This window comes from Silurus meridionalis, chromosome 20 (assembly GCF_014805685.1).
Source record: "Silurus meridionalis isolate SWU-2019-XX chromosome 20, ASM1480568v1, whole genome shotgun sequence".
NCBI lineage: Eukaryota > Metazoa > Chordata > Actinopteri > Siluriformes > Siluridae > Silurus > Silurus meridionalis.
Genome location: NC_060903.1, coordinates 7,730,753 through 7,802,841, shown reverse-complemented (window position 1 = coordinate 7,802,841; position 72,089 = coordinate 7,730,753). Strand labels below are relative to the sequence as shown.

The 72,089-nt window shown below is 39.6% G+C and overlaps 2 protein-coding genes across 6 annotated transcripts; both read right to left on the bottom strand.

The window, feature by feature from the left end:
- Positions 1–5,160: 5,160 nt before the first annotated feature.
- LOC124403296 lies at positions 5,161–27,693 on the bottom strand. Of its 3 annotated transcripts, none has more exons than XM_046876972.1 (5): positions 27,565–27,693; positions 27,297–27,407; positions 20,020–20,533; positions 14,261–19,722; positions 5,161–8,661 (listed from the first exon to the last, which is right to left on the bottom strand). In XM_046876972.1, exons 3-5 carry the CDS (start codon positions 20,376–20,378, stop codon positions 8,627–8,629), a joined length of 5,856 nt encoding a protein of 1,951 aa, XP_046732928.1. In that variant the 5' UTR covers positions 20,379–20,533; positions 27,297–27,407; positions 27,565–27,693; the 3' UTR covers positions 5,161–8,626. The 3 variants fall into 3 exon arrangements, with proteins under 3 accessions (XP_046732928.1, XP_046732931.1, XP_046732930.1); XM_046876975.1 differs by having other exon boundaries at positions 27,297–27,399; XM_046876974.1 differs by lacking the exons at positions 27,297–27,407; positions 27,565–27,693 and adding an exon at positions 26,712–27,061.
- An 8,731-nt stretch (positions 27,694–36,424) lies between these two features.
- On the bottom strand, positions 36,425–69,106 carry kcnj9 (potassium inwardly rectifying channel subfamily J member 9). Of its 3 annotated transcripts, none has more exons than XM_046876433.1 (8): positions 68,637–69,106; positions 57,669–58,109; positions 55,938–56,151; positions 53,345–53,546; positions 45,337–45,529; positions 42,683–42,880; positions 40,884–41,014; positions 36,425–40,689 (listed from the first exon to the last, which is right to left on the bottom strand). In XM_046876433.1, exons 2-8 carry the CDS (start codon positions 57,964–57,966, stop codon positions 40,408–40,410), a joined length of 1,518 nt encoding a protein of 505 aa, XP_046732389.1. In that variant the 5' UTR covers positions 57,967–58,109; positions 68,637–69,106; the 3' UTR covers positions 36,425–40,407. The 3 variants fall into 3 exon arrangements, with proteins under 3 accessions (XP_046732389.1, XP_046732392.1, XP_046732391.1); XM_046876436.1 differs by lacking the exon at positions 68,637–69,106 and adding an exon at positions 68,417–68,434 and having other exon boundaries at positions 57,669–58,010; XM_046876435.1 differs by lacking the exon at positions 68,637–69,106 and adding an exon at positions 59,471–59,779.
- Between the last annotated feature and the right edge of the window lie 2,983 nt (positions 69,107–72,089).

Genomic DNA, 72,089 nt, shown 5'->3' with positions numbered 1-72,089 from the left:
TTTGAATGGGATTGTGCAATGTGAGGTGAGGCTGAGCTCTCAGCTTTTGCAATTCATTGTGCCTTTGTCAGAAATTACTGCTGCAAATTGCCGAATTTGACAATAAGAACAATAAGAATCATAGTGAAATGGCACCTATAACGCAGATCAGAAGGAAAAACCCTCGTTTAAAAAATATAATTTGAATTTTTTATTGGAATATAATAGGTGAGGCACTGCCTAATCACTGCCTCACCTGCCTCTTCTGACTGATCCTATATACTGTAATAAATATAAAAAATACGATGTCAGAGTGCAAAGAAACACTTTAAAGCAAACAAATTAAAAAAGACAGAAAGTCAATGTTTTGGCATAAAAAAAAAAAACTATAAGGAGCAGTAAAATGCTCAGCCTAGTCTTAAAGCTCAAGCCGTGTGCTGATTGGTTGTCACAACACTGGCCTATCAGGAGCACTTCTCCATTTATGCAACTCTACATGTTCTGCATAAACTAACTGCCTGACATCTTCAAGCAAATTTTGTGTGTTTCACCCTAATTTTCAGTATTTCCAATCATTATTATCACTGTGACATTTAATAACAATAATAAATTAATCAAAGACATCATCTGATGTGGCATCACTTAAATTTTGAAAATTGTTAAAATTATTACCAGGTACATATTGTGCAGGAAGGAAATGTTATCATTTATTTTAAGTTTTATTCAGTATCTTGTACAATCTGCTATAGTTTGGGAGATGTGGACAGTTGGATTTGCTTTATTTATTTTGTGTGCAATCACATTATGTTTTTTGTAAATTTGTTCAACATCAAGACTCATACAGAACAATTGGTTATAGGTTGTATATAACCCAGCCATTAGGGTTGCACTAGCCGGTGCACTCTTAGTGCCGGTCCCAAGGAGGGTTGCATTAGGAAGGGCATCCAGCGTAAAATGTGCCAAATCTAACATGCGGATAACAAACCTGTTGGTACTATGACGGGTAAAGGGAGAGAGGTAGCTGATATGATGGAGAGGAGAAAGGTAGATATGTTGTGTGTTCAGGAGACCAAGTGGAGATGGAGTAAGGCCGGGAACATTGGAGGTGGGTTTAAACTGTTCTTTCGTCGTGTGGATGAAAAGATAAATGGTGTAGGGGTGATTCTGAAGGAAGAGAACAGTAAGAGTGTAGTGGAGGTCAAAAGAGTTTCTGATGGAGTGATAAACGTGAAGCTGGAAGTTGAAGGGGTGATGATAAATGTTATCAGTGCTTATGCTCCACAAGTGGGTTGTGAGATGAAGGAGAAGGAAAAATTGTGAAGTGAGTTAGAAGGTGTACCTAGGAAAGAAAGATTGGTGATTGGGGCAGATTTCAATGGGCATGTTGGTGAATGGAACAGAGGTGATGATGAGGTGATGGGTGGGTATGGCTTTAAGTAGAGGATGTAGGATGTTTTTTGGAGATAAGGAAGAAGAGTGAGGACTGAATAAAGGATAAGACGGTGGAAACTGAAGGAGGAAGACTGTAGAGTGAGGTTCAGGGAAGATGTCAGACAGGGGCTCGGTGGTGATGAAGAGGTGCTGGATGATTGGGCAACTACTGTAGAAATTATAAGGGAGACAGCTAGAAAGGTGTGACATCTGGAAAAAGAAAGGAAGACAAAAAGACATGGTGGTGGAATGAGGAAGTGCAGGAAAGAATAATGAGAAAGAGGTTGGCGAAACAGAATTGGGATCGAAAGAGTGATGAGAAAAGTAAGGAAGAGTACACATAGATGCAGCAGCAGGTGAAGAGGGATGTGGTTAAAGCGAGGAAAATGCATATGAGGAGCTGTATGAGAAGTTGGACACAAAGGAAGGAGAACAGGATTTGTACCGATTGGCCAGGCAGAGGGACCGAGCTGGAAAGGATTAGCTACAAGTTAGAGCAGTAAAGGATGCAGATGGAAATGTGTTGACTAGTGAGGAGAGTGTGTTTGAGCAGCTGATGAATGAGAAAAATGTAAGAGAAAGAGAAAAGGTTAAATGTTGTGGAGATGGTGAAGTGGAGGAAGTAAAGGAAGTGGATAGCATTAGTCAGGAGGAAGTGAGAGCAGCGATTAAGAAGATGAAGAGTGAAAAGTCAGTTGGACCAGATGACATACCAGTAGAAACATGGGGATGTTTAGGGGAGATGGCAGTGGAGTTTTTAACCAGATTGTTTAACAAAATTTTGGAACGTGAGAGAAGGCCTGAGGAATAGAAGAGTGTGCTGGTACCGGTTTTGAAATAAGGAAGATGTGCAGACCTGCCGTAACTACAGAGGAATAAGGTTGATCAGCCACACCATGAAGTTATCGGAAAGGGTAGTGGAAGCAAGGCTGAGAGAAGAGGTGAACATCTGTGAGCAACAGCATGGTTTCATGCCAAGGAAGAGCACCACATACTCATTATTTGCTTTGAGAATGTTGATGGAGAAGTATAGAGGTCAGAAGGAGTTGCATTGTGTGTTTGTGGATTTAGAGAAAGCGTACGACAGGATGCCGAGAGAGGAGTTGTGGTATTGTATGAGGAAGTCAGGTGTGTCAGAGAAGTATGAAGGTGGTGCAGGACATGTATGAGGACAGTGTGACAGCAGTGAAGTGTGCAGTGAGAACGACAGGCTGGTTTAAAGTGGAGGTGGGACTGCATTAAGGATGGGTTTTGAGCCCTTTCCTGTTTGCAGTGGCGGTAGACAGGTTGACAGAGGTCAGACAGGAGTCTTCATTGACTATGATGTTTGCGCTGGAGAGAAGGGGAATGAAAGTCAGTAGGAATAAGACAGAGTACATGTCTAAACAAGAGGGAGAGCAGTGAAAGGGTGCGGTTGCAGGAAGAAGATGTGGAGAAGGTGGAGGAGTTTAAATACCTGGGGTCAAAAGTGCAAAGTAATGGAGAGTGTGTTATAGAAGTGAAGAAAAGAGTGCAGGCAGGGTGGAGAAGAGTGGCATGAGTGATTTGTGATAGATGCGTATCTGCAAAAGTGAACGGGAAAGTCTATTGGACTGTGGTGAGTCCTGCTATGTTGTATAGTTTAGAGACAGTGGCATTGACAAAAAAAAACAGGAGGCAGAACTGGAGGTGGCAGAGATGAAGATGCTGAGATTTTCAGTAGGAGTGATGACGATGGACAGGATTAGAAATTAGTTTATTAGAGGAACAGTGCATGTAGGACAAAGACATGCAGGTAGTTGGTTTGAAAGAGGCAGATGTATAGAACAAAGTAGTATAAAGACGGATTATAAGCTGTGGCAACCCCTAACAGGAGCAGCGAGAAGAAGAAGAAGAAAATGGTTCCCCCCAATTAAGTGCATCTTGCTTTTTACTAACTCCTAACTTCATAGCAATATACAGTAGTAGATTCTGGGTGTTGAAACCTGGTTAACTGTTAAAATTGTAGTCTATGGAACCCATTGGTACAGATTAATTTATTGTATATTCTGTATTCTAACTTTAACCCTAATCTTAGACTCAATATTTAACTCTGTACAATGCATAATGTGAATTCTTATATTATAGAGCTTTGCATGTTCTAAAGTTCTAATTAACTTTTTATTTAAAGAACACACATTAAAATTGTTCTTACACGTTGGCATTATTTATAAAGGTGTTTGTATACAATCTTGTTTCTGAGTTGAATAAAAGAAGCTGATACATACATAACTCAATGACTAATGGAACACATTTATAAAAGGTGGTTTTAATTTTTACCACTGTAAAATAATAATAATAATAAATATAATAATAATAATAATAATAATAATAATAATAATAACTAACTGTGCATCTCCTTTATAAGATCACTTTACAGGAAATTACATTATCTTCACCTGTGAAAAATCACGACATACTCATAGATTTTGCGCCTGTAGTTTTCATGTTATGCTTCTCATGCATGTTATGTTTAACATGTAATGGATTTGTACAGTGTATGGTGCCCCCATTTGTATTTGTTACATGCTTCATTCATTATTACATCATCACATAATTCACACATTTTCTTAGTCACGTACATTCACAAGTTTTTTCTATATTGTACACACAAACACAAGTAAACTTGTGGTCATATGTGGAATGAGTGGGTTTTTTCTGTAAGAGGCGATGGGTAATTCCTATTCTTGTGGCTCCATTATTCCATTCTTGTATTCATTAATAAAAGCCTGAACACTATTTGGGCTTTTATTAAAAGAGAATGATGTAATTTTCTTTGAGTTAATACTGCATTTTAGTATTGGGCATTTTCACCACTCTCCCAGCAACACCTCGGTTTCACCTTGCACTGTGTTTACAGCAGAACACAATCTCATTTGCAGTAGGCTTTGGGCCTTGCACATATCCGTGTAGCTGAGTGTGAAACAGAAAAAGAGATCTGCTGCGGATTTTGACAATTTTCCCCCGCCAGACTGTCATACTAAGTTCAGCCAGCTGGACCCGAATGCTGGCAAAACTCTCTTTTAATGGCTCATAGCTGTGGCACAGTATTTTATGAATTAATCACAACTGTGATACACTTTATGAATGGAGGCTAACATCATCTCAGCATGCTCTATGATATTTGGAGTACATCCACCCATCCAACCTGCTAAAAACTCCCTATGCCAAGTTCTCCCACTCAAATAATAATACACACTGAGACCAGTTCCAAACCAGGCTATTAAAAAAAAAATGCTATGATTTAGCACAAAAGGAAACAACAAATGCAATCGGGCACAGGAAGACCTTGTGCACAAAACGTCTGGAAAATTTAGACTTTTTTTACATACTTCAAGATTATTCAGTTGTTATTTATTTGAGAAACATTTGATAGCGGTGTCTGTTATGAATCATATCATTATAGATATGAGATATTCATGATTAGATTTTGTATAAGCATGTCCATTCATATATTTGATTACTGATATGTTTGTCTTTGGTAAAATACAAGACAAAGATATAGTGTATGTCGTGTTACAGAATTAATAAAAATCAAAATAAATAAAATAAAATAAATGAAAACCAAAGAATGGTGAATTATAATCAGATTATAATGTTTATGCAGATACTCAATTATTTCATGAAAGTAATTTCAAACTAAATGACTCACATTTACTGCAAATATCAGTGTATCACTTTTCCACCATTTGTAACTCAAACATGTAACAACAGAGTTAAATTGTAGAAAATTGTTTATTAAATTTCACTTTTCAGCTTATTTAACATATTTACATTTCAATGCCTAACCATTTACAAACATGGAATCAAGAGTCTGTTGTGTTTTGTTACATGAATAATGACCCAGAGACCTCAAAGATTATGGAAAAGAAATTGCATCAAAATGTGAAATCATGTCACTCTTTGCACCCCTATAGCATGTAGCAAAATGTAAAGAGCAGTTTATGCTTTAAAGGTATACACTGCATTACTGTTGAGTTTCATCAAGTCACGACTTCCAAAAAAGAATGATGAATTTCATCTACTTTTCCCACAATGCGCATTCTCCAAGTGCTACAATGGCGATAATGCTACATCGTTCATGAAAATGCCATGAAATAATTAACAGTTATGGGCCTGTGAAATGAGGGGGGAGAACAGTTCCAGTCCATGTGCTACACATATTCCTTTCAGCTTAACTTTAGCTTATAATACTTGCAAAGAAATAAAAAATATTTGGCTGTATGACTGAAAGGATCCTTTTTTTTTTCTTTTTAAAAAATAAAATTAGACATGACATGACGTGACATGACACTGAATCAAAGACATACAAATGCTCAAATAAAATAAGGCCACATTTAGCTTTTAAAAAACATAGGTAACATATTTTCATTTACACTGTAGGCTACTGTATGAACTTTGGGCCAAGTTAAAATCTTTCATGTTAAAATTAGCTTCGGATTGGACAAAAAGAGCATTTTAATTGGTATTGGGTTTTGGGATTCAGAACTAGATTCAATGTGTACCTGGAAAGCTGGTCCCCTGTAGGTATTTAAGCTGCTGATCAGATTTTGATATATATATTAAAAAAAAAAGAATTGAAGTGTTAAACTAATACTGACTCATTTCTACAGAGTTCCAGGTATAGACCGAAGTTCTTACTACAGCAGTGTGATACATATTCCAAGCACAAGCAGAAATCCACATTGTTATCAAAGTATACAATGACAACTCTTATCATTCACAAAATTCTGAGCAAGAACAAGGCATACTGCAGGTGTTTTAACAGAGATATTCTTAGCTCAGCTAAACTGACCCTTTTGTCATTTTGTAAAGCACTAGAAAATTATATATCTTCTTCCTGCACTATACAGCAATATGATACTGCCAACTGGATCCAAGAGCAAAGAAATAAAATTATCATGGTAAATACAAAATATTTCATAAAATATTTAAAATATACTTTTTTATTTTTAATTTTTTTTTTTTTTTTTTTTTTTTTACATTATCTGGCCTGGTTAACAATTTCAATGATAAGAAAAATAAATATTCAGTGAAATGCAGTTCTTTTTTTTTTTTTCCACATACATGAATGTAAGATGAAGAGCAATGATGGGGAGCAAGCGAATATTCATGCACGCACACATGCACACACGCAATCTCAGATTCTTTTTTTGTTGAGCAACATTTAGACAAAATGACGTTTTCTTTTTTATATATCCTGCTTCTCACATATTTTACAGCCATTGAGCTTTATGTTGGACGACATTGCTCTAGCTATCAAACACATATCCTGTCATACTGTAGACTTCTTTCCACCTTAAAACCCAGCTATCTTGTTACCCACTATTATCAAAATGGTAAGTATCATAATGGTATATTATGTTTTGTTATTGTATCTTCTCAAATCATGGCCCATCAACTTGTTCCCTACTAAACTCCTAAAATCTGTACACATTTATATGCTTAATCACAAAGAATTGTTAGCATTTATTGCTTCCTGCTGTACCTGGTGTTGTAAAGACACCAAGAAAAATTAGAGAATTCATTGTGTTCATATCTGGACCCTGTTTTTAAAAATTTACATTGCCTGAAAAAAAGGTATTCCCAAACCTGGGTTTATCAATGGCGTGACACATTATATTACAAATATTTATAGTGTTTTGGATATTGGATATATGGAAGGTCGTGTTTGTATCTCTTGTGTAGGCGTATCATCAATGATTGGTGTTTCAAAAAGGCTAATCAATAGCTTTTATTCTCTTTCTTTTAAGGAAAATAAAAAAAAAGAAATCTACCCTTCCATTCACAAGGTGCAATGTTGGTTCATTAAATACTAAAATGTTCATTCTATCCACACTTCTATTTCCTCTAAAATACATCTATGGTTTCAGTCAATACAACATGTACCGTAGCGCTCTATGTGTTTAGGGATATTATGTTACAGAATGCTGAAAAGTTTTTTAAATGCAGATTATGGATCAAAAGCAAACGCTTTCAGACGTCTTTGATCGCTTGACTGTTAAACAGTTCTTGAGCCACTAAGCTTCAACTTGCTACAGCTGCCCATTTCAGATGGCGCTCTTAGTTTTTGAATAGCTCAGATGACACTTTAACAACGAACGCAAACGAATGTGTCCTTCACAATACTCGGTTTAAAAAAGAAATAAAAAATTTTGAATGAACATAAAATGTACAAATACAGACAACAATCGTTTCTGGACAAATGAATTACACTGGACTACAAGCAGACCACAGGTTCTGACAATTGACACAAGTTCCACAAAGTCATCAGAAGAGGAGCACTGGGTGGAGAGGAGGAGGAGAAGGAACAGATGCTGCTACAACTTAACCCCATCTTCATTTGAAATAGGGTGGGCAAGGGGGAAGGTCGTTCTGTTATGGGGAAGATATGATAAGGTAATTTCCTCATAATAAGGAAATTATTATTTTCAACACAGGATTTTTTTTTATGGGATTAAGGTTAGGTAAAGCTATTGATTGTAAAGAGGAGTTGGTTAAAGGGATACTTTAACCAAATAATGTGAATGCAGCTAAGAGTAAATGAAAGCTAAATCAGCAACCATTATTTGGCTGGCCTATCCATTTAAAATGTTCAGCCCATATAAAAATGGGACTATATAGCAATTTGTTCATATATATATATTTCAAAAATCCCTTGGTATCATAATATACATCCAATAATTTACATTTTCTATTGTTAATTTTTGGAAAATTGGGCCTCAGACTCCCAGGAAAGACTGAATAAAGTAGGATAGGGAACAGGAGCGGTTGGGTCTTGCCTCCTTCTGGCAGTGGAGCAGCAACATTAAGAAACCCAGCAGGTAGGGTGGAGTTGATACACAATGCTCTTGTCGGAGAAGGCCATTTTAATCTGTGTATGTGTGTGCATTTATATTTGAATGCATGTCAGAATTCATGATGATGATCTGAGGTGCATGTGGGAATGTCTATGTGTTTATATGTCTTCATATGCATTATGTAATAATGTCGTGCATAAATGCATGTCAGTGTGTGTGTGTGTGTGTGTGTGTGTGTGTGTGTGTGTGTGTGTGTGTTTATGTGTATGAGTGTTCTTGTGCGAGTGCCATATGAAAATGAAGGCATTTAGCAGACAGCCAGGTCACAGTGTTGGAAGCTGGCTCTTAGTGGCAATGGATGTCCCTTCACCCCCTGATTTATGACTTCTTGGGTTCAACTACGACTTCTCCACCTGACTGGGCTCCTCCGACTCTGAAACACAAGAGTTTGCCTGTTAATTCTATTTTAATTAAATGTCTTTGACATCCTAAAATTAAAGTGACCTGACTCTTTGTCAAATCAGTCAGTACAAATCTGTTGTATACCTAAATATACAAGCCTTTTAACCACAGAAAACACACAAGTTTGCCAATGATATTATTGTGCTACATTACTATTTATTAATAAAATAAAATAAAAGATGAATAAATAAAACATATCACACTAAACCTAAGAACAACTGGAAAGCAACCTGTGCGTGCTTGTAAATTCTATAAGCATGATAATATACAGAATTTATTTAATTTACTAGTTTATTTAAAAACTGTGTACACATTTCATATCTGTGTGTTTGCAACTGACACCAAGACAAATTCTTTATGCTCAAGTCCTCTTTGCTGAACCCTTTGATGTACCTGGCAATAAAACTTTGTCTGATTCTGATTCTGATTTCTGATTCTGATTCTTAAGTTAAAATTTTGCTACTCCCTCTAGTGGTTTTCCTGCATAAGCTCACAGTAATCGGGTAAGATATTGCACAACTGCTTACTTGTTTGAAACTAAAACTCAATAAATCTGTATGCTACGTTTGCACAAATACAAAGCACATATTACTACCATTTTTAATCGGTTTGAAATGTATTTTTTTATTTTATCTTTTTTTGCAGAAGTTCCTGTACAGTATGTGCATCTCCTGTATAATACACTGACAGTAATCAAGCAATTATTAACATATGCCTGGACATTTTCTTGTTTTGGACAAGAAAAAAGACAAAACAAGTGATGTATTGTGTATTTATATGTATTGTGGGGCATTTTGCTGTTTTCTTTTAGCTGCCTATGGGGAATAAGTGCTCCAAATCAATGCAGAATCTGTTCACCTTTATTCTATATTATACTAAAGATAAAACATTTCTACAGTATGCTGTGCAATACTAAGTTATTGGTCTCTCCCAAAACAACCTCCATCCACAGAAAAAAAATTGTTTGCCGAGTATAAATGTGATAAGAGTAATATACTTTGGCCTTCACAGACAGATCCCAACCCTATGAAAGCCTGGTTCTTCCACATATGAGAAAATATTATCCATGATTTGCACTCAGAATTTAGATAATTGAATTACCAAAATGTAAAATCCCCCATCCCCATTCCCCCAAACCACCACTGCCACGAATAATATTTCCTTTATATCCACATGACTGCAACACAGAACTGTGAGGATCCAGTGGGCTTAATAAAAATTCCAAATGAAAGGCTAGTAACTAGCCTGTCTATAACAAAGTTAGCCTTTTTGTGCATTCTATCATGCTTTTCTGCTTAGCACAGTTATAAAGAGTGCTAATTTTGGTTACTGTACCCCTCCAGTCAGTTCAGCAACTGAAATAACAATTGAAAAGAAAAAAAGCTAGACATTGTTATTGTTGGAAATGCCTGGAAACTGGAAAGAGAATTTCTATACAGTCAAGTGTTATTTTTAGCAACCATCACTTCTGTGTTCCAACAATGCAGTGTTGCTTAATCAATGTTTATCATATTAAAGGCTATTTGATCATTAGAAAACCCTTTTGCCATTATGTTAGGACAGCTGAAAACCATTGTGCTGATTAAAGAAGCAATAAAATGGCCTTTATTTAAGCTGGTTGTGTGTCTGGAAGGACAAGTGGCAAGAACACAAGAACTTCAGAGTCTACAGTTTGAGAAACAGGTCTCACAGATCCTTAACTGCACTAATTTAATCCTCAACACATTTCATCCTTAACTGGCAGCTTCATTTAATGATAGACACAAAACACCATACAAAACATCACCAGCCAGAAACAGTCTCTTACAGAGTTGCAAAAAAAACTGTCCAATAAAATAAACAGATTGGTTCAAGTAACAGAGACAGTGGACAAAGAAAGATTGGAGAGCAGAAGGTAAAGAAGGAAGGCTTTAACTTTGATACTTGCAATTTCCTACAACAGAACAATGGCCCAAAGCACAGCGCCAATATATGCAATAACTGTTTAGAGAAGTGAAGTCAGCTGGTATTTTTTTTTTTGCAAAGGGCAGCTTGTTAGTATAGTTTATAAAAGTTACAAATCAAGCCAATCCATCTTGTGGGAGGTGCTTTAAAAGCATGATGTGAAATATTCTTAGATTACCTCACGAAAAACCTCAGCTAGAATGGCATAGGTCTACATGGTTGTAATTGCTGCAAAGGTGGAATTCCTTAAAGACAGCAAAATGTGAAGGACAAATTTCTAATTTCCCCCCCTAAAAAACTTAACATCTTTACTACATTTTCTGTTTATCTTGTAGCTGCGTTGATTAAAATTTATAAACATACACACACACACAAGGATCAAATTGAGATGGCTAGACTGGGACAGAACATTTCCAAAAAAAAAAAAAAAAGAATCGGTGTCTTGGGGACAAGGTCACGGACACCGGAGGCTTATTTATTTGTGTGGGGAGTGAAGGCTAACCTATCTGATTCCACAGAAACGCAACTGAAGCACAAATTGAAAAAGTGCTATGCTGGCTATGTAAGTAAGTTGTCAGAACATTGCAGCTTGCTCCTTAGCTGAAGACTGTTCAGAGTAGCCATGCTGAGCTCTGTCCACCACTTACAGTGCCTATAATAGGCATGTGAGCAAAAACGGATCAAACTGCATTGGACGAAGGTAGCATGGTCTGATGAATCACAGCCTCTTATACAACATGGGGAAAGCCAATTGTATGGACATCAGTTGCTTTGAAAAAAGATAGTATCTGGATACATTATGAGAATAGAGCAAGCCAGCAGAGGTAGTGTGATGCTTTATGAGATTATGGTTGCAGACCAACTGCACCTCCTTATGGCAGTGTATTTCCTAATGGCAGTAGACTCTTGGAACGAGGAACATGACAAATGTTCAAGGTGTTCAGGGTTTATAGAGGCAAATTCATGGCATAAACGGTGTTGACTTGACTTGTGCCCCAGTATTATTTCGGAATCTGTGGTAGTTCAGCAGATCACACATACTTATTGGTATTAAAAGGTTAATTCTATTCATACTATAATAATAGAAAACATATTAAATGTTTAAACTGAGGAATGTAATTTGAAAATGATCCCTGCAACATTATCACATCTCAAAAAAGCTGGAACAGGACACGTTTCTCATTATGTAGCGTCCTCTTTGCTTTTAACAACAGTTCATATATGTCTGGAAACTTAGAAGACCAGTTGCTGGAGTTTTAAAAGAGGACTGTCCCATTATTCTCTGATACAAGATTCTACCTTTTCAACAACCCTGAGTCTTTTTTGTCATTTTTTTATGATGTGCCAAATGTCTTCAAATGGTCTGGACTGCAGGCAAGCCTACACTGTTTTTGGATCATGTTCACATATAGCTTTTTCTTTGCATTAGAGCTTTACCCTGCATTTATGGATGACATGGCAAGCTGTGTTCACAGACAATTTAGACAAACACAGACATTCCTCAAGGTGTTACTAATCCTATGCAGTTTCTCACAGAATAATTTTGATGATTTGAAAGATTATAAAATATTCAGTCCTCAAAATTTGATGTTGAGGAACATTATTCCGAAATTGTTTCACAATTTGTGGATGCAATTTTTCACAGATTGACATATTGGTGAACCTCTGCACATTTTTATTGTAAGAGACTTTTTATACCCAATCCCAATGTTAGTGATGTGTGGCCAATTAACCTAATTATTTTGAAAATGTTTCTCTAGCTGTGTCTTTTAAGTAACACTTACTTTGTTGCCCCTGTCCCAACTTTTTTGAGATTTGTTATAATCATCAAATTCAAAATGAACCCATTTATTCCTTAAAATGGTACATTTCCTCAGTTTAAATATTTGATATTTTCTATGAACTATTGTGAATGAAATATGGGTTTATGGGGTTTGCAAATCATTGTATTCTGTTTTTATTTACATTTTACACAGTGTCCCAACATTTTTGGAATTGGGGTTGTAAATGAGGTTTCTCGAGTTACAGTATATTGCATACATTTTCATACAGTAAGGATTTAGCAAGGCTTCCATATACACTGCTTTACCCAGAAAATGATATTGTAAATTATAGTAGGGCTGAAACAATTCCTCAAATAACTCGAGTAATTTGATAAAAAAAAAATCAACAAGGCAAATTATTTGCCTCAATGACTCATTTTGTCCATTTAACTACACACGGGGATTTTTGTTTTCCCACCGACCATTACTACTACCGCACCGCCCGCTAAATTCTAGAGCGTGCTGGACAGGTAACACAGAAGACGCCATGGAATAAAAAATAGCGAAACAGGAAGAAAACACAGAGGGGCAAGGAGAAGATTCAGACCTAAAATAAACTAAGAAAGTTTCCAAAGTTTGGGCTCATTTCAAACAAAAAATTAAGAAAACACAATATAGTGCATTTACCATTTTTAAAGTCATTTGAAATTGATTTTTATATTTTTATTTAGATACATTCCATTCAGAAAGACCCTCCGCAGTGGCAGTGTAGAGTGGGGAGCGGAACACATTTTTAAAGCTGGCGATAAATAAATAGATTTAGTTCGTGAAATATTTCAAGCAGCTTTTCCAGAGGCAAGAATAACACATCTCGATGCTATGTGAGATTGAATAAATAAATACGTGCGTAAAAATAATTATGAGATTCATTAAACAAATATTTTCTCATAACCTACTCTAAGTGCCTGTATTTGCAGTATTTGCATTTTGATGTAATGTGGCAATTAAATGCACTAAATGGGTTTACTTTTCACTGATATTCCTGTATGCAATTTCAGCAATAAACATGTACATTTTTGTTCATTTTAAGAGACCCATCTAATTTTTTTCTCTCTTATTTAGTATTGCTCTTTAATAAAGTAAAAGTACTTCTTATCCGATTACTCGATTAATTAGTGGAATAATAATTAGAATACTCAATATTAAAATAATTGATTGCAGCAGCCTAATACTGTATATAGAATATATATATATATATATATATATATATATATATATATATATATATATATATATTCTATATACAGTATTATATATATATATATATATATATATATATATATATATATATATATATATATATATTCTATATACAGTATTAGGGCTGCTGCTATCAAAAGCACAGTAAAACATTTCTAAAATCAGTTGTACACAGGTGTGTTTTTTATAACTCACCTGTGTACAACTGATTTTAGAAATGTTTTACTGTGCTTTAAATGTTACCTAAAGTATGTTATAAAGACTAGCTATGTGTAGCTACTTTAGCTTAAAATTACTTATTAAAAAATAGCTCAACATTTGTGATCATCATAGATCCAACACCAGCTTCTCCATGCCAGAGCCTCTAAACACTCAGAGGTCCAATGTCCAAACTCCACATGAGGTGGAATCCAAATGGCCATGATACATGTCTAGATGGTTCAGTATGTTCAAAATTTATACTTGTTTGTCCTATTTAACTAATGCACCAGTCCAAATTATTTTTGATCCAGACAATAAAAAAAACTGACATTCAAGTAATTAAAGGCAGAATAAAAGTATATATAAAAACTTTACAAAAGTATAATAGAAGAATAAAAGTACCTGCTGAAATTGGATCATCTTGCGTCTCACAAGGCTCATTCATGTCTGAGCAAGGCTTTCTGACTTCTATGTCCTCCTTCTCTGCTGTGATTGGAAGTTCCTGGGATAAAGGAAGGGACTGTCTATCATCCCTCACTAGCTCTTCAGCACTAGAAACAAATGCCACCCCATATAGTCCATCCCATGAGTCTGTACTACGAAGGCTGAGGCGTCTCATGCGGGAGACAGTGTCCACCTCCCTCATACGAGCAAGTCTCTCTTCAGAACCATGTCCAGGTGGGGGTATAAAACAATCATGCAGGGCCTCAATTCGCTGAGAAAGCACTCTGCCCCGTTTTCCTGAGCCTTGCACCTCCTTGACCCTTGGACTCCCTTCAGTACCTTGAATCTGTTCATCTACCAAGATTTGTTTGTCAACCATTAAGTCTTTATTAGACACATAACTGCTTTGGTCTCCACTTCGATCCTGCCCTTGATTAGGCTCCCATTGTTTTACATCTGCAACCCCTCCTTTATCCATTGTGTTGTGGTTCTCAGAGTCTAAATCCCAATCTGAATCATCTGAACCCTGCCTATCTATACCACATCCACGCCAACCACCTAGACCACGCTTTTCACCACTGGATTGTTGTCTATCACTTTCTAAACCCCACCTATCCTCACTTAAGTCCTGCCTCTCAGCATCAAGAGATCGCCTTTCTCTTGCCCAACCTCCTCCAAGGCTCCAAATAGCTCCTTCCCAACTACTTCTGTCTAAATCCAACTCTAAAGATAATCTACGATTTGGATAAGATAACACGGACAGGGGAAGGTGATCTGGGGGAAATTCTGGCAGAAGCACTGGATCAAGTCCTGAGTGAGTCCATATTGTAGCCTTGTTTGGCCTTAAAATCACACTTGGTTCCATGTTGGGCTCATGAATTTGTTCCTCCTCTTGGGTTTGTAGCTCTGTACCTTTAGTCATAGAGTTTTCTTGTTGAAAATTGTCTCGCTCTAACTTTGCTTCCTCTTCTTCTTTCCTATTGATATCACCATCTGTTCTTATTTCTACATTCAACTGACTTTCAGATGCATGACCTACTTCAGTCTCATGCTTCTCTACCTGTGTATCAAACCGTTCAATCATTTCAATGTTGTCTCCTTTCAATGTCTCGGTTGTTTGTACTTCTAACATACTGGCAGGAATGCTGTCATTTCTCTTAATGTCATTCATTTCCTCTAGAGCTTCAACTGACCCAGGCTTGGACCCTTCCCCAGTGATAAGTGTAGCAATATGCTTCTCAGCTAGTGACAGCTGCATCTGCCAGTCAGCCGGTACTTCTGGATTCACCTCTAAACCTGCTTTGTCTCCTGTTGGCTTATCACCTGTAATGCCACACAGAACACTCCTGTTACCGAGGAGTTTGGCACTCTGATTTGTTACCCTTCTAAAGCCAGAGGTTCTCTCGTCACTTAATAAAGAGATGGGCTCCTGTCTCAAATTATTTTCATTTTCTAATGCTAACGAGCAGCATGGCTGCTCTAAATCTGTTGCAGATCCACTAGGCATGGCCACAATTAGTTGATTATCAATGCTCATGGCACTACCTGGTTTGGATTTTACAGAAGCCCCTCGGCTGATCGCCCCAGAATCACGAGCCATTTGGAGGGTCTGACAGATGTGCTCATAGTCTGGGGGGCTGGTTAGGGTTGAGGCATCCTGCATAGGCTGCCTGTCTCCCCATGGCATCTCAGCTGGCATGGATGAAGTGGAGGCGGTAAGTAAAGCCAAACACTCATCTTTGATTAGAGTTTCCAGCTTCACTGATCTACAGGCTTTGCGCTGAGTTATCTGGGCCATTACTGTTTTGTAATCTCTAAAACCTGTTTCTGGTGGAGGTGCTGCTGGACAAATTTCCTCCCTAAGCTGCTTGCTGAAGCTAACACTCTTCCCTGTTGATGGTCGGGAAAAGGCACTCTTAACCTCCCTGTATTCTGGGTCACTTCCTGGTACCAGGCTGGACCTAAGTGAAGTTGCAGCCATTCCCAACGGATCAGAAGAAAGTCTTGCTTTTATACGATCAGGGATTTGAATGGAGGAACAACTGGAAAGGCTATTGCTGGCAGTGGTAAGCTCCAGAATATCTTTGTAGGCCTCATTTAGATCTTCAATGCATTGGTCCACACTAGGACGCTTACCTGCTTGCTCTTGCAATTCCTTATTAATAGACTCTAACTCCTCAATGGCATCCCAAGATCTTCGACACACTGGCTTCAAAAGGAATTGACCAAAAGCTTCTGGGTTAGGGCCAGCAATTGACTTTAAATCCTCAGCTTGATCCAAGGGGGGTGATTTGGGTGGAGGCTGTGTTGGCGGTGGGGGTGGTGGTTGGGACGGTGGTTGGGTTGGAGGTGGTGGTGGTGGATGTGGAGGAGGATGTAATGGAGGTCTGTGTGAACCTGTGCTCTTGAAGGTGCCTGTTCTTGAAAAGGCACTGTTGCTGGATGGTTTCAGACTTTTCTGACCTTTCATAGGATACCCAAAGGGGGTACTGTGGTCTGAAGCCGCCGGTGCTGCTCCAGCCCCTGATGTTCCTGTAGGCCCTGGATTTCCTGTACCCCCTGTAGTACTTGAAGGCCCTGGATTACCTGTAGCCCCTGTGCCTCCTGTAGGCCCAGAAGTACCTGGAACTCCTGACCCATTTTCAGCAGAGACCTCTGCTTCTGGGACAGCAGGCAGTGGTTGTGCTTCCATTTTATCTGGACCTGGGTGTTGAGCACTCTTTGCAAGTTCAGGACTAGTTTGGGTTTCCTGGTCACGATACTGATCCCCTGGCCAGGCCCCAGAATATCGTCTCAGCTCATCATGGGGGTTTGGCTTAATTATTTTAGTTCGAGAGTTTCTCCTGCGATGAGCTCTTCTGGTGATTATGCTACTAGAAGCACTGCCAAGTGTAAGTGCCTGTAGTTCCAAATCAGTGGAGGTGGTGGATGTGCTTTTGAGGCTTTGGTTTGGCAGAGAACCAATGGTGTTGCTGTTTTCACTTGAGGAGCTTGGTGGGGGAGGGGGAGGAATACGAGGGGATTCGGGTTCTTTTTCTTCGTTGTTATTTTGATCCCTCAACTTTCCGCTAGATTGTGAAAGAGGGACAGACACCAGGCAGAATATAGTCTCACTTAATTTCTTTTTCACACTCTTCTTCTCTGGCTCATGTGTTACTTCCGTCTTTGCTGTGGAAATGCTTTCTGATGATCCCTTTTCAATAGATTTGTCTGCCTTGGTCTGTTTGTCTGTAACTTTCTCAGCCTTTAACTGCTCCACAGTTATGTCTGCTTTTGCCTGTTTCTCTAACTTAATTAGCTTGTCAGTAAATTTTTCTGATTTACTTTGTTTTTCCAACAACTTATCACCTTTAATCTTTTCTGGAATTTTGTCTACTTTAACTTGCTTGTCGGGAACTCTCTCAGATTTACTGGACTTATCTAGAATTCTCTCAACTTTTATAGGTTTTTCTGGAATTCTCTCTGCCAGTTTATCAAGTTTACTTTGTTTTTCACAGTATCTTTCTGTTTTACCCTGGTCTGGATTTTTATCCATTTTTGTTTGGTCTGTCATTCTATCAGTTTTGAGCTGTTTGTCTGTAAATCGTTCTGGTTTAACTTCTATAACTTTTACTTGATCTGCAAGTTTGTCTGACTTGACTTGTTCTGTAATTTTGTCTACTTTGACCTGCTCAGCAGGTCTGTCCACTTTAACCTGTTCTGTTCTTTCTACCTTGACTTGACCTTGATCTGCAATTCTGTCTAGTTTAACCTGCTGATCGACACTCCGTTCAACTTTTATGACTGGTTGTGGGGGTCTTGTCTGAAATGTTGTGGAGTACTTGGAAAAGCTCTGGTCTGGTGCTACACTTTCACTTCCTTTGTTTAACCCTCTATTCCATCGGTTAGCATTCTCCTGTTCATTGAGAGGTTTGTGAGTGTCCGTGCTCGGCCCCTGTGAAGGGAGGAAGGCACTATCATGTGTGGATTGTCCTACAGCTGCAGTGCAGGGAAGCTCTTTGTTGACATGTCGAATCTTGTCTGCATCTGTTAGTGAGTTTCCACTGGGCCCCCCTGAGATATGCCTAACACGTGGGTCTTCAAATGCGACATAGTGAAAAGGTCGATTTGGTACACCTGGCCCTGGATGCACTGGCCGTCTGGGAACAACTGCCATACTCCTGTCTTCCTGACGTTCTGACCATGACATTCCTGCTGTTCTTGAAAACCACTCACCCATCTCAGCACTTACTGGTTCACGTTTCCATCGGACAAGGGCAGAGTCAGCACGGTAAATCTGTCCACTCCTGGGAGGCAGAAATCTCCTGTAAGAGGGGGGTGGGATGTAACCAGGGGGCTCCATACCAGTCAATTCCTGATAAAAGAGATCTGCCCTGTATGCCTCTGGTCGCAGTAATTCTGCACTCTGTGAGTAACACATAGACCTGTCTCGAAGTAGTTCTGAGCTATAACAAAGTGATCTGTCCCTTAAAAGGTCAGCACTGTGAGAGTGGCTTAAAAAGCGGTCTCTTAACAGGTCTGCACTTTGGGAATGACTTACAAATCTTAGCGGTTCGGCACTTTGGGAATGGCTCACCATTCGATCTCTCAGTGGCTCCGCGCTCTGTGAAAAGCACAAGGACCGATCCCGTAATGGCTCTGCACTTTGAGAATAGCATCCAGACCTGTCTCTCAATGGTTCAAAACTCTGAGAATAGCAAATTGACCGGTCTCTGGGTTTGGACACTGGTTCAGAAGAAAGTGTTTCCCAACTCCCCCTATTCTGCTGGTGAGTCTCGTAAGATGGGGGCTTAATGGGACGACTAAAACGTGGCTTTGGCACAAGTGCAGTGGGACCTTGACTCTGACCACTCCACCGTTCTCCTAATGGCCATTCATTATGATAACGACTGTATGGTACAGAGCTGTTTCTCTGTGTAGGAGCCTGACTTGAGGCCCCTGCTGGAGGATGTTCTCCATACTGTGGATCTTCAGGAGAAAGAACTCGGGGCAGTGACTGGGACTTCATCCTTACTGTGGCAGGCACACTGCCCTCTGTGGGCCGCAAACGGTGCTGCTGTTCCTGAGACCAGCGCTCAGCTTCTCCATCCGACAACTGACGACCAAGACCTACTGCAGGACGCCACTCCTCTGTGCCCAGGCTTTGACACTTCCTTTCTCCAGTCACTTGTAGTGTCTCTGGGCCTGAGTCTATGGGCTCTCGCATCCACTGCACTTCCTCCCATCTCGCTAATGGCCTTTCTGTCCTTAGCTCCTCAGGAGCCAACACTGGGCCTCTCCAAGGCCCACCAGACACACGCAACTCCCTAGGGTCAGCAAAGTCCAAAAGGGCACTGAAGTCTTGCCCTCTTCTTCTCCAGTAGGCAATATCTCGCTCATCTGTGTGCTCAGAGAATGTCAAGCTTGGGGCATCATAAAACCTGAGAACAAAAATAATGCAAATCATGGTACAACATATGTACAGACAATAACCTGCCATTTTAAATAGTTACTGTATGCACATGTAATATCATAAAAATTCTCACATATGCAGAAACATTTCTATTGTAAGTCTGACCCCAGTCAACCACTAAACACAAAATTGCAAATATAATAAAACATTTTCTTATTCTGAAATTGTTTCTTATGCATGGATCCATGATTCATTGGAATTTGTACCACCTATTCGACATTGAACATCTCATATATAACACTATTACTATATATGGCCAACTCACCCACTGTCAGTAGCAAGTGAGTCTCCTAAGGGCTGCAGATCACCAAGGAAGCCAACAGGAACTTCCAGCCTTCTCTGGATCCGTTCAGGTCCCTCACTGATATTGTTGTTGTTTTCAGGATATGTTTTTACAGGCTGAGATGGTCTGTAGGCCCCTGTCCCTGTTTCAGTCCGACTGTCTCCTCCACCTTCTGCTGTCCCAAACCCGTTCAAGGCCCCGCCACTACCAGCCGGACGATTTTCCACATTGTCACGACGGCAGTCGGTGTTCCGATTCTCATAAGGTGCTGAGGCTGAGGCAGGGCCACTCCTGGGCAGTTTGTATCCATGAGAGATCAGCAAGTCTTCCACACTGTACATGATGTCTTCTTGTGTCTGATAATATGGAAGTGAACCCGATACAGGTATGTGACTGAATGTGTAAATGTGTTTAAGTGAGTTTGTGTGAGTGTGTTTGTGTGTCTAGGAGCAGCGCTGTTGAAAGAAGGAACACAGCTGCTCAGCAGAGGCCATCACTAAAGAGAGAAGGGGGGGCAGAGAGAGAAAGAACCATTTTACACTTTAATATTCATGCTTTGGTGAATAAAATACATAGAGTATGATGTAAATACTAGAACAGTAAAAAATTTCTTTCCTACACAACAAAAAAAAATATATGTACAATTAAATGTATTTACATATAGATAAAAAGGTTTCAGTTACTGTTCATGTTAAACATCAGAATGGAGAAAAATGTGATCTTAGTGACAGTGGCATGGTTGCTGGTGCCAGACTGGCTGGCATGAATATTTCAAAAACTGCTGATTTTCACACACAACAGTCTGTAGAATTTACACAGAATGGTGTGGAAAAACTAAAACCATCCTGTTTGCATCAGGTCCCATGGGAACAAATGCCTTTTTGAGAAAAGCTGAGAAAAAAGGTCAGGGCTTTACATATAAGTCTTCCAGCTCACAAGCGCTTGACCTGCAAGATATTATTCATCTGCCACAAAAATGGCTGATTGGATAATTGCATGAAGGAAGTGTACAGAAGTTCAAATAAAAGTAGCCTATCTAGATAGATGGCTAAAAAGAAATTACTGACTTTAAGCTTTTCTTTTACTGCTGTAACTAATGCAACTCAAACTACAGGACAGGAAACCGTGTATATGTTGGTAGAAGCAAATGTCCATTTAAGTAAAATCCTTATAAATTCTAGATGAAGGGTAGCCTAGATATAAACCACATTTTAATGTTTTTACAAGGAACCACCTTTACCTTCCTTTGCAGCAGACATGCAATTGTGAGTCTTTTTGCTTGCTTCACTGACACTGCACCCTGGATACCACCATCAAACAAAACAATCTTTTGAAGACAAAGCTTCTTGCCATCCTATGTAGTCCTGCAATTCATCACAACATCACCTTCCAGATTGGCTCCTCATCAATATCATTTGCAAGGTCTGCTAGGAACCTTGGTTTATTGACTCAGAACAAGCTGGCTTTCACAGACCACAATGCTGCAATCTCCCTGTCATGTGCACTCACTTAGTCTAACAGTAAAATCAAGCTTTATCTGTCAAAGTATGCGGTTCCTCACTTAATCCAATATGGTGTTGTATTTGTGAGACAAGTACAACATTTGAAATTGTGTCTCACACATTTTTTTTTTGCTTGTCTTATGGACATTTTGCTAAACACTTACGCTTATTTTTTTTTCTAACCTCACACCCACACTAGCACACAACAAATCGATAAGCACTCTAACATATGACATTTAACAGCAGTTTCAAAGACAGTGGGAAGTGGCATTTTAATAAAAATTATATACGTAATTTTATGTATAATCGCTTCACGACAACTTCAAATAACTCCAGTCCAGTCCGACGGTCCATGCAGTTCAGCATTACACAATTCAATCTAAAATATTAGTTAAGTTAACTTTTTCATGCACAGAAATATATCTTATCCTGACATATAGGATCTTTACATATTAAAGGTTGACCATTTTAGTTGATCGGCATCGACCGATTGCGCTGCAAATTAGGCCAATTATTAGGCAGGCGGCTTCTGACACGTCAAACCGTGCATGTACATTTTGCGCTTGCGTGGGAGAACATACCTCTCTCATACCAGCAGGTGGCAGTAGTCTGTATTTGACATTCAAACAGGAAAACTAGAAGAGCTACCGTAGAACTGTAAATATCTAAATCAAGCAGTGTTTCCACCGTACTAACTGGATCCGTGTAGCTTTTTTTTTCCATCATGGCTGCTAAGCTACAAATACGAGCAAGGATGACTACAATTATGTTTGTGTGTTTTCATGTGTTCATTCATTAAGCTTATCAGCCAATAAGATTCTCTTTCTTGCCAACAAGCTCCGCCGCTGATTCGACATACAGAATCAGCCGAGAAACAGCTGACGCGGTCTGACCAGAGCCAACGGTCGAGAAAAAAACTAAGGCTGACGGACACTCAAGTCGGCTTAAGTATAACATTGGAGCAAGAATGAGAATAACATTTGGTGAAAGAATGAGAATAATATTTAGAACTGTTCAGTTAAACCCCCGATAATTTGCAGTTCGAAACTCGCAGCTCGAAAATTTGGGGATTATCATTTGGAACCTAACTAACAGCAAGTTGCGTATTAACCTAAAATTGTATTATAAAGAATCCGCAGCGGGACTGAATGTTCAGGAACATTAGGAATAACATTTTAAAAAATGTATTTGTCAAATACTGTAAACTATTACATTTATAAAGTGACATAATGTCTAGATTAGTTCACTAAGTTAGTGAACCTTCAACCAGCTGTAGTTTATGACACAGGTAGACTAGGGTACAAAAAACCTGGTAACCAGTGCACTGATTGAAGGACTTGAGTTGTTTAATAAATGTATAATTTAACAATGTTCTGTATCATGTCATTAATTAAAAATTAGATTTTATTACATAATCGGCCAAACACATCAGCCAAATAAATCTGCATCATTATATATCAGCCATCGGCTTCCCTGATTTGTAATATCGGCATCGGCCAGAGAAAAACCCATATGGGACGACATCTAGTTCATAGTGACATTATGAATAAAAAGAAAGATTAAAGGGAAGTATGGTGAAGAGCTCTGGTGAGTGAACATAGCTAAAAAATCAAGCTATCTTAATTTGCTAATCTGCTTAAATGCACAGGCTGTCATGTAACAAAAAACCTTTAGCTTTTATTAGTGCATTATTTACACCTGTTTAAAAATTTACATTTATTAGTTAGCTACTATTCTGTTTACAATAGTTTATTATCCTTTTTTTTATGCTGGAGAACCAATACCAGTTGCACTAAACTTTCTTTCGGCTTCTCCTGTTAGGGGTCACCACAGCGGATCCTCCGCATGTTTTTACGCTGGATGCCCTTCCTAATGCAACCCTCCCCATTTATCCGGGCTTGGGACCGGCACTAAGAGTGGCTGGGGTTGGTTCCCTAACCGGGGATCGAACCCGGGGCGTAGCGGTGGGAGCGCCACATCCTAACTACTAGACCACCAGGGAACCACCAGTAACGGTTGCACTACATGACAAAAAACCTACAGCATGCATCCTGTGTATAGTGATTTAATTCATATCTATAAATATATTTCTGAATCTAAATGTATTTTCAGTAAATAGCTTTTACTTAAATTAAGCTTCCTCAAACACCTAACTTTCATTTCGAACTTTTAGAAATGGTCATTTCCCTTATATTTCAGATTTTTCCAATTGAATAACTATTTCTGATTTTGACAAGTGTAAAGATGATTTTGGATGTCACATAATTAGGTGTATAGACTCAATGTCTGTTGATAAACTGCACTAAAGCGACAAGTCGTCTGGTTCTTAGCCAACATCGCTAAACCAACCTTAGTACTGCACACAGCATCTAAGAATCGCCTTAACGGTTTAAGTGGCAGTGGCAGATATTTCTAGCCCGCAGTGGAATTGTTGCTACCCATGCTACCTGTGTATTTATAATACATAGGTTCTGCACAAGTTTTACCAATTAATATGTTATATTTAAGTGCTGCCATATTTATGGATTCTGGTACAAAAGATGCTGAAATGTATAAAACGTTAGTTTGTCTTATACAGGCCATGATATATGAGTATCTTAAGTCCATTGTGCTAAAATCTAATGATGTCAATACATCATGCATATATTAATAATTTAAATATCAAACTGATTCCTTAGTCAGCTTGTAACTTTTGAAACAATTCATTAAAAAAAAAAAAACCCAACAACAACAGTCATTTAGTTTTTGCATTAAAGCTGTCATGATTATATATTTGGATTATACATTGTATATAATTATAACAGTGTTATTAAAGAGATGTTATAGAGTCTTATACAATTTGTCTCCGTTCCCTTTTCTAATTATACCAAACTTTGTGCAGTTAAAACATTTGCATTTTAAAATGCAAGGTGCATTTGACCAAGCTTGTCCTAGGAGTGATTGAAAAGCATTGAACTTAGATAAAATTGTGCACTGTTGTTTGTATATGCCACTACAAAGATGATCCAGCTGAAAAAAGGATCGATGTATTGGAAATAGTGCCAATGCGGCCAACAAAATGACATACTCAGCAGAAAACAATTAAACACAAACAAATTCCACGGTTTCTGTGATTAACCGAACCCCTTCCAAACTTGTGCTTTTCCAGGTCTTAACCTTTGACCCCGATAATGACCTTTGCATGACCTTGAGGACGGCGTTAATTACAATGACCTTGTTTCACACCATACAGATCCTCAACCTGTATATGACTGTTTATAAGTGTCTATTTTGAAGTACATATTGCTTTTTTTTTCTGAGCTATTCTCCTAGATGATTTGATGACTGGTGTGCGGCGAGGCTGAAATTGCAGTGTAGAGTGTAATACTGAAAGCTATGCTGGAAGCTTCAGCTAGGACTTGCATTAACTGAGCAGAATCCAGCATAACATCTTGCACATTGCAGTCTTTAAGCACACACCAAAGCCTACACATATGACCTCTGTTTGACCTTTGCACATTCTCGTGTCGGTTTGTGTAACGCGTAACATAAATGTTTGGGAAAGATTGTTTGAAAATCGATCTTGCTGCAAGTTTCTGTGAAAAGCACAACTACTAACAATTCGTCTAGTAGTGAAACTCAGCTAAAACTAAAGCCAAACATACATTGTCTGAAAAAGTTTCACAAACACTCAGGATTTTTTTTCGGTCAAAATGCTATCCATAAAGTAAAATGTGGTCATATGATCTTAAGAACAAATCAGCCTGAAGCATCAAAAACAAAAATATATGCATGTGTCAATGCACTGTAAAGTATATGCCCTGCTTTCCTGCACATTAAAAGATCATCAGGATGTGTAGAATAGGTATAATTTCCACCATATATATTTAAGATCAGACAATTAAACATCTAAACTGCCCCAACAATGCCCAGATACAGTTGCTGACACCTTGTACAGCGATGCTTAAACATTTCCACTGAGCACTAGATGAGGTGCTACAGCATGCGGCTGGACCCCCAACCTTTCTGTGTCATTACCTTTTTAATGCTAACTGTCAGAGGGGAGAGACAGCTATAGTCAAAGTGTGATATGACCATGACAGCTGTTATCAATGATATCACATTGGTGTTGCTAGGTAGAAAAAAAAGGGGTGCTGCTGCCTCATTTTGATGGAGTATGAAAGTGCAACAGCATCGGCTCTGAAATAAAAATGCTGCGATTTCTCCTGAGTGAATGCAGCCCAAGGGTGCTCCTGAAGAACTACTTCTCTGAATGACTTGGTTGCACAAGCTGTCAAATGCATATTATCACAGTATTATATAACCATCCAGTCAGGAACATTCAGTACATATTCGTATTCTTTTCTTTCTTACTGTCAGAAACTTTTAATCCACGCTGTGTTATTTAATTAACAGTCCATGATGGGAATTTAAAGGTGTGGCAGTGGGGTGAAAATGTCATATGATTATGTAAAACTTGCATGCAAAATCATACTGCAAAAATCACCTTTGGCAGTTGGACAGAATAAGCAGGTTTAGTATGCAAAATTGTATAGCCTGTGCCCACTTGGCAACATGGCAACAGCTGCCCAGGCAGTCATTTTGAAACACGCAGACATGCACACACACACACAAATGCACGCACACACACACATGCATGTGCACGCCGGCCGAATACACAACCTCCTGTCAGCAGCCTTGGACAGGTAGCTTGAAAAAACTCGTGCAGGTGAGACAACGGCGGCACGGAGGACCGACGGAGATCCGCGCGCGCAAAAAAAAAAAAACCTGGGCTGCCTCGTGTCGCCATGGCAGCATCAGCGAGCAACTTTGCGGCGCGAGAAACACCCAAACCGGATTCGCCGAGTGTGCTCTGTTATTAAGGTGCATGAAGCACATGCTCCGCTGTTATTTGCCTCCCAACCGGTCTCGCTTGAAAATCCGCAAAATCACACCTCCCGCTTCTTTCCTTGCCCGAATCCGCAGCGCCACGAAAACACGCGGCGCCCCTTTTTTTTCTCCCCGGCAATAGCGCGCTGCAAAGGTGCGCATGTGACCTACAGTAGCACGAAGGCGCGCGCCGAGATGCCAGGCGGTACCGCAGTGTGCTGTGGTGTACATAAAATAGGCCGCTCCTGACGAGCTGTAGAGGATGGAGAAGAAAAATAAAAAATAAAAAAAAGTCGCACATACCATAATAGCGCCATACACCGCGCTGCAGGTGCAAGCAAATCCGCATGCTCGCGCGAAATCCGGCAGAACGCACGCACGCACGCACGCACGCTCGAGCTCTCCGCCGGCCAGTCCCGATTTCCCGCTGCATACGCGCATGCTGCCCCTTTTTCCAGGAGGACATAAACACGCGCTCGGCCTAAGCGCGCGTCTAGGACGCACGGCGCACATGCACAGCACCGAGCAGAAGCTCTGGAGCTTTTTCTCCGTCTTTTTCCCTCACCGGTGGGCGCGAGTTAAAGGCGCCGATCTTGACAAATAGAATTTTTTCTTTTTTTTTTTTGCAGATGCGCCTCTCACTGCTGCCGGAGATACGTGTGCGTGGCGTGCGTGCTCGTGCGTGTGTGCGTGCGTGTTTATCGAAAAGAGCTGAAAATGCACTACCGCTCCCTAAAAAAAAAAAAAAAAAAAAAATACAGCAGAGAGGCACGCACAGCGGCAGGCCGGGTGCGGAATCGGTGTACTTCGTTTCAGCTTTTTGCAAGAGCGGCCTGGTAGCGATATGTGATAAATTTTTTATTTATTAACTCAGAAAAAAATGCCTACCTGGTACGGTTGTTCCGTCGCCCATCTTCCAAGGCGGATTTGAGTCCGCATTTCTTACAAACCGGCCGGGGAGCGGCGCGCCCGACGAGCGCGTCTCTCCTTACTGCGCTCCTCACAGCAGAAAACACACACACACACACACACATGCACACGCACGCACACACAGATATAGAGAAATTACAAAATGGTCTCTTCCGAAGTGCATGAACAACAAAGTTGATGTCCTCACTTTAACATCGGCGATCACTCAGGGCTCTCTCTCTCTCACCTTCATGTCATGAATGCGCGTTAAAGCCAAGTCAAAAGTTTGTCCTTTCGAGATAATTAGTGCAGTTGAAGTAAGCATGGCTAGCATGGGACTGGGCTAATCAGAATCGCTGACACCACTGAATCTACTGTGGGTGATTGTCTGCTAATGATTCCTGCTAGGGTGTAACTGGAAAAAAAGAAGAAAAAAAAGAAACAGTGAGGAAAGTCAGAGCACTATGTTACATAATTTATACTATATAGGTGTTGCCTCCGCAGCTAAAAATCCCTGCACACAGGCATCTCAATGTACATGCATTTTGAATTTATAGGGAATGTAGACTTTAGGATAAGACTTCTCAATAGTGCATGTGTAGAAAAGGGTACCCTACAAAAGCTCTACCACATCCTTTTCTTTTAAGAATCCACAATAAGAAAAATGACACATTGAATGTATTCTGTTAAGTTGCATCTGCAGAATCTCTGCTTCTTGCTAGTAAATGAAAAGGCCATGTGGCATGCATGGCCAATATACCCAGTAGCTCCTAACAAAATGAACAGGATTAGTCAAAGGAACCACAAAATCAGCAAGATGATCATGAAGTCATAAACCGCTCATAGGTGAGATTTGAGGTCAGATAGAAGACGGGGTGGCAGAGGATTTCAAAGATGGATACGCTTTTCGATGTATTGCTTTGAAGTGTACCAGCCTTAATTGAGCAAAGACCAATTCTCCAAAAGCACACATGCACACATCCATCCAACTTTCTTGTGAAGATTGTGCATGTCATCGTACCATCCGAAAACATCTCATAAATACATAACAAAAAGGTACATGTAAAATATGTGCACACAAACACACACACCTTACCATAGTGACCCAGAATTCCTGGTTCTCCCAGTTGGATCACAATGGCAAAAGGTCTTATCTGCTGTGGCATTGTTTAGAGATACACCAGAGAAAGAGTGCGAGAGAGAGAGAGAGAGAGAGAGAGAGAGAGAATTCATGTGTTTACCTGAAAAATACATTCAGAAATACTAATCTGTTCAATTTTGCAATGCGTGGATGCATGCACTTGACTTGATCACTCATACTGAGCAATCATAGAAAGGACAAGCTTGGGAATGCAGAGAACCCCCCAAAACAACTAAAAGACCACTATGCACCATTATGTCTCTTTACTATTTTTTTGCCGTGCATCCTTCTTTCTACTCGGTGCCTTCTTTCTGTACATTTCACTAGGATTTGCTGAAATGTATGAGATCTTGTTCCTTTAAGTTGAGAGATACTCTGCTGATGAGTGGACCTGCAGAGCCCTATGACCTGTATCTGTTACTAGGTAAAACAGGCAAGCTGTGACTAAGCCTGAGACACTGTCCTCTAGTGGCCTGCTGCAGTATTACTATATTAGTGCTGTTTCAGTGAAAATATAGCATTCAACGAGCCATAGCATTTATTCTTCTTGCACACACAGTAACAAAAAGAGGTCATCTATATCAGCACTTTAAAAACGTTCATCTGGGTGTCATGAAAAAAATCTACATCACATTTGAGATATAAAACAGAAGGTTACATATTGGATTAATTTATACCCTATAATGTATACACCATAATTGTTTTCTGTTATACATTTCATTTAATACTGAATTTGGTGCTCTATTCTTTAGGGTGTAACATTTAGTAAAAAGCCAGAAACTAGAAAGCGGTAAAGGGTCAAAAAAGAGAATGAAAGAGTGAAATGGAGCAGAAATGGATAAAAAGGAGTATAAAGGAGTGAAATGGAGCAGAAAAAAAGCAGTTAGCAATACTAACATATATCAGTTATTGTATTATACATAATTTATAATCAAATATTGCACATTGTCTACAACTGCTCACACTAGCCATAAACCTGTACCTCTGACGATAAGCTGAGCGCATTGCTGACTTACCTTGAAGCTCACCCTTATGTAAGAATTAAACCACAACAGGAAGTGCTGTTATAGCACAATAATCAATAATGGAGCGAATACAAAATAGAGAAATATAAATAATTAATTTACTGATATGCATCACAGCACAGTGAAAATGTTTTCTTCATATAATTCAGCTTGTTATAAAATTGTCAGCACTGACAAGGCAGCCCTGGAGCAGAGAGGGTTAAGGGTCTTGCTCAACAGCCAAACAGTCTAAATTAGACCTTCTGTAACATCAGTAACAAAGGGCCTTAACCATTAAGCAGCCACTACCCAATATTCCCTATATTACCAAGTTTGTACACACCTGGTCATAAGTATGGTATGTGCTTTTGAAGCATCGTGTTCCACATTTAGTCCAAATTTGCTCTGGCAAGATGTTCCACTAGTTTTTGGGTTGTGCTTGTGGAGATTTGTGCTCATTCAGACATAATGTAGTTAGTAAAGGCAGGTACTAATGTAGGTGAGGTGAAGAGGCCTGGGGTGCAGTCAGCATTCCAAATCATCCCAAAGGTGTTTAATAGGGTTGAGGTCAAAACTCTGTAGCAGGAGATCTTCCTCTCCAACCCATGCAGAGCATATCTTCATGGAGTTTTCTTTGTGCACAGGGAGCTTGTCATGTTGGAACAGGTTTGGGTCTCATAGTTTAAGTAAAGGGAAAATTTTTATGCTTTAACATCCAAACACACCCAATACAATTGTGTGCCTTCAGCTTTGCGATAACAGTCAGGTGTCCCAATACATTTGACCATATAATGTAGCAGCTTTTTTTTTTACAGTTCATAAAACCAAATACAGCAAGGACTATGCACATGTGTTCGCACTTAGGAACAATTTAGATTAGGCAATCCACCAAACAAATTGTTGGGAGGTGGTTCCTGTGAAAAGAGCCAGATATTTGTCAACTGATCAGAATAAAGCAGTAAATAAATATCTGCTTTATCCATTTCATTGAAATATGACAGCTAGAACCTTGAAAATGGTGATCCTATTTAGTTAGAATAAGTAAGAGACTTTGCTTGTCACATGTACATTACAGCACACTGCAAATCTTTCTTTGCACATTCTGATTTGTTAGAAAACCTGGGGTCAGAGCAAAGGGTCAGACACGATACAACCCACCTGCAGCAGAGAGGGGGGTTAAGGGCATTCCTCAAAGGCCTAAGAATGGCAGTGCTGGGACAGGAGTTTGAACCTCAGCCTTCAGATCAGTAACCCATAGCCTTAACCACTAAGCTATCACCTCTCTTATGAAGGAAAAATCCTCACAAATAATAAGACAAGCAAGGGACTGAACATAAAGGGATCATTTTGTAAAGGCAGATCACTGAATTGCTGGAGCTTAATACAAAGGGAGTGAACTGACACACACAAAAAAGAACAAATTCATTAACGGTTTGTATAATACAGCTGTTTTGCTTAAATTGCTGCTTAAACAATTCAGTGTTACATGCACAGGATTTCAGAGAGGGGAAAAGTACACACATCCTTCACTCAAGTAGAAGTACAAATAGTCATGTTTTAAAAGACTTTGGTTAAAGTACTGACTACACTTTTCACTCAAGATAATGTAAAGAAGTTTGGGCTCTGACATGTACTTAAGTAAAAAGAAGCCGTTACTACTACCTGTTTTTGTCACGACTGTAACTGGACCTCACATCATATTAATATATTGATATAATTGAATTTCTAGTTTTGTTATCTATGGAATGTATCCCGCTGATAACGGCACGCAATAAAGAGAAAAAATATAACCTCACCAAAAAGATTAAAATTGAAGTAACGAGTCTGGTTTGAAAATGTAAGAAGTAGAAAGTACAGATATTTGTGTAAAAAATGTAATGAGTGAAAGTAAAAAGTTGTCAGAAAAATAAGGCAATAAATAGTAAAAAAAGAATTTATAGTAAAGTACTAATATAAGAAACATCTGCTTAAGTACAGTAATAACGTATTTGTACTTCATTGCTTCCAATCTCTGCAGTCTTTATTATCATATATGGACTTTTGCACTAAAACAAATCTTCTATATTGGTCAGTGCTGCAATGTCACTGTGTCTACTGCCTCGCTATCTTATGTGTTTCTTTGCACTAAATGTCGCACATGTGCTCTTTATGTCGTGCCGCAGTTAGATTGTTGTAGTGTTACCTTGTGTTATTTTGTCTTATGTAGCACTTTGGTCTTGGGGGAACATTGTTACTTTTTACTGTATATGGTTAGAATGATAACAAAAGGCTTCTTGATTCGAATTGGATAATGGGTTTGTTAACGTATATGAAAAGGCAGGTTTTCTGTCCCAAACACCATCACTGTAGCTGGGTAAAAAAAAAACACTTCCACTTACCACCCCCTCTAAACATCTACCCCCTCTAAACCCAGCAGAGCACTGAAATTACGATACGTTTTCAGTCAGACATTCCTATGTGCGTTCCACTTATGCAGATTTTTGCATGCAATTGGAAAATTTGTTCATTATGTTAAAATACAGGCCATCATAAACAATGTTGTTCTTGCAGAATCAGCGAGTAGCATCTCGTTCTCGGTCTACCCTAAACGATGTATTTCAAAGGTTATTAATTAGATTTGGCATGAGGCCAAATTCTCTGAGGGAAAAATTACTGTATGGGTCTGATGTCATCTTTCAACTCCCCTTAAACCCCCAGAAATGGAAAACTTTGCACATTTGAACACATAAACCCCTCATATATACCCCTAAACCTTAATCGTCAGCTCCTACAAATGGAGTACTTTAACATTAAGGGAGAAATGATATTACATTGCATTTGTCATTTTGCATTTGATTTGATTCAAGAAGACTCTATATCACAAAACGTTGTTATATATTGCACTACGTATAGAGCACAAAATTTCATATTTATTTACAGCAATGGATAGAATGCAGTAAATGATCATCTGTTCGCTAGTGTTGCTAGAAAAATAGAGAATATATTACTGCTGATATTATAGTTATAGCATGCAATGTATTCCCTTAATGTACACAAACAGCTATATGTCAAACCATAGCTGTACAGGAGCATTGTGCACAATGTTTTAACAGTTTTAACTGTGAGAAGAAGAGTGGATAAAAGCACTCTGCCATTCATGAATGAAAATCACTTCTTAACGGTCACTTCTGGTAGAAAATGCGTTTAACAGCTCTCATCTTCTTCAATCTTTTTCAATCTAGAGCAGCAGCTATACTGGACATGGAAAAAAAAAAGCCACTTAACTTGAATGTAACAATACATAGTATGCAATAAAAGGGATTTGCTTTTGGTAGCAGTTCATTTTGCATCCTCCCCCCAGTTTAAATTAAGATTCATTTTAATCCCGTGAATCCACCAACGTTCAGCACGTGTGGGCAAATCAAAAACCAGCACGAAGCTGGGGGTCACATCGTTATGAATATCTAAATATGGAGGCAATACAAAATTATATCTCATTATGCTCACGTACTACTTTACTACTTTAACTACCTTACATCTGATAACATCACACCAGGGTTTTTTGATGATCATCAGATAATTTCCATAAATTATTTACAAGGAAAAATAGGTTTTGGTTTTGGTCCTGCAATCTAAAGAAATTGCTGCAGATTATTAGAGGTGAATGTGAACTAAGCTGCTACTAGACGAAATCACACACGCACATACTGCGTTCTCTTCCATACATGTAAACCAGGTTTTTTCACCATGCTTATCTGTGTTTTCTGGCTGCTTACATGTCAATGTTTTTTTTGTCACCTATGAACACACACACACTGCAGTATATATGGTATATATGTATATATGCAGTACATATATGCAGTATATCACTTTATGATAAGACAGTATTTGCTACTTTTTTTTTTTTCAGATCCTGCATAATTTTAATGTGATTGTACTGGAGTGTGTTGGAGGATGGGTTGTGTCTGGAGATCTCTCTCTCTCTCTCTCTCTCTCTCTCTCCCCCTCAGTTTGGCAGGGTGCCATTTGAAGATTCCAGATATATAGTATGCAGTAGCATTGTCTCTGCATGGGGTTTTGGTGAACCGATTGCCACTACAAAGTGCAATGATCTAGTCAAAACTTTTGAAAAGCATGGATCATCTGCAAACTCCACACAACATGATGGTCCTCCTGTGAGATATTGCCTTGGTGCTGAGTAACAAGATGCTGAACAAAACGTTCTCACATAGGAATGCTTTCCTGCTGACCGCTAAGGCTAGAGGAGTCAGTGCATTCCCGTTTACACACAGTGTTTAATCCCTTTAAACTTTTTAGGCAGGTGTAAAATGAACAATCTCAACAAACATTTAACCCAAGAGTACTCATCTAAGTAAGATGGTCTCAATCTAGTTCCAAGTAAACCCTAAAAGAAACTGAAGCAAAAACTGCAGGAAGCCTTTTTAGTCCATGTTAGATACAAAACCAAGACTTTAAGTATTATTTGGATATTTGGACCAAATTATAGAGAAAAAAATTGTGAAAACTGTGCATTTTCTAACCATCATCAGATTGAACTGTTTCACTGTTTTGTTTTGCATATTTACATTTTATATTTTTGGTATTTGGCAGACGCTCTTATCCAGAGCGACTTACAGCTATTTCAGTTGTACAGCTGAGTAACTAAGGGTTAAGGGCCTTGCTCAGGGACCCAGAAGTGGCCGCTTCAGTGGCTGAGATTTAAACCCATGACCTTCCCATCAGAAATCAAACATCGTATCCATTGAACTACCACATTTGAGATTATACGGTCTGTGTTGACTTCTCATCAACAATATAGTGTCTTCTTGAGCTGTTCCTGTCCTTGGTAGAGAACAATACAACAATTTGAAATAATTTTATCCTCAATGAAAAACATAGCCTTCAGCTATTCTTATATTCGATAGAGGACAAACGCCAATGTTTCTTATCCTACAGAGCAGAATCAGCACTTGAGTAATTCCCATTTTTTGTAGGGAGCAGCATCACCAATTTGAAAGGAAAAAGTGGTATCAGCACTATTTATGTGTGTCACTTATTTCTGCCTAGAGGATGAGCTCTCAGGATGTGTAACAAGGCATTGTCATGACTTTGCACCAACCATCTGCTAACTAATTTGCACTGCCTTAAAGTCTATTAAACTAATTCATTTGCATCCTCCAAAGTAAGCAGGATGGTTTCATTGATGTTAGAAGTATGCTGAAATAGTGTGAAATGAGTAAACGCCTGTATTGAAACGGAGAAAGAGGTCTTTGAGGGGATAGGGAGGGGGTGACAGGGTAGTTAGAAGGTCACTGAGCAGTCAATACTTTAACATTTACCCATAATCCCCTTACAGGATTAGAGCAGGACACACTGGTGCATATGAAGTATCCAAGACTCCCATGGATTTGACACAGGCTGCAATGTTAAATATGAATTTACACACACACACACACACACACACACAGAGACAAACACACATGTGAGCTTTCTTTTTTTGTACATACAAAGCATTTTGTTGAATATAGATTTTATTATTTTTTTGTCATTTCTAATACAGGTAATTATACATATTATAAACATAGATTTAAAAAAGGTCTGGTGCAGCAAAAGCAAGAAGGGAAAAAAGTTCCAAGAACACAGAGGTTTGTGCTTTTTAGACTTTATGTGCTAGAAATATTTGAGTGTGCTACCAACTGCTTACAAGACATTACACAGCAAGATTGGTGAGAGAGAAAGAAAGAGAAAAAAAGAATTACAGGTTTTTCTTATTTTAATACACAGAGTCTCTATATAGCAGTTGGCAAAATCTCCTAATTCCAATTGGCTCATGACACAAAAAGCCATATAGAAAGACTGTATTAAAAAGGCCTGTATTGCAGCTTCTACAGTTCATCGAACATAAAAATCTCAAGAGATTTTAAACATGTTCCCCAAAATGTTGCTTTTAGACAACCAAACATTTCTCACTGAGTGAAGAGAATTTTCTAAAATGTAAGAATACCACTGGCTTTTTGATATAACGTTCATTTATTATGTAGTTACAAAGTGACCCTTCAGCTACTCAGACTTAATTTGTCATGAAAGGGATCAAATATTATCTAAGGGGCTCAATATAACTGTTTAATTGGTTCTGTTTTAATAAATTGAGCACTGTTTTACAGAGCTGATTATTCAGTCTACACTATCAATCTCTAGCCAACCTTTCATACTTCGAGGTGACTTTTAATCATATATAACATTTAGTTCCGGTCCACTAATCTGATTGGTCGAGAGGGGTTCAATTGGTGTTTACATTTAATAAACCTCGCCAGGGTGCTTGTCTGTGTTTGCCACCTTAAATCCCACTTGATATTTTGAAATTGTAGAGTTGTGACATTATCAGACATTATTATTTAAGGAATATAACAAGAACGTTAGTTAGATGAACTCTATTTCCACCTGAAGCACCTTTAACGGGAATGTACAAATCAATCAGACCTAGCTAGCCAGCTAGCCAACATGCTATTAAATGAGTGTGGCTTTGTTAAGATCTATATTTGCTAGCGGAGCAAACATAAACAATATTTGGAATATCATGTCTGAAAATGTCAGTTACTCATTATTAATTTCTTGCTTATAGAAAAAAGCAATATAACACTTTGCTGATGTGATACTGAATAAATGAAACACTGCCACAGACTGCAGAGGTGGCAAATGTACACACAGCCTTCACTTAAGTAGAAGTACAGATAGTTTTAAAGACTCTTGTAAAAGTTGAAGTACTGACTATACTTTTTTATTTAAGTTAAAATAAATAAGTTTGGGCTCTGACTTGTAGGCATTACTACTATCTGTTTTAGTGTCACGTTGTTAACTCTATCTCACATTATATTAATATTAGGGCTGTCAATAGATAAACAAATTTAATCGTGATTAATCGCATGATTGTTATGATTTAACAAATTTATCTGTTCTAAATGTACCTGAAATTAATACTTTTCATGTTTTTAATACTATAATCAACATGGGCATGGACAAATATGAATGCTTTATGCAAGTGTTATGTTTATGTTTATGTTTTTTGTCAGTAAAACCAAACTCAACATAGAGCATAAAGACAAATTATTCTTAAGTTATTATGGTGTTTTTAAAGTACATAAATCATTAAGCTGATATGTAAATTAAGACACCAAACGGAACCTTTGCTAGGTTTCCACACGGATGGTTAATGAGGTGATACCAAAGAAACTGTACCTCTTCTAACTTACGGATTACACCACATTTTGAGCTTTCTACTCATATTTTTTATGTCTGTGAGGCAAGTATTCACTGAGATTTAGTTTGTTTTATTTTGGATTTATGTGTCTGTGAAGAGAGATGACAGAGACAGAGAGAGCAGAGAGCGCCCTGTCTGTTTTCCTTATTTTTTTAAAGCACAGAATTTTGGTGTTATTATGAGTGTATACAAATAAAAGTAGACCCTTTACAGATTCGACTGATGTATTGCTTTTATCTATACGATCAAAAGAGAGAGTAATTTCAGTTTGTTTTGGCATTATGAGGAAAAAAATGCCACAACTATCAACAGGTTGTTACCTGATAGTGGTCACCTGTTCTGTGTCACTCTTTGACTCATTTGTCTATGTACTGTAGCCTGCTGTGTCTTTGTAGCACTGTAAAATTTTATCGTGCATTAATCCCATTGCATCCGTGACTTCTGAACTGTTTTTCTGTTGACTTTCTGGTCCTCAACATTTTTGAATATAGATTATCGTCATAATGCTGCATGTTTGCCAAACATACATAATTTTAACAGTAAGGACTGGAGAAGTGTCATGGAGAAAGGATTTTCTATTTCAATTGCCTTGTAGACAATAACAAACTAATTAACAAACAGTGCTTTTTAAAAGCACAATCAAGAATTACCAAAGTAGTGTCAAGGACATCTCATACCAAAGAAAACGTACAAAGCAGCTTATTAATCTTGCGTTAGAAGAATGAATGCGCTCGGTTTTAAATGCTCCTACTCTACTTATTCAACTTTCTCTAAATCACTCTTTTTCAGAGCACCTAAAACCCAAATAAATTTTGCTCAAAAACACCTAGTGTTTCCATGCTCCAAGTCTCCTCTTTTTAGTTTTTAATTAACTTAAATCAGTGCATTGTAGCAGGAAGACCACTTAACAGTGGCCCTGTCTAGTTAGTGTTCTCACTACATTACCAAAGGTCCAGATTGCTATAACATGTACAACAACAAGACTTCTTGATTGGTATTAATTTTCATTTTTCATTCAACTAAATCTGTATATATAGATAAATATAATATGTATACATGTATACAGTAAGACAGTCTGCTGTCTAAACGAAATGGTCACAGTGCCTCAAGAAACAGTGCATATGCCCATAATGCACTGTAAAATGGCTACAAGCAGCAAAGTGTTTTACAAATATAACAAATGACCAAGTAATATCATACAGGATCGCTATGATATGTGTAACATACAGTTAGATTTAATTTGTGTCTAATGTCCTATGACTCTTGCCTCTTGACTCTGTCTATTTTCTACCAACATCCATGAGGATCTTTCCATTTTTCCAGACAACTGTTACTTTGTCAGGTCTAATGCTACTACATATTTTTTCTGAAACCCTAGCTCTTGAAATAGACCCAGTACCAAAGTGTTGTCCTTTAAGACTGGACTTTAATACAAGTGTTTGATAAGTATTTTACGGAATTTTAAAGCATGATTTAATCCAGCACAGTTTTATTCCCAGAGAAAGATTTTTCCTGGTGCTTGATAATCTGGCAGTTTGATATTTCCTGACAAGTTAGAAATCAAGGAATTGTACATTGTGACGACATATTCTGAAGCCGGAAGATGATGTGCCCATATTAACACCTTACCTTATATGGTATAAAAAATAGCAGAGATCCACCAATATGTCACTGTTTATAACTGGTCCAAATTTTGCATTGAGAACTTGTAATAATCTGGATATTTATGCAAAGAAACTTAGCATAAGTGTTTACGTTTACGTTTCTGGGCAGTGAATTCTGATTACTGAAGTGGCCTGTGTATCTCTGACGTTGCCAGATTTTCCCATTAGACCTACAAGACTCCCCTTTTAAACAATCCCCCTTTAAGCAGAGAAAATAATAATTGTAACATATTGTAGCATTATAGAAACAGACAAATTAAAGTTCACTGTAGTCAAATATGACAAAACACATGAAGGCAAAGTTTAAAACATCGAACACTAGCCTAATATATAGTGAGTATATTAAGGCTGATTGTCAGGTATACTTTTTTGTGCTGTTAATTTGCTATTTCACTTACTACTTTACTTCCCAGTTAAGATTATGTCATCTTCAAGCTCCTGGTCTTTGACAAACTATGCTTTGTTTGCCAAATGTCATTGCTGCTGAGTACTATTTAAGCACGTAGACAATTCTGAATAACAATTACCTGATTTCAGTATAAACCCCTTACTACATGTGCTCAAACCAGAATATGACAGAGGATAAACTTTAAAACAGCCAGCCTAAATATGACATTCATCTCAGGTAATAGGTCTTCTCTCAATCTAGATAGATACCAGAATGATACCATTTAGATATCATCAGAATGTAGGTGGTCTACCCATCAATTTCCTTGCATCTATACTATATGTTACTGAGCAATAGAACATATTTATCTAAATGAATATGACAGATTTTCTCGCCATACCCCCAACCCTTTGTACTGTGACTGTCTTAATGCTGATATATATCATGAATGGTATATTTTATGGCTATATAATAGTATTGCACAGAGGTCTAATTTCATTTAAGGTCCAGAAACATCAGAAAAGGCACCACCAGGTTTCCCTCCCATAGGACATTACAGGAATAATTAAACTGTGCATTAGACATGCTTTGGTTCTGGGCAGCTTCCAGGAATAGACTGGACGAGAATATTAGCAGAATATGTTCCATCAGAGTAGCCTGCACTCACCAATGCAATTCATCATAAATTTATTGGCAGCTCTGAAGACGAAAGTGCAGCCATGAAATGAATAGTAGGAGCAAAAATGCTGACATAGCTTAGTATAAATGCAAGCCAGTAGCCATTAATTAACATGATGCGTGTGGCGACGTGCCAATTGATGGCTACTAGCTTTTTTCATAGAGCTCTGCTACCATTTTTTGATTAGACTATTCTTTTAAGTCATGAATCTCTGACCCTAGTTTAGTACTTACTGGGAAATGTTTAGGATGCATCATCCCTGGAACATATGTACAGTATTTAAGAAGAGTCTAGAGAATAGTTAAGTAACAAATTCCTGTTAAATTAAAGAAAAACTTCAAATCTGTGCAAGGTATTTTTGTAAGGCCGACTGTGACTTTTAAAATAATGGACACCGATTCTGTACGATTTATGGTTTTAACCAAAAGGGACATTTCATATGCCCATTAGTTCCAGTTCATGCATTTAATAAAGTGTTGTGAATAACAGATATAAATACCAATAAACAAAAATAAATCCCGTTAAATGCTGAGGAAGAGAACCCGAGGGATTATAATGAAGCAACTAGTTACATGGCATTTCCATCAACTGTAATATAGTTAGCGTATCTTCAATATACAAACAAATCTGACCGATTATATATCATGAAAGCAAACATACCCTGTGTAATTTTTGTGAATGTCATTTTTTGTCTCAGGAAATCTGAGGTCAGCTGTGAAAACTCAGTGCCTGAATTTAAAGCAGGACAGTTTTAGATGTCTGCTTTGAATACTAATAAACCGAGTGACTAAAATTTCCCCGTTGGGGAAAGGTATTCTATGCTATACATTTGAGGCTAATTGGTTAAGATTTGAAGAAGAAGAAAAAGAAGAAGAAGAAGAAGAAATAGAAGGCATGGATTGTGTCACAATCAAATCAAATATAATGATAAGTTTCTAACCTAACCTAAAAATACCTGCGTTCTTGCTTAATTTGCCTTAGGCCTCAGTTTCTGATTGGTCTGTAGTGACACTTCCGTTCTGTTCCCCTACAACTGGCTGTTCCTGGGTATCTGTAACTCCACCAACAATGAACGTTGGTCCGCCTCCTTCTTTTCCACTGACAGTTTCGGAATCAGCATGGGTTTTTGACTGCTCTGTCAGGTTAGGCCCCTCCCACTTCTCTTCATCCAGCCGGCTGGAAATAGACCAATAAAGGTGTGCTTCCAGACGAGCAGCAGCTAACGCCAGCTCCCGAGCAGAACACGAAGGAGTGTCTACCTGTGGGTCGAAGGTCAGATACAGCTTTATACAACAAACCGTGCACATGAGTAAATTCTTCTCTTCATTTTTGCGATGATGGTTGCTACAGACTAATACAGACCAAACGCCATATACTCATAGCCAACATATGCCCAATATGTAGATAAAGTAGATATACAGTAATAGATAAAGTAGATATACTCTTTTTTCACCTCAAATGTATGATGAAATGCTCCATAGTCCACGTCAAAGAATCCTTCAGCCAGGCACATCATCGGGCTGAACCTGTGACCCCACATCACCTCCTCGCCCAAATAGGAGCTCCGTGCTTGGCATGTCATACCTGTTAATCACATACAGAAATATTACACAGACAGACAGACAGACAGACAGACAGACAGACAGACAGACAGGCAATACCAGAAAGAAACTCCTACCAAAAGCATCTCACTAAATTCACTTCACTAAGCATCATTCTACTTGCAATGTGGGTCATGATGAGATAGGAGACAGGAGTAGAATAAAACTCACTGTTCATATTTTACAGTGCATCCAGAAAGTATTCATAGCACTTCGCTTTTTCCACATTTTATGTTAAAGCCTTATTTTAAATTCATTATTATCCTCTAAATTCTACAAATATAATAACAACATAAGCAAAGTTGGTTTAAAATATTTGCAAATTTATTTCAAATAAAATCACATGTACAAACTGTAAGTATCCACAGCCTTTGCCCTGACACTCAAAATTGAGCTCAGATGCATCCAATCAATTCAGTTGATTGGACATGATTTGGAAAGGCACACACCTATATAAGGTCCCACAGTTAACAGGGCATTTCAGAGCACAAACCAAGCCATAAAGACCAAGGAATTGTCTGTAGACCTCTAAGACAGGATTGTATCGTGACACAGATCTGGGGTAGGGTATAGAAAGTAAGGGCCTTAATCAGGGAGGAGACCAAGTACTTGATGGTCACTCTGAAAGAGCTCCAGTGTTTTTCTGTGGAGAGAGGAGAACCTTCCAGAAGAACAACCATTTCTGCAGCACTTCACCAATCAGGCCTGTATGGTAGAATGGCCAGACGGAAGCCACTCCTCAGTAAAAGGTACCTGAAGGACTCTTAAACCATGAGGAAAAAAGATTGAACTCATTGGCCCGAATGCCAAGCATCATGTCATGAATCCAGGCACCACTCATCCCAGGGACAATACCATCCCTACAGTGAAGCATGGTGGTGGCATCATCATGCTGTGGGGATGTTTTTTTTATTGGCAGGACCTGGAGACTAGTCAGGATTGAGGGAAAGATGAATGCAGCAATGTATAGAGACATTCTTGATAAAATCCAGAGCGATCCTCAGAATTGGGTGACATTTCATCTTCCAACAGGACAACGACCCTAAGCACACAGCCAAGATAACAAAGGAGTGGCTACAGGACATCTCTGTGGATGTCCTTAAGTGGCCCAGTCAGAGCCCAGACCTGAACCCAATTGAACATCTCTGGAGAGATCTGAAAATGGCTCTGCACCGACGCTCCCCATCCAACCTGATGAAGCTTGAGAGGTTCTGCAAAGAAGAATGGGAGAAACTGCCCCGAAATAGGTGTGCCAAGCTTGTAACATCAAACTCAAAAAGCCTTGAGGCTGTAATTGGTGTCAAAGATGCCTCAACAAAGTATTGAGCAAAGTCTGTGAATACTTATGTACATGTGATTTATTTTGTTTGTTTTTTTATTTTTAATAAATTTGCAAAGATTACAAAAAGCTACTTTCACATTGTCATTATGGGGTATTGTTTGTAAAACTTTGAGGAAAATAATGCATTTAATACATTTTTGAATAAAGCTGTACTATAAAATGTGGAAAAAGTGAAGCGCTGTGAATATTTTCTGGATGCACTGTATGCATACTGAAAACCTTTGGTCTGAATTGAAGAGAAAAGTCCATATGTACTGCATAATTGTTCAATTTGAAGGGGGTTTAATATAATAAGTGCATCTGTCTCACCTGTAGCTTCCACCATGCCCTCTAAAATAACAACAATTTCAAAGTCTTCCTTTTCCAGCTGTGACTGTGACATTTCCCAGAATGGCGAGCGTGAGTCGATCTCATGAGAAATGACTAAGGGAGACACCAGGAACAAGCGGTCGTCCCCTGTCTCAAAGCCCACACTGATATCTGTCTGATCCAGGGGGATAAATTCACCTAGAATGGACAGGACAAAAAATTATAAAATTTGTTCTTCTCCTGTGACATAAAATTAATTATAGCACTGCAATACTTCATTACTGCCACTTCCAAACATGTGGATAATACTGTAAATATTTAACATTTACTTTGTATTGTACTGTACTTGTATTTATTATTCTGCATTATTTAATAGCATGTCATTTCATTTTTGTATCATTTGCACAGTTACACAGTCTACTTTGGACATTAAAATGATTTTAATGAGGCTCAATCATTTTAATGTCCAGTGAAGACTGTGTAACTGTGCAAATGATACAAAAATGAAACAAATAAATAACTCGACATTTCTCTTGACCATGCCAACACTAATTCTGTGGATCTCCAGTCTTCCAAATACTTAAAAGAAATTGCACCACAATTATTATAGATTATTAATTATTAAAAATTATTATAGACTGATTTTTTGTTTGTTTGTTTGTTTTCTTGCTTACATTATACATTAGAATGCACTACCATGAACTTCTGCATCAGGTATAAAGAAACTATTTGCATATGCAAAATGCAAATAATAAAGTCAATATAATGTATATATTAATACAACCTGAAATTCAAATAAGTGGGGACGCTCTGTTAAATGTAAATAAAAACAGAGTGAAATGATTTGCAAATCTCATAAACCCATATTTTATTTACAGGGAAACATAGAAAACATATCAAATGTTTAAACTGAAAAAATCTACCATTTTATAAAAATAATTGTGATGGACCATATTTACCACTGTGTATCATACTCTCTTCTTTTAACAGGAGTCTCTCTCTCTCTCTCTCTCTCTCTCTCTCTCTGCTCAGAAGTCCTGGGCCTTGTTTGTCATATTTTTCTTTTCATGCACCAAATAGTTTCATTTCTACTACTTCTACTATAAATGTTAGCATTGCCTTGCCTAAATATGCAAACCCTTCCACAATAAAGACATCATCTGAATGGAAGCATACGCGGCTCTAAAATCTGTATATACCTTTCAGCAAAGATGGTGCCTTTCAAGATGTGCAAGTTGCATGTTCCATAGGCACTAACGCACCCTAATACAATCAGACATGCAGGCTTTTGAACTGAATACTAACAACAAACCAGATGATCCCTCTCCTCTTTAGTCTGGAGGACTATATCCATATTTTCCACAAATAATTTATTATTTTGATTCCTACTGACCACAGTACAGTTTTATTCTTTGCCTCAGTCCATTTTGAATGAGCTTTGGCCCAGAGAGGACAGCTTCTGAATCATGCTTACATGCATTTTTACTGCATTTGTGAATGGCATGACCAACTGTGTTCACAGACAATGATTTGTGGCTGGATTTCTAAGCACATGCAGTGATTTCCATTACAGAATTATAAATGTCCTTAGTTTAAACATGTTTTTTATGTTCTATTGTAAATAAAATATATGTTTATAAGATTTGCAAATCATTGAATTCTTTTTTTATGTACATTTTACACATCCAAACCTTTTTGGAATTGGGGTTATATAAACCATAACCATTTAGACTGTGTGAATTCAGATTATTTGTGCTTTAAAAAATATAATAATAGTTTATATGATAATATAATTTGTGCTTAACAAAATGACTATGTTCTGTTTAGGTCAACAGTTAGTGTGATTTGAGCTCACACTGCATATGGAACAGCAAGTACACAAACATCCCTAAAAGCTAGTTTGAAGTCATTCATATTTATTTTTTATTTTTTATCTCTTTTACATGTTTGCATCTATTACCTTGTAAAGGGAGTCTTTTACTTGTCACATATAAATTACAGCACAGTGAAATTCTTCCTTCACATATCCAAGTGATGATAGGAAGCTGGGGTCAGACATGGGCCAGCCATGACACAGCACCCCTGGAGTACAGAGGGTTAAGGGCCATATTTAGGGGCCCAAAAGTAGCAGATCTGCAATACTGGGGTATTAACCTCCCGACCAGAGCCTTAACCACTAAGCTACCACTTCAACTTTATGTTTTAGGAGTGAAGCATTCAAGTATTAGTATTTATGAATAATTACCAACACTTGAATAAATAAACTTTTTTAAATATGTCTTTTTTGTTTTACATACAAATGTTTTACGTGTATTTATGAATATGAAAGATGAACTCAGTTATCACTCTTAATAGATTAGCAACAATTCTAATCTATTTTTTTTTTCTTTTGTATGCTGTTAACTTTTGACTTTTCTTATATCCAGGACCTCTAACAGTGCTGCAGTGCACTGAATGTGAAACACAGCAGTGGTGCTTTTTCTCAAAATGCAAATGCACCACTGCAGCTCTTGATCGCTTGCCGCATGATTTCATTACTTGTCCACCACTAGATGGCACCACTGTATCCTTCTCTTACTTTGCTGATGCTGAAAGCTTTGATGGTCCTATTTTGTAGGTCTAATGATTTAAAGAAACTGTATCTGCAGTCTCACCCTCTTGGGTCTGTTTAGATTTAATAAGTTTTGCTCTCATGTTGGCTCCCACGATGTGTGAGGACCTCAGATCGCCGACTCGAAACATCAGACACAGCTTATCGTCCCGTAGAGAGATGACTGCGTTCTTGGAGAACACCAGCGTTTCTGCCCGCTTGTTTGGCTGAGAGATCTTCACAAACATACAGCCAACCTGAGATAGTTGGAAAGTAGAATAAGATTACTAAGTGACAACTGAAAAGTGGAGCAGAAGTATGGTCAAAAGTAGATTTTTTTTCTAGAAAGATCCAGTCCTAAAACAACAGAAATTGACTGCTAACAAAAAAAAAAAAAAAAACCTAAATCAAATGTAAAACAACAAAAATATTAAATTTGTTATAGTTATAGATTGGGGTTCTTTTACAGTGCCCTCAAACCCTTGGTAAATACGAGTAAGCATGCCTCTGAAATTTGTTCAGTAATATTCACAAAAATACTTTGCTTTTATGGATAGAAAACATTTTCAAACAATACAGTTAAAAAAAATAAATATATGTTTCACATCTCTATGAATTAATATAAGTAAAATATATTTAATTATTAAAATATATACATGCGCATCTCAATAAATTAGAATATCATTAAAAGGTTTATTTATTTTAGTAATTCAATACAAAAAAGTGAAACTCATACATTATATAGATTCATCACTCTCAGGCTGATATATTTTAAGTGTTTGTTTATTTTAAGTTTGATGATTATGGCTTACAGCTAATGAAAACCCAAAATTCACTATCTCGGAAAATTTGAATATTATAAAAAAGTTAAATATTGGAGATTTGTGGTGTCACACTCTAATCAGCTAATTAAATCCAAACACCTACAAAGGTTTCCTAAGCCTTTAAATGATGTCTCAAGTCTGGTTCAGTCTACACAATCATGGGGAAGACTGCTTACTTGACAGTTGTCTAGAAGACGATCATTGACACCCTGCACATGGAGGATGAGACACAAGAGGACATCGCTAAAGAAGCTGCTGTTCACAGAGTGCTGTATCCAAGCACATTAATGGAAAGTTGAATGGAAGAAGATATTTTGGTTGAAAAAGGTGAAACGAAGACCATTCAAGAATTTGGGAGAGATACACAAAGAGTGGACTGCAGCTGGAGTCAGTCCTTCAAGAGCCACCACACACAGACGTATCCATGGGCTACAACTGACGCGTTCCTTGTGTCAAGCCACTCCTGCACCAGAGACAACGTCAGAGGTGTCTTACCTGGGCAAAGGACAAAAAGGACTGTTGCTCAGTAGGCCAAAGGCGTCTTTTTAGATGAAAGGAAAGAAAATGTAGCATTAAGTTTGCAAATCAAGGTCTCAGAGTCTGAAAGAAGAGAGGAGAGGCACAGAATCCAAGTTGCTTGAGGTCCAGAATAAAGTTTGCACAGTCAGTGGTGGTTTAGGGGGGTCATGTCATGGTAGTGGTCCACTGTGTTTTATCAAGTCCAAGGTCAGCACAGCAGTCTACCAGGGGGTTTTAGAGCACTTCATGCTTCCCTCTGCTGACCAGCTTTATGGAGATGCTGATTTCAATTTCCAGCCGGATTTGGCACCTGCCCACACTGCCAAACGCACCAAATGTTGGTTAAATGACCATGGTGTTGGTGTGCTTGACTGGCCAGCAAACTCACCAGACCTGAACCCCATAGAGAATCTATGGTGTATTGTCAAGAGGAAAATGAGAAACAAGAGTCCAAAAAATGCAAATGAGCTGAAGGCCACTGTAAAAGAAACCTGAGCTTGCAAACCACCTCAGCAGTTCCACAGACTGATCACCTTCAAGCCACGCCGAATTGAGGCAGTAATTAAAGCAAAAGGAGCCCCTACCAAGTATTGAGTACATATACAGTTAATGAACATAATTTCCAGAAGGCCAACAATTCACAAAAAAAATGTTTTTGATTGGTGTTATGAAGTAATAAAGTTATTTGAGATAGTGAATTGGTGGGTTTTTCTTAAATTTTAATCATCAAAATTAAAAGGAATAAACACTTGAAATATATCAGTCTGTGTGATGAATCTATATAATATACAAGTGTTACTTTTTGTATATATATTACACGTATATATACTTTGTGTATATATATTCCTCTTTTTCTCCTTCCTGGTGGCTCCATCCTCGGTAGGAGAATGCTGAGGATGAAGTCACCAGGAAGGAGGAAAAGAGAAAAGCCAAGGAGGAGGTTTATGGATGTGGTGAGGGAAGACATGCAGGTAGTTGGGTTGAAAGAGGCAGATGTATATACACACAAGAAAACGTTTAGTTTTAAACAAAAATAAATCAATAATTAAAAAAAATTTGCATTATCCCCTTATCTTCTTTAATGGCTAAAGCTAGTCATTTTTATCATATTTACCAAGACTGCCAGTATTTAAGCAGCTACAACTGCAACAACAGTTTAAATTAAGTACTCGCCATTAAGGAACGTGACTTTCTAGAATTATTGGCACCCTTCATAAAAATGATCAAAGATCCTTCTTTAAAATAAACCTTTACAAGCAATAATTTATATATTCCACTTAATGAATAGAAAAAAACGATGTCTATTATAAAATATTAAATCGTTCTTAAATAAATGAACGATCAACAAATTATCGTTCTACAATTTTTTATTGAAAAAAAAAAAAATAAAGGGCCAATTTTTTTTCTTTTAATTTAGGTTCTAAGGTTTGCCTGCAAGTATTAATTAACTGCACTAGTAATTATGCCACTGCAAGGGCCTCACAAGCAAAGTAAGACAAACTTACATTGTGTGTGTGTGTGTGTGTGTGTGTGTATGTCTGTGAGTGTGTGTGAGAACATGTGTCCCCCTTATATATGGGTGAAACACAGCCTGAGGATGAGACATCAAATTAGGACACTTGGAGCACGGAAAATGAGCCCACACACACACATACAGTACACATACAAAAGTCACAAGTCCTCATTACCAACCATCCTGGTACAGTGCTAAAATAATAGCTGTTGCACAGGGTTGATTTGAGTGATGAAGGAGGAAAAAAGTGCTCATGAGAGAGGAAATAAAACACACAGAGACAAGGGCTGTGAAATCAGGTGAGCTGAAAACCGAGAGAGGAAGAGTGAGCAACATCCACTCTTTAAAAAGCATGACTCATGTGGCACTGTTGGAAATGCCACACACACACACACACACACACACACACACACACACACACACACACACACACACACTTTGGAGGAGCTGCAGAGGAACAAGTGCTGAGTGCAACAAAAGCCAGAATCCATTTCCACAAAACCCAACAGCATGTAAAAAAGTCTGCATTTGCAAAGTTCTTCAAATCGGGAGAAAGGCATAGTAGGTAGAACAAAGAAAAAGAGAGTTGTACATAGTCCCTGAAGTCTAAAGCTATTGTCAAATGGAACACAATTTAAACAATTATTAATAAATCTCACAGTAAACTACCAATGTGTTAGGCGTGGCACAGAGGCGGAAGCCGGAGTAACGGCAAACAGAGACTTTATTTAAACAAGGGCAGAGCCAACACAAAAACACCCGTGCAGTTCGGGATAATCCGGAAACGGAGCAGTTCAGATAATAAACATCCACGGTGCGTTATGGAGGAAGCGCGGCACGGAGGGAAGCGACGGGGAAGCGTCGGTAGTCCGAGGCGCGCGGGGGAAGCCGAACGCGGCCGTGGAGTGAGCGAGAAGTCCGGGCGAAGAAGGCACGTTGCGGGAGAAGCACAAGCGCGAACACACACAGCATAATCCTGCCAGACCACGCACGAACGTACAATAACGGACCCGGAATGTGGGTGAGTGAGTGGTTTATATGGTGGCAGGAAATGAGAGGATAACGTGCATCAGCTGTGTGCGATTTGCGCTGCGTGCTTGGGAGCGCGCAGCGGCAAAGGCAGCCTCTGAAGGAGGCGTGGCAGGCGGATTCCTGACACCACCCCCCCCCAAAGGGGCGGCACCGGACGCCCCCAAGCCGCCAACAGCCCGGTGGGCCCGGGCACTCGGAGGAGGGCCCCTCCAGTCCTCCAGGGTCGAAGGGGACCCGGACGGAACCGTCACGGAGCCAGGACGGAACACAGCCCCACGCGGAGGCCAGGAACGGGGCGAGGCCCTTGTTGCCGACTGGAGGCGGAGAGACGGCCATCACGGAGCCCTGGAGCGGAGCGACGGCCCCGGCGGAGACAGGAGGCGGAGGGACGACCCCGGCGGAGACCCGGAGCGGAGCGACGCCCTCGGCGGAGACAGGAGGCGGAGAGACGACCCCTGCGGAGGCCCGGAGCGGAACGACGCCCTCGGCGGAGACAGGAGGCGGAGCGACGACCCCTGCGGAGACCCGGAGCGGAACGGCGTCCTGGGCGGAGACAGGAGGCGGAGAGACGACCCCTGCGGAGACCCGGAGCGGAGCGACGTCCTCGGCGGAGACAGGAGGCGGAGAGACGACCCCTGCGGAGACCCGGAGCGGAGCGACGTCCTCGGCGGAGACAGGAGGCGGAGGGATGCCATCCGCGGAGCTCTGGAGCAGGCTGACACCATCGGCGGAGACTGGAGGCGGAGTGCTGCCCTCAGCGGAGCCCAGGAGCGGAGCCATGCCCTCAGCGAAATCCGGCTGCTGAACGACCTCCCCTGCGGTGGTCTGGAGCTGAGAGGCGGCAGCCCTGGAGACCTGACATGGCCAGACGTCCCTGGCAGCAACCTGGAACGGACCGGCGTTACCCAGGAAGGACAGGAACGGGACCTCATCACCCACGGGACCTGGGTGGAGAGACAACCTCGGTGACTACCGGAAGCAGGGCATAGCTCTCGACGGGGCTTACCAGCTGGAAGGCCCTCTGGACGGAGCCCGGAGATGGAGCGACGTCCCTGACCGAGTACAGCGGTTGAGTCGCGACCTCGTCAGGATTCGTCGGTGCGACGTCAACTTCCCTGGAGCTCAGGAGTGACCTGTCTTCGTCCAGGGAGCTTGGAGACAGGATGTCACCGTGAGAGGGGTCCCGAGGCGAGCCGTCACCTTGTGAGAGGCTGTGGGGCGAGCCGCCGCCTTCGGATGAAGCCAGGAGCAGCGGTTCGACGTCCCTTTCGCAGTCCCGGAACTGAGGTGGGAGCTCTGGGGATCTCTCGGTGGAAGCGGAGCTCTGAGATATGGCATCGCTGTCTGGGAGACTGGGGGGCGAGCCGTAGCCTTCGGTGACGCCCGGGGGCGACGGGTCGACGTCCCTTTCGCAGCCTCTGAGACGAGTTGTGTGCTCCGGGACCCCTTTGGTTGAAGAGATGCCTGGGCTTGGAACCGAGCTCTCCTTGGGACTTGGGAGCACAGAGGAGCTTACGTCAGGAACCGGGAGCGGAGCCGCGTTCTCGTCAGGGACCTGGAGCAAAGAGGAGCTCTCCTGGAAGCCTAGGCGCGGGAAGGGAGCCGCCAGGAAGCCTAGGAGCGGAGAGGAGCTCGCCAGGAGGCCCTGGGACGAGGCTGAGCTCTCGGGGACTCTCTGGAGCGGGACCGAGCTCTCGGGGACTCTCTGGAGCGGGACCGAGCTCTCGGGGACTCTCTGCAGCGGGACCGAGCCTCGGGGACTCTCTGCAGCGGGACCGAGCTCTCGGGGACTCTCTGCAGCGGGACCGAGCTCTCGGGGACTCTCTGCAGCGGGACCGAGCTCTCGGGGTCGCTCAGGGACAGAGAGGAGCTCACGGGGTCGCTCAGGGACAGAGAGGAGCTCACGGGGTCGCTCAGGGACAGAGAGGAGCTCACGGGGTCGCTCAGGGACAGAGAGGAGCTCACGGGGTCGCTCAGGGACGGAGAGGAGCTCACGGGGTCGCTCAGGGACGGAGAGGAGCTCTCTTCGGAGACCTGGAGCGGAACGGAGCTCTCTTCGGAGACCTGGAGCGGAACGGAGCTCTCTTCGGAGACCTGGAGCGGAACGGAGCTCTCTTCAGAGACCTGGAGCGGAACGGAGCTCTCTTCAGAGACCTGGAGTGGAACGGAGCTCTCTTCAGAGACCTGGAGCGGAACTGGGCTCTCCTCGGAGACCTGGAGCGGAACTGGGCTCTCTTCGGAGACCTGGAGCGGAACTGGGCTCTCTTCGGCGACCTGGAGCGGAGCTGGGCTCTCTTCGGCGGCCTGGAGCGGAGCTGGGCTCTCTTCGGCGACCTGGAGCGGAGCTGGGCTCTCTTCGGCGGCCTGGAGCGGAGCTGGGCTCTCTTCGGCGACCTGGAGCGGAGCTGGGCTCTCTTCGGCGACCTGGAGCGGAGCTGGGCTCTCCTCGGAGACCGGGAGCGGAGCTGGGCTCTCCTCGGAGACCGGGAGCGGAGCTGGGCTCTCTTGGAGGTCTTGGGACGGAGCCGAGCATTCATGGAGGTCCTGGGGCGGAACGGAGCTCTCCTCGGGACACAGGAACGGAGCTGGACCCACCGGAAGGTTCTGGAGCAGAACGGAGAGCTCCTGGAGGTCCTGGAATGAAACAGAGCCAGCCTGGATCTCCTGGAGCACGGCGGAGATCCCTTGGAGGACCTTCGGCGGAGCAGAGCTGACCTGGAGGGCCTGAAGCAGCGTGGTAACCTCCTGGAAGCTCTGATGAGGAACGGCGTTCTCAGCAGCGGGGGAGAGGAGATGGAGATCAGCTGTGGTTATCCCGAGTTCCCTGGTGAGAAGCTGGAGGAACTGGGTGCAGGAGCTGAACTCGCCCGCCATCGTGCTCCACAGCTCTCTGGCAAGGGAGAGAGATTCCTCGGGTAGAAGAGACATGTGGAGGGCGATTTTCGCCTCTTCAGTGGGATAACCAGCTGGGTTTAACTCCACATATTGATCCACGCTCCTCAAAAAATCCCTCCATTCGGCTCTGTTGCCGGAGAAGCGAGCCGGGAGTCCTGTGACGTCATGAAGGGGGCGTGGCGCTGCCGGCGTGCCCGAGCGGCTGCGAGCTTCCGGGTTTTCCCGGGGGCGGAGCTTGGCTGCCGCTTGACCGCGGCAGAACGAACCCGACCTCCGAGACACGGCTCGCGCCGGGACCACGGCGTTAACCCGATCATGTCCTTTTCCTTTTTTTTTTTTTTTTCTTTGTCCTTTCTTTTTCTTTTTGTCCGATATTCCTATTTCAGGGGTCCGTTATTCTGTTAGGCGTGGCACAGAGGCGGAAGCCGGAGTAACGGCAAACAGAGACTTTATTTAAACAAGGGCAGAGCCAACACAAAACACCCGTGCAGTTCGGGATAATCCGGAAGCGGAGCAGTTCAGATAATAAACATCCACGGTGCGTTATGGAGGAAGCGCGCACGGAGGGAAGCGACGGGAAGCGTCGGTAGTCCGAGGCGCTGGGAAGCCGAACGCGCCGTGGAGTGAGCGAAGTCCGGGCGAAGAAGGCACGTTGCGGAGAAGCACAAGCGAACACACACAGCATAATCCTGCCAGACCACGCACGAACGTACAATAACGGACCCCGGAATGTGGGTGAGTGAGTGGTTTATATGGTGGCAGGAAATGAGAGGATAACGTGCATCAGCTGTGTGCGATTTGCGCTGCGTGCTTGGGAGCGCGCAGCGGCAAAGGCAGCCTCTGAAGGAGGCGTGGCAGGCGGATTCCTGACACAATGATTATGTATAATATTACTCATATTTTCTACCCCCTTTTTTTTTTTTTTTTTTTTAACTTAAAAGCAAATGCTTGAGTTTAACAATGTTGGCCTCCTGAAAACCTAAAAAAACATATCAAAAGTACCAATTTGCGTTGAATGCTAGTTACTTTCGTATTCAAGGTGTAACTTGTGGTCTTAACCATCTCTGACTCTGGATACAACTCTGAATGCATTTCTAGCTGATTTACAGTAAAGGGAGAAAAGAAGTGTCGTTAGTAACACATGATAATTTATTATAATTTGTGTATAAATCACACCTGCTAAGCACTGTTATATTTACTGCCGTGTTTATATAGATATGTCACAGAATTAGCATGCCTGTAGGGTCAACCACTGAGCAAGTTTTAAAAGCATGCTGGTGTGTTCCTACCATAAAAGCATTGACCATTGAGCCTAGTATGGCTTGCAAAAGCAGAAGCATGGTGCCCACAGGACACTGATCGGTGATGACACGATGACCATATCCAATGGTGGTCTCTGTCTCGATGGAGAAGAGGAAAGCGGAGATAAACCCATTAACGTTATTCACGCATGGAGTCCATGTATCGTCCTCCAAATGATCCAGATCTCCCCTAAAAAGAAAAAAAACAGAAGATGGGGTATTACTATATATACTATATACTATTGCTATATTTGTATAATAATGTAAGCCATCTTAAAAAAATTGAACAAGATACTATAGACACAAGAGGTCAATTTACTGTTTATAATATGGTACACAGTACTTACTACACATCTCTCAAGCTCTTTATACAATATAATCCAATTAGGCATAACATAATAAAGAGCTGCAGTTTTGGAGATGCTTTGATCTAGCCATCACATTTTGGCAATTATCAAACTCGCTCAAATTCTTACGCTTACCCACTTTTCCTGCTTCTAACACATCAAATGTTCACTTACTGCCTAATACTGTATATCCAACCCACTAACAGGTGCCATGATGAAGAGATATTCAGTGTTATTCACCTTACCGGTCATTATGTTATAATGCTATAGTATTATGCCTGGTCGTTGTAAGTTTTATTCACCTAAAATAGATTTTTAAATCAAAGAGGGTTATTTTTTTCCTTTGTGGAAGCAGGTGAAATAGGACCTGCAGTAATCATAAAACAAATATATAGAAGGATGTGAAGAAACATAGCTGGGGCTGAGCTCTTTCTAGTTTAAACTCTAAGTTAATACAGCCTGTGACAGTCTTGATTTATTTATTTATTTATTTTGAGCACTTGGGAATAAATTTTTTTAATCCAATTGGCTTATGTATCTGAAATACATTAACACTAGTCACAGTCAAATGTCCTTTAAAATGCCTTTAAAAGAAGAAACTAAAAGTAGCTAGCAGACAAAGTCTAATATCAAAGTACAAATTACACAAAAGGACAGTTGACAGAACTGTACACTAAGTAGTTTTTTTGGTTTTGAACCAACAGGGTAAAACTTTTCTGATTTTAAATGGCAGTAGATCATTACAGACTTAAAAAAGCACTTAGAAAAAATTTAACTCATGACTGCAGCTGCCTATCTGTCTTTGTGTGGGTGTATAACATTTCAGATCATTCTCATTATGCCATAGAAGAGATTAATAAAACCTCATTATTCCTCGTTAAATCCTAAAATCTTCATAGTCGAGCTATAGACAGATATAAGATTATTGCCCTCTGATCTACTGTTCATGGTATTTGGCCGATGCCTTGGTCCAGTACAACTTACATTTTAAATTATTTATACTGCTAAGCAACACTAATAAGCTACTACACCCCTAATCTGATATCATGACCATCCATTACTGAATTTAACACAGGATAATAAATGTTAGAAATATAAAAACAGAAATATACACGTTTTTACATGAAGAAAGAAATGTACACATAGAGTATACTCAGAGTATACAGAGTTGTGTCTGCTTGAAAAAAAGTCTCTCGTGTTACCAGGAGTCAGTAAAGCAGGGCCTGAGCCTGAGCCTACTAAATGGATTTATTACAGCAAACAGACTAATTTCATTTGAGTGCCCTAAGCCAATAATAATAATAAAAACTCAATAAAAGACTGAACCTTAAATAAATCTTGAGGAAAATTGACCAGTATTTGGAATAAATCTCTTATTATGTCTTATTATATCTTATTATATATCTTATTTTATATATATAGCTTATTTTATTATTTGTACATCTGAAAATAAATGTGTATTTGACTGCTAGAAAAGTGGGGAAATTGGATTTACTATGCAAAATAAAATATTGTCATTAATATGAATAATAATGTATTATTATTATATAATAATAATAAATATTATTATTATTATTATTTATTATTATTAATAGTAATTTTAACTTTTTCTTACCCTGATATGTAACTAGCATTCTGACATTATGTTGAAACAAAAAGAAATAATCAATTAAAAATAATAAAAGACTGAAATAACTTTATTTAGTTAGCATATATAATCCTTAAATGCTGTAGTGAAATCTAGAATTTTATAATTCTAGATTTCATAAAGGTTAAAAAGCAAGAGAAAAATAGAATGTGGGAGTTTGCTGTTTTATATGTTCTCTAGTACCCACCCACTCAAATGACTGTGGGTTAATCTCAGGTGGGTATGTGTGCTTGTGTACATTTGAGTGGGTACCTGGAACAGTTCCTAAAGAACAGTTCCTTTAAATATATGAATGTTTTTTAGTAGTGTACCAAGCCATAAAAAACTCCATAGGAAACATTCTATTTAAAACGTATGCCAATATACGGTTTCTGAGAGCATGAGAGAGGCATCTTACTGCAGGGTACATCATTCTGCAGAGACTGCAGACATTATTTCCATATGGCAATTATTGTCTGACAATTGTATGCTTCAAGAAGGAGAAAACCTTGTGGCTAATGCTAATATAGCTATGGATGCATCCTAGTGTGTGTGTGTGTGTGTGTGTGTGTGTGTGTGTGTGTGTGTGTGTGTGTGGTGTAAATACCTGCAGTATGCAATGAGGTACCATATAGCACCAAAAAAAAGCCAGGTAACAGCATAGGCCATGACAAAAACAAATAGTGAGCAACGCCAGTTCAGATCCACCAGAGTGGTAAAGATGTCTGTCAAGTAGCGGTACGTTTCGCGCATGTTGCCATGCTGTACATTACAGCGGCCATTTTTCTCAACGTATCGTTGCCTCTTGCGCTTACTGCGTGCTAAAAAAAAAAGATAAAGTAAGTCAAAAACGTACAAAGAAAGTAAAAGAAAAATTGAGTTTGAGGATGGATGGATGAATGGATGGCAAGGAATGACAGAGAAAGAAGGTCAGACAGACAGAAGGAGCTTTTGAGAAATTGGACAGTAAAAGGATAACAGATATACAACATGAGAAATGTGCCAAGATAGCGTGGATGAATACATAAATATAGATGACACAAGGCATAATGCGAGATTATATAATGTGACACTCTCAAAATAAGTTTTGTTGAGATGATTACTTTTGTGCTATTTTATTTTATTCTGATGCATATAATTTAATGCTAATCAGAGACTATGAAAAAAACACATGGAGACATATATTTCATTAAACGGACACAGGGGGGCAGTAACAACGAGTGCCGCGTCACAATTAGCGATGCACAGAGCAAGACGAGCTCATAATCCGAGTGAATGGAGTATGAGCAACAGTTGTCCTGCTTCACTGATTTCTTTATATTATTTGTAATATTTTCAGGTCAGTTACACAGTTTTTTTTGTGATTACAAATGTTTCCAAACTAATATGAATCCCCAGTGATGTGTGTTCCATGAGTAAAAAAGTATGTTAAATGTGAAACAGTTAAGTTTAATAGCACGTGGTTGAGAAAATGGCGGCCACATGTTGCTTGTTCTATATGTTTCTTATGGCTCTGAGGCATTTGTGCATTATTCTAGTGTGTGTTGAAAACAGTTCTGTTTGTGATACAATGTTGTAAAAGGTAAAGGTTAATACTACAAATATACAGTTTAATTTTCAGGTTTATGTTCTTATAGTGTAAATGTAATACTGCACATGAGGGTTATTCTGTTGCATAAAGTGAACACTTAAAATGTAAAGTAATTACAAAATTACTCTTTTGGTAAGAGGGTAAAGAGGAAAGATGTCTAAGTGAATGGGTAAATATGATTGATAATAGACTAAAATTAGGACTTAAATGGAATATGTTTATTTTCGGTTTCATACTAATGTTAACACATTGATGTCTGTAAAATGTGTGAAGATACATTTATGTGGAAACAGAACTTCGATGACTATTTAAATGTCATGTTATCTAAATGTGGATAAAACCTGTGTTTCAATGTGGAACAGACAAAGAACAGAAGATAATTCATGATTGCAGATACAAAGTTAATAATAAAGATAATCCGAGTGAATGGAGTATGAGCAACAGTTGTCCTGCTTCACTGATTTCTTTATATTATTTGTAATATTTTCAGGGCACTCCGATCAGAAGATTATATATATACATCTGCCAGTGGGGACCTAGTCGGGACCCGCTACAATAACACTATTTTTCTTCGCAAATGCACTTAGACATGCACACAGGCATGAGCACACTATCATAAGCCGTTAAAAAGGAAGCAGTTTTGCTTTAACAAATGCAGGCACATTTTTTTTATATAATAATCAAACTTTGAACATGTATGAATAACTGTTTTTCAAACTGTAAAAGAAATATGGCATAATCTCTTACCCCAACCAAACCTTCCCCTCTCCTGCCCTGTCACTTGTATCTTTTTTCGGTGCTGATTGGCTTGTAATTCCCGGGCAGCCAACTTGTCTTGAAATGACAGGTTGTTATTAGAGGGCACTTGTGGGGAAGATGATGTCTCTGTGGTTACCACATGCCCGAGTTCATCTGATATGTTGAATACTCCAGTGGCAGGAGCATCTTCTTTGGTCTCCTCAGCAGGTACCTCCCCTTTCTCCTCTGGGACCGGCAGAGAGAGGGACTCTGGCCGAGAAGAAAATGTGGAGTTTTCTAGTGCCATCTGTGTATGTGTGTGTGTGTGTGTGTGTGTGTGTGTGTGTGTGTGTCGGTGGGTGGACAGCTATGTGTGTGTTCCAATGTGTTAATGATCTTTCTTGGTGTGTAATTCTCAGTTGCAGTAGCTCGATTGTGCCAACTTGCTTCCTGCACAAAAATAGGACACAGAAACATGAGAGCGCTCTGGTTAGTAAGATTTAAAGATTCTACAAAGCGCTCAATTGTAATTTTCTTCTGGGTTTATCCAAATTTTCAAATCGAGTAAAGTTCAGAGCTTCATCATAAAACTGAAACCTTTAGTCTAAACTCATTCACAAGGGAAAACATTGTTTGTTATCCCTGGACCATCAGATCCACATGAATTTCCAGTGTTAGACCCCCCTTAATTTATAATAACCTTTATTCTTCCTTTATTTTGGAGCATGATTGTGGGGATATGTGCATTCTTCAGCCATAGAAGAATTGATAAGGTCAAGGCTTTATATCAGACGAGGAGGCTTTGCATGTGCATGCCTCTTAGCTACTTCCGATGTCTTCTACTTCCAGTGTCTTCACAGACCTCGCTTTGTGCATAGTGGAATTGTGATGCTGTAAGGGGGTCATGCTGGGCTAGGCCAAATGGACTATGGCAAATTTTATTTTAAAGGTTATTTAAAAAGATAATGCAAAATTTGACAACTTTTACAAAGCAGTCATACATATCTTCATTTTAAGTTTAAAATGTACAAGTTTACAGTATAATTTACAGTAAAAGTTTGCAAGTTTACTTTGCATATTTATCTAAATGACACAACAACTATACCACTCGCTTCAGCATTCCTTCCATAAGGAAGATGGCCTGAAAGCTATGTAAAAATAAAAAGGGGCTTTGTGAATGGACAGAAAGACAATTCTTGTACCAGGTAGAACCTTTCTGTAAATGGTGAACAAGATTGGAAGCTGTCTAGAGTTCATTTAAAAACAGGGCTTTTAAAGTCCACTGATAAGTGAAATTTGATCAGCCTGACTGGTTGGATGTTTTTCAGATGTTTTTCAGTTTTATCAGTTAGTATAGCCATTATATACTATTGCTACTGATACTTTTAATCAATAACAATTCTTCAATTACATCATTGTTGAAGAGAAAATTATGTATCGTTTAATGAAAGTATTATTGCAGTTCTTGATAGTAGACTCTGACATAACCAAGGAAGATGAAGCACTATAGAAGTGACAAAAACTAAGCTTGTTTCCATTTACGGGTTAAATATAAACAACACATTTGATCAAATTGATGTGGCATAAAAGAAATGTTATGCCATATTATTGTGCTAACATCATTAAACTTCTTACAAGGTCTGAATATGTTCTCTATCAAATGTAGGCCAAACTTAAAATGTCCATTTTACTGCACCTTCCCAGTAAATGATTTATATTCTAAGACATCTTCACATTCATTGTATTGGTGCCTTCATAAGTGAAAAACATTTATGTAAAGAGCAGATGCTGCCACAAAAAAAGTTGCATACCTAGGCTGTTATCTCACAATAGAATGCAACCGAGGTGATTAGGGTCAGGAATTGCAGGAACTGCAACTCATAGACGTGTCAGCAGGCTCAGACGGATTGGAATCCATGTACGGGTTTATTAAATAAAAAACATATCATCCAAAACACAAATCCAATAACGGAATCGTAAAAGCAGGCAAATGTTCAAAACACAGAGTCAGTCCACTAAACAAACAAAGTCCAAGGCAGGGAAACAAACTCGTTAGAAAAATAATCCGGAGCAAGGGTTGGTACACAATAATGGCATAGAAACAGAGAGATAACAAACGGCTTGGTATGTAACAGAGATACAACACTTCGCACTTAAAATAGCGTGAGCATGACTTATAAAGGCTAAAAACAGAAAGTGTCCAGCGAGCTCTCAATATTTGGGTGTTAGTTCCCTCTGGTGGTATGGTGATGGTATAGCGAAGGGAACCATTACTGAACCCCCCCTCTACGAACACCTCAAGGCTTTACTCTCTTACGCGGTTGTGTCCCATACCTCCCTGCTTCTCTGAAATCAATAATTGATTGCTGGGATGACAGATAACTCACCTGACCATGGAAACAGAGGTTTCGGAAATCCCAGTATGCACTGGAAACGAGTGAGGTTAGTGAATTAGTGGGTTAGCGAATGTTAGGTATTTACTGCAATGATGTTGCTCTCTGTGACCAAAGTCCTTAGAAAACGTCTCAATTCCTGGTTGACTCTCACGGCTTACCTATCAGCTTGGGGGTTTTATCCAGATGTAAGGCTCAGCCAGATTCCAAGCCCTTCACAAAAAGGCTGCCAGACCTGAGAAGTAAAGTGAGTTCCTTGATCTGACACTGTGTCTGCAGGTGAACATGTTCCATTAATACTTGTGCTGTTTTCATTAGCTGTAGGGAGACCCGTTAGAGGTATACATTTGCATGCCTTGGAGATCCGGTCTACAAATATAGTTGTATAATCATGGATGTTGGGGAGATCGGTGACGAAGTCCACCGCCATGTGCATCCAAGGTTGTTGTGGGATGGGGAATGGTTCTATTAGGCCAAAAGGGTGTTGTCTGGGCGTTCAAACTTTGCATACTGGACAGCCCTCTACGTATTTCTTGGAGTCAGAGACTAGTGACGGCCACCAGATCGTCTTATGGATGAGCTTTGTGTTGCGGTGGATCCCCTGATGCCTTCTGGTAAGTCAGGTGCACCCAATCTAAGACCCTAGTTCGCATCCTGGTGGGAAAATACAGTTTTTTGGCAGCATGTTCCTGTTTTGCCTCTTTGATATAATCAAAGTCAGTGTCAAAGTCTATGGTCAGTGACCACCTGAAATGGTATCGAGTCCCCTCTAGCCAATGTCTTCATTTCTCTAGGGCCTCCTTAATGGATAGCAATTCCCAGTTACCTAAATCATAATTTCCCTCTGCAGCAGTCAGTTTGCGTGAGAAGAACATGCATGGGCAGAGCTTGCCAGGATTACAATGGCATTAAGAGAGAAATCCCTCAACTGGAGGCATCCACCTCTACCACAAAGGAAGTGTTGGTCAGTATGGTGCAAGATGGGGGCCACCTTGCATGACTTTTCAGTTTTTCAAAGGCACCTCAGGAATCTGTTTGCCTGCAAAGAGGGGTGTGGCCACAACACTGTAGTTCTGTATCAAGCCTCTATAAAAGTTTTGCGAATCTCAGAAACCGTCACAATTCTTTGATCATGGACTGTTTTTATTTTATCTTTGTCCATCTCTACCCCCTGTCGATTGATGACTTATACCAGGAAAGTGATGGACTCCATAAACTTGCACTTCTTAGCTTCAACTGCCAGTTGATGTTATAAAAGGCGATGTAACACTGTGTGCACATGACTGACATGGAGTTCATAGGCTGTAGACTAAATCAGAATATCATAAATACACTACGACCTATGAGTCCAGTGGATCCTGATAGATCTCATTCATAAACACTCAAAACAATGGTGCATTGGTAAGGCCATATGGCATGACTCTGTATTCATAGTGCCCCCTGGTGGTATGAAAAGCAGTTTTGCCTTCATCATCCTCTTTAATTCGTATTAAATTATAGGCACTACCGAGCATTGTGAAGTACTGGGCCTCTCGGAGTTGTTCAAGGGCAGCTGATACAAGTGGGAGAGGGAATGGATTTCGAACGTTGATGGCATTCAGGAAACAGTAGTCTATGCACGGCCCCAGACCACATCTTTATTTTCTATCAAAAAGAATTTGGCGGAAGCTGGAGACGTGGATGGGCGAATAAACCCCGCTGTGAGTGCCTCCTCTATGTACTTCTACATTGCATTGCTCTCTGGTGCCAAAAGGTGGTAGATTCAACACCGATGGGGCTTCATATTTGGCAGCAGTTCAATTTGGCAGTCCCATGGCCGATGAGGTGGTAGGGTTGTGGCTCTTGTATACGGTTGTGTCTTGATGAAAACCTCTCCCAGGTCCTGCTATTCATTGGGGACTTGGACCTTTTTGATGCTTATTAGGGCTTTCGACCAACATGGAAGAGCAGGGGAAGGAACAAAGATTCTCCATACACTGCAACTTTGTGACTACCGACATAATTCTTTTTGGTCCCAGGAGATCATTAGGTTGTGTGTTTGGAGCCATGGAAAACCCAAAATAATACAGTTAGTAGAAGAGGATATGATAGACAGTGTAGGTTTTTCCACATGAAATAAATCGACTTGGAGGGTGATAGGGTGTGATGGGTGATCCCATAGCCATCACCTGTGGGCTAATTGTCCACCACTTTGATTCGCTAGGGTCCCTTGCATGAAACAGTGGGGATTTTGAGCTCCTCCGCCGATTGAAGGGGACTCCAGAAGGGGACTCCAAAATCTATGAGAGGTGGTACATTTCATTAGAGTATTGCAATTGTACTGGCACAACTAAACTTTGGGGGTGTGGGTGCTGGCTCACCCTAGATTTTCGGAAGCTGGGTTTCTCAGGATAGGTGGCACAGCGATGACCTGCTTGACCGCAGTACAAGCAGAGTTGGAATATGAGATGCCATTGGCGTTGCTCTGATAACACCTGTGTCTTTTCCAGCTGCATTGGTTCCGGCATGGTGGGTTGAGGTTCTGCAATTCCTTGTAGTGCGCATGGCTGACTGGCGATGAGTTGGTTCCTGATTAGATTGTCCAGGCAAATGACTGATGTGATATACTTTGATAGTGGTTGGGTGTAGTCCTTGCAGGCCATCTCAACTTGTAACCTGGAATTGAGTCCATCTCAGAAAATCAACGTCATTCCAACCACTCTGGGTGGCGAGGGTTCAAGATTTTACGACGTCATCCGCAGCCAAGTTTGACTCCGGGTGAAGTTGGAACAGCTGGCCCGATACATCCAAATCTCCCATGGGGTATTTAAGCACATTGTGTATGAGTCAGGTAAAGTGAGTGAGGAGTTTCTTAACCCATGATCACTATTTCATACCATAGATGCCTAGTCCAAAGCCTTACCGTCTATTTCTGGCTGATGCAGAAAACAGACATCATATTTTTTGGAAAAAACCATGGCAGCTGTCAGCAGGCATAACGTGGAGCGCTTGCAGAAGATGATTGTTTGCAGACTGATGAGCTTTTAGCTGCTTTAGGTACATCGCTAGCATCTCTCCATGGTAAAAGACTATGGTTTAAAGCTGAGAAATGTCCAGTGTATTCGCAGGCAGGCGAAGTATTCTGATTCTGCTCAGACAGATTGGAATCCAAGAAAAGGTATAAGCAGGCAAAGGTTTGATACAGGGAAAGTCACTCCACAAAGCAAACAAAGTCCAAAGCAGGAAAACAAACTTTAAAGAAATAATCCAGAGCAAGGGTCGGTACACAATAACGGCATAGAACAAGAGAGATAACATACAATACAGTGGTCCCCCGGAACTTGCGGGGGTTAAGCACCCCCCAGCCCTTATGGTACCTCAGTGAATTCATCTAGATATTATGTGACTTTTGCCGTAAGTTAAGTTTCAAATGAGAACCGGTGGATTTTCCGAGCCGCGAGTTCCAAAACGCGAATTATCGGGGGTTGACTGTACTACAATACTTAGCATGAACATGGCTTATCTAGGCTAGCAACAGGACGTGTCCTATGACCTGTATGCTTTCAATATTCGGGTAATTGTTTCCTCTGGTGGCGTGGTGATGGTATAGCGGATGGAACATTACAAAACAAGTAAATGCTAAAGAAAAGGAAGAGAGAAAACTGAACTGCTTCATGGACATTCAAGTGACATTTAACATTTACCACTACTTTTTTCCCACGATTTGAACCCCACGGCTTAAACAATGAAGCAGCTAATATATAGATTTTTCCTGGGTTTTCCCGGTTTCACCAGCTTCAAGCCAAAAAACTAAGCCCTATACCATTAGACCAATGAAATTCCCGAACGGGTTCAGGTGAACCAATGAAATTCTTTATATTAAATCAGATGCGCTCCCACTGAATCGGGCCGCATTGGGCAAGAAAAAAAGCTTCACGATTTTTCAACGCACGATGAGGCCAAAAGAAAAACTCCTGAGAGAAATAGTTGTGAAAGGAAGGAGAAAGACAGTGAACAATGACTTTCTTGGTAGGCTACTGTTTAGATACAAGCCGTGTAACAGACACTGTCTTTTGTTAAAGCCTGTGTAAAGTTTATTAGTTTCAATGTAGACACCTGCAGCTTATAGACAGGTGTGGCGTATTTATGTTCAAAATAAAAATCTTTGTAAAATTCAGTGGGTGCACCTTATATTTGGGTGCGCTTAATAGTCCGGAATTTACGGTAATGTAATTATAAACAAATAGAATGTACGAAATGTTCTATGTTTAATTCCTAAAACATTGATGTGTTATAAGATTAACTTATATTGATTAGAGTCGATTCAATTAGATTCAATATATTGTCATTGTGCAGAGTACAAGTACGGAGACAATGAAAGACAAGTACAGAGTCTAAGTGCAAATGGCATGGTTTGCAAATATAGAGGTGCAGAAAAATGGGGGAAAAAATGTGCAGTGACCTTTAGATCAGGTTGTAATTATACAGAAATGTGTTATGCAGCAAAGTAGATATAAGCAGCATAAAATAATTAGGGGGAAAAAACTTCAGGGTGGTAACAGTAACCAAATGTTAAAAATAGTGTCCTATAATAACTGTTTTTGTTTTTAAATAAATGTAATGTATTTATGTCACATGCAAGTGCACACACACACACACACTACGATTCTTCCCATCCACTTCTTTGTAAGCCAAATCAAGGCCATGACCTTCATTCAATAAAAAAGACGAGTTAGAAGTGGCCTGTTGCTACTGCTTTCATGTGCTCCCACTCACCAGCTTGTCTCTGAGATGCCACTATTATGTTAGTATTGATTATTTCTCAAACAGTACAATAATCGCTATAGTATCAGAACATGTTTGTGTTGCACTTTGTGTCTCTGTGTGGTTATGCAGCAGCGTGGTCAAGCATAACCTAGTCCCCAAGTCTGTCTTTCTCAGACTCTGCTCTGTGTGTGTGTGTGTGTGTGTGTGTGTGTGTGTGTGTGTGTGTGTGTATTTAAAATGTGCATCTCCACAACTAAGGTCAATGATTTGAAACATTAAAGATACATATGAAACAGCTACTAATGTGATACAATTTACCCATGTTACGATACAGTAGTGGTCCCCAACCCCTGGGCCGTGGACCAGCACCGGTCCGTGGGTCAGTGGTACCGGGCCGCCCAGAAAGAATACATAACTTACATTATTTTTGTTTTATTTATTATCTGATTCTGAACGATGTTTTATTTTGGAAAATTACCGGATTCTCTCTGCAACATCTGTCTATGACTCACTCTTGATGCATGTCAAGATGCCTCGGTCACATGTCTTACCTACATCCACTACCTTCTTAAAGGGGCTGCTCCGGCCGGTAACACATAATACATTACCGTTAATTCAAACCCCCAAGTGAGCAAAATGAACAAACAACAACACAGTGGATTCACGATTATTATTATATTTAGAAAAGGCCAGTCCGTGAAAATATTGAAGAAATATCTGACATTAATCCGGTCCGTGGTGCAAAAAAAGGTTGTGGACCACTGCGATACAGTACAATGCTATACAATGCAATGTATTACTATGGTACTGTACATATAGTTTTTTTTTTTTTTCTTTGGTTCAAACAGACAGCAAATCATAAATTTATATAAGTGCTTTCTGACTTCTAAAGCACGGCCCTTTCACAAACAAGCCTTTGTAGTTCAAAAAGATTAAATATCATCATCATCATCATCTATATTCGATGTGACTCTCAGGACATGCCTCGGTCTCTGTAGTGTTGTGATACTTCACATTCACGTAGCAGCAGTGGCGCTGAGATATTGCGCATGAGAAACGGTGCAGCGATGAAAAAAATCTACATATAAAATATATGTCACAAATTAATGCCCACTTTTGAAATAATCTGCTAATAATTATATATAAATAAATCATTTTGTACTGTTGCACATATGTTAAAAACAATGCATCAGGATGCAAATGGCAACTTGTATACACTTTTTACATCGATGCATCACATCGTTAACTTTTATGCCGATGCACCGATGAGATTACCATCCCTAATGTGGATATATGAAACCAGTGAAAACCTCCAGCATGGCTCTATATTTAGTCCAGAGGCTTTACCTTGAATAATTACATCTTATCATTGACATGCACCATCTTGCCTATGTATAGACAAATATACCTTGTGTGCACAGACGGTGTCAGTGAACAGTGTGTGTTCAAACCCCAGGTTGCAGAAAATAATAAACAGAGGCTGCAGACGTTGGGATGAGAATCCAGACTCCCCTCTGGCTATTTCTAATTTTGGGTCATCAACTGGTGAACATATGTGTGTATGTGCACAAACACACACACACACACACACACACAAACACACCCACGAACAGAAGGAAATCTAATCACTGATGGATCCTGAATGTGGATTATTTATAAATGGGCCAAATTAAGCCTGCTCCAATTAAAGTATCAGGGTTGGACAATTCTGATAATTGTGTGCGTGTATGCATGTGTCTCGACACGTGTGTGTGCATGTTTATGAGCCAAAAGTGTCATGTGCTTCTGTAAATGTCTCCCTCTGAGAGGTGAGAATGTCAGATTCACACACAGATGCAAATACACAATGACATTTCAGGAAAACTCTGGCATGTCTCACACACACAGGAGAAAAGGTCTTTGCAGTATACGTGGGAAGGCATGTTTTTCTCTCCTTATGGGGACAAAACAGCTGCAAAAATAGAATATTTGAACTTTTTTATATATAAATACAGAATAAATACTCATATCTATGTGTGCATAAGTATCAACTGTGTATAAAGGTTAGAGATCAGAATAAATTGGTGCTGTGAAAATACCCACAAAATATTAAATTATAAGTTTTAAGATTATTTATGATTTGAAATAATGATGTTTAATTTATAAAAGCAGTTGTCAAATATACACTGTTAGTGAAGACAAAAGTGCAACAATGACTAATACATAACAATCATGTGCGTATGCAAAATAACATCTTTTTTTAAGGAATATAAAGAAGCTACATCCTATGCAACCTGCACTGCATTTCTCAGACAGCCTGTAATGTTTTAGAATGTCGCTGATGTATTTCTGAACAATATGTTTAAAAGTTCCTGGTTCAGCATTTTTCAGATTCAGTCCACTGAATTACTTCACAGCCCACCAACCCTTTTCCAATCGTCCTCCACGCAAAGACTTGGAAATAAAACCTGAAACCTTCTCTGGAAATGAAACCTGGAAGCATTGCTCACTATCACCTTCACCGATTCAACCAATTACCAAATCATGTCTTGTCATTCGAGTTAATTTTAGACGTTTGGGGTTTGTTTTTTACTTGCAACAGATTATTCCATGGCCTCTCATCATCCACTTCATTGCACTATTTCTTTTCCTGACAAAAATGCTGTCCTCCTTGATAGTCTTTCTCACAGCAATATATTTATCCTTTACTGACCCACTCTCTGTTTGTTTCTCTTGGATGGCTTTTACACTCCTCTGCCTGCCAAATATTAACTCAAATGTTTCATTGTGAAAATCCGAACACAGTTTTCTAAGCTTATACTTTGGCTTTCCACCCATTTTGTTAGATTTTTTCTGCACCAAAACACAACTCAAACACATATTAACACTGCTTGTTTATGAATACATTACAGCTGTAGTACAAGCTGGTCATGGCCTTTGAATTTTGCACACCTTCATTCAGTGATCAGGAAATAATCACTTTATGGCTACTGAGCATGAATGTATCAGTATATATTCATGCTCAGTAGCCATAAAGTGATTATTTCCTATGCAAAAGACTACCATTCACACTAATAAACACCTGTCAACCACCCGACACTTATCAACCAATCGGTCTTGTTTATCGTGTTCATTCTTTTCATCCTTTAGTATATGCCTGGTCTGATTTCTTTTTTTAATGGAAATGGCCAGTCCTCTCTGCTAGCATGGACATAGAAGCTTTAAAAGCAAATCTGTTTGAGACGAATACAGATGACAGGCTGAAAGCTGGACATGATTAAAGCACTGTATACCATGTATTTAAGTAGAGATTATGTGAAAGCCTAATTTTCTGCCTGTTCCTATAAGCCAAGACATTAACTTAAGTAAATATGGACCATGCTAGGAAAATAAGTTTAGATTAAGAATTGAATTGCATAATAAATGGTGAGATTGTGTGTTACTCTGTTAACATAAATTGTTGTTTAAAAAACACACCAATACGTTTGTTATTAAACATTAATATCCATTTTATCAGCGGGGATTTTCCTTCCAGTAAATTAAGGAGCCAGATCCCATCCCACACACCAATAACAGGTGATCAACATCATGTGCAATTCTTTCCTGCGTGCATTTTGAAAGCATAGTGGCGTAATATATGTGTGTGTGTGTGTGTGTGTGTGTGTGTGTGTGTGTGTGTTCCGTGACGTAACAATGTGCGGATTTAATTGAAAGAGCAGTGGTGTTAGCTTGAAACCTATCACCTGTGAACATAACCCAATGCAAACAAATGCCAGCTCAGCCTTTAAACATTATTATCTCATTTTATCCGCGAATCGAGATTTTATCTCCTTTATAGACGATAAATCGGAATCGTTACCTGCTCACGCGCTTCCGTTCAGTCGGTAACTTCACTACGATGTGACGCTCGCGCCCGAACGACGTTGTACGAATATTGAATATCGTTTTTCGTTTGAATTTTTCATTTCATTTTGGTCATTTCAATAGCGTTATTGTGCACATTTTCTTGTTCTTTTTTGGAGGGTGTTATACTACAGCAGTCATGGTGTTGTTTGCTGGTTTAAATCGGCGCTGCATCACTTCGTGTTCTTTCTGTCCTCCGGGAAACAAAAGCGTCTCTCTTGTCCAACGCCGCTGACGAACGATAGAGAGAGGGGAAATAAATAACGCTGCAAATCTAAGATGATCCGGATTTAACTCTGATCCAGGTGGGATTTCTTCATAATCCGTCGGTTTACTGTTAAAATGGAGGCGGATGTGAAAAACGCCGGCGAGCATCTGAAAGGCTCGAGCACGACCGAGCAGCGCGCGAGCATCTGCGCAGGTGACGCTGAGCGGCGGTGAGGGAGGGGAGGGGGGAAAGCGGTTTATCTTTGTCACCGGAGAAACAACATACTGAGTTTTAATGTGTAGCACGCAAATATATTCTGAAGTCTTTGTTTTTTTTCTGTGTATTCTGTCTAAAATAAATGAATCAGTGGAAATGTAAAACATGGTCATGTACATTGTTATGGAGCAGAACCATCTTATGTACATTCAGATCTATAGATGTTTGTAATGTACCTATATTGTAGATAGAGTCACACCTTGAAGCAGCTTTGGATGGTTTGATGGTTTGGTATAAGTGTTTCAGATGGTATTATGCACAAGCAGTTAAAATTGGGTCTAAATAGTAAGGCAGTTGAAACTGGTTCTAAATAAACTGGTTCATTCTGATTCAGAGAGGCGTTTTTGTTTGGTGAGTCTGAAAGGGTTTCAGCCATTTACATGCCGGTTTAGCTAGGTGTAGGAAGTCCACTTGGTTTAGTTTGAATAGGTTTGATAGTCCACTTGGATTGGTTTGAATCGTTTTGGTAGTTAGTCCACTTGGATTGGTTTGAATCGTTTTGGTAGTTAGTCCACTTGGATTGGTTTGAATCGTTTTGGTAGTTAGTCCACTTGGTTTGGTTTGAATATTTTGGTAATTAGTCCACTTGGATTGGTATGAATCGTTTTGATAGTCCACTTGGTTTGGTTTGAATAGTTTTGATAGTCCACTTGGTTTGGTTTGAATAGTTTTGATAGTCCACTTGGTTTCATTTGAATAGTTTTGATAGTCCACTTGGTTTCATTTGAATAGTTTTGATAGTCCACTTAGTTTAGTTTGAATAGTTTTGATAGTTAGTCCACTTGGTTTGGTTTAAATAGTTTTGGTAGTTAGTCCACATGGTTTGGTTTGGTTTTATAGCCACCTACATGCTGGTTCTAGCTAGTCCACTTTATCCAGCTGTTTCTGGAGGTTTTAAATACTTACTGTAGGTAACTTGATTGGGTTGATGATCCAGGTTGATCAGCCTAGTTTTGCTTTTTTTTTTGTTTGTTTGTTTGTTTGTTGTTTGTTTATGACTTTGACCACTTATATGCTGGTTCTACAGTAGCTATTCTTTGTTCATTTTTGATGGTTCTTTCATCATTCTCATGATAGTTCTAACTAGTCCACTTGGTTTGGTTTAATTGTTTTGAATTCTTGCATGGTACCTTAACTCAACTTGATTTTGGTTTATGATCCCAGTTGCTCAGGCTAGTTTTGCTTGGTTGTCTTTGATGGTTTTGGCTGCTTACATACTGCTACAGTAGCTTGTCCACTTGTTTATTTCCGATGGTTTTTAAGGGTATTTGGACACTTTCATGCTGGTTCCAGCTAGTCCATTTGGTTTGGATGAATGGTTTTAGATAGATTTGAACCCTTACATGCCACCTCAACTTAGTTGGGTTGATGATCCAGGTTGTTTAGGCTTGTTTTGCTTGGTTTGATGGTTTGGTCTGCTTACGTGCTGAATCTACAGTAGCTAGTCCATTTGTTCGGTTTTGAGGGGGATTTGGACACTTCCATGCTGTTTCTACCTAGTCAGATTAGTTTGGCTTGATTGGTTTGAAGGGGGTTGGACCTCTTACATGCTGGTTCTATCTAATCCACTTGGTTAGGTTTGATAGTTTTCTGGAGTTTTTGAATACTTACATGCACTTGACTTGGTTATGTTGTTCAGTCTAGGTGTAGCTTAACAGTCTCACTCTAGCTGGTGATGCTAGGCTGGTTTTAGAAGGGCTATGCTCAATGACATAATTCTAGCTAGTCCACTTGGTTTGTTTTGATAGTTTTATGCAGGTTTAGGGCACTTACTGGCTGATTCTAGTTCTTCTAGGTGGTCTAGTTTATACTCAGTACATCTGAAAGAAAGAGTGTTAACATTTCTTTTTAAACCTAATGTTTTTTTTTTTGTTTATGTTTTGTCATGTTTAGTCATCTCGCTTTACTTTTAGGCAATCTGTTTTTTTAATTAGGCTATATATTTATTTTTAAATATCATGTTGCCCTCTGCTGGAAAAAGTAATGAGGCTTTCTTTTTGTCATTATCAAACATCTGAGATTGGCTAACATGGGATGATTTAAATAATGCTGAAAACGCTAGCTGAATCCTAAATACCTCATATTATTGGCTGTCAAGTGCATTTGCTAGGCTACACACACCAGGTTTTGGGGGGCAAACACTTTTTCACACAGGGCCATGTCGTTTTGGATTTTGTTTTCCCTCAATTATAAAAACCTTAATTAAAAATCTGCATGTTGTGTTCACTTGTGTTATCTTTTACTAATATTTAAATTAGTTTGATGATCTGAAGTCTTTTTAGAACATTTGCAAACATGCAAAAAAAATAAGAAATCAGGAAGGGGCAAACACTTTCTTACACCACTATATATAAATGGGGTGGCCAGGGAAAAGTAGTACAATTGCCACAGAGATGGGCTAATTTTACTGTAGCCCACGCTGTAGATGGGGATGTGGATGTGGATGTGGATGTATATTCAGAGATAAAGATGTAGATGTTATTTTAACAGCTGACTGTAATATGTCTAAAGTAAGCTGTGTTTTGTTTTGGGGAATTTTTTGAGACAAAATGCTCTTTCATTTTTGGTGATAACAAAGGCTCTGTGGTCTGTCATGCCTTTGTTTTCTCTCTGCATGGATTTAAATGTGAAGCAATGGAGCACTGATGAGAAGTTAAAGGTTAAAAGCTTTCTGAAGCATTATAATTGGTGTCATTTACAAAACAGTCTATTTAAAATCCAATGACGAATGATGCATCCATCTAGTATGAATTGAGTGAATGAGTCATAGGCAGAGTGAACGGAAAAGCTTGATATTTCATTTAACATATATATATATATATATATATATATATATATATATATATATATATATATATATATATATATATATAATAAATAATATTTTATATTAAATAAATAATATAAATTGATTTAATATTTAAC

Bases quoted from the DNA above. Each gene is read 5' to 3' on its own strand.
- kcnj9 (XM_046876433.1), bottom strand. From the start codon at position 57,966: ATGGCACTAGAAAACTCCACATTTTCTTCTCGGCCAGAGTCCCTCTCT. The intron at 53,547-55,937 runs GTATTTACACCA...TTTTCTTTTTAG, and splicing joins TACCTCATTGCATACTGCAG to GGGAGATCTGGATCATTTGG. The intron at 40,690-40,883 runs GTGAAAAAAGAG...TTCGACCCACAG, and splicing joins CATTTCATCATACATTTGAG to GTAGACACTCCTTCGTGTTC.
- LOC124403296 (XM_046876972.1), bottom strand. From the start codon at position 20,378: ATGTACAGTGTGGAAGACTTGCTGATCTCTCATGGATACAAACTGCCC. The intron at 19,723-20,019 runs GTGAGTTGGCCA...TTTTGTTCTCAG, and splicing joins TCACTTGCTACTGACAGTGG to GTTTTATGATGCCCCAAGCT. The intron at 8,662-14,260 runs GTACTTTTATTC...CTTGTGTTTCAG, and splicing joins AGATGATCCAATTTCAGCAG to AGTCGGAGGAGCCCAGTCAG.